Genomic DNA, 72,089 nt, shown 5'->3' with positions numbered 1-72,089 from the left:
ACAAGAATATTTTCATGCAGGAAGAATCCCTGTCTAGAGTAAAGGAAATCAATTATTTATGCAGAGGGGTTTTTTTTTGTTGTTGTTTTTTTTGGTTTGGTTTTTTTTTTTTTTTTTGGGTAATTTTGCTGTTCTTCAGAGATCAGATTAGAATGGTAAAGAGGAATAATTTTAAGCTATGGACTCTTAAGACTTCTCTGCTATGAATTCCCAACTTTATTCATTTTCTCTTGCAAGCAATAGAATTTTGCTTTGAAATAAATTCCCCTGTACTGTCATCTTCTTTCTTTGGGGACCGTTTAAGGCAGTTTTAAGTCACATTCTGCATATTCAGTAGGAATAAAAAAGTTATCTGTGAATTTACTCATGCTGAGCCTAACACCTCCAAAATGAAAGCAAGCTTATCTACCAACTATTGCCAGAGACAAGGCTGCAGATTTCAATTCAGCTGGACCAGATAAACTGCTGTTTACAAGCTGGGTGCAAGCATTTGGAATATTTAGAGCGGCTGCAACAGTCTGGAACAGAAGTGGAAGTTTCTTCCCTTCTGACCCAACAGCAAACCTCATCCTAGAATTCCAAGCTCCAAGCTGGCACATGGTAAATTTTTTGTGGCTAAATATGTCATGATACAGCCCCAGAGCTGACCCCAATTCATCTCCATGAATTGTTTCCAGCATCTGGGGTGATAAACAACCTCTATTTCTGTGGAATTTTCACACCAAGTTCCTTCTTCGCTACCAGAAGGAGAAAGAAACTTATCTATAGCAGTCTTCACTAAAGTAAATTAGCTTTACTACTGCTAATTAGTTTCTAGTAGTTAATGGCATAGGTTTATGGAATTAAGCCAGTGGAGCAGTGTTTCACCAGACAAGATTTAGTGAAGTGTTGGAAAAAGTTAGCAAACAGTAATGGATAAATGGCAGCTTGGATTGAGGGCAATGCTCTTTCTTGCAGGTTTGATAGTTTCTGAATGCCAACAGTTAAAAAATAATACAATTAACTGTCAGTTATTTCTTGTGCAGCTATAATTATCACTTAGTTAAAAATTAGTTAGTGTTTCTTCTGAAATCAGGATCTTGCCAAAGATTATAGAAACTCTTGAGACTTCACATTAAGGAATCAAAGTAATTCCACCTGGTGATAATGGACATATTGGTTTAGGTGCCAAGGGTGAAGTGTTCATGACCTTTGATAAAAAAGTCCCACACAAGCCTCTTGAGGGGATTTCACAGAACATGGGACAAGATCTGCCTTACTGCTCAGGATTTTCTCTGCCCCGAATCAGTGCAGTGATGTGGTGCCCTCACCTTCTGAGTAATCTCAGCTGGTTTTTAATCAGCCAACATCCAGCACTGCAGACTGACTGCTCCCCAGGCAGCCCTGTGTGTTTTTTACATTTAGACTCTATTCATTATACAGCGATTTTGGATTCTAATCTCTCCCCAGAGCAGCAGTACTGACAGACTCATGCAGTCACCTACACTGTCTTTCCCAGTGTGAAGAGCCTTGTTTTTTTCTAATTGTTTTCTTTCTTGAAGTTATTTAGTGTTTCTGGAAATGCCTCACCTCTGGCAGAGATACAGAGATTCTGGGTTTTTTAAACCACCAGTGCTGTAGTGGATTAACTCGATTCTTTTCCTCCTCTGAATCTCTAAAAAAGGCTTTCTATAGCCATTCTACTGCTGGTTTGCCCAAGTGTGAAAATCCACTGGAGAGTTACGTCTGTATCCTAAACTTTTCTTTATATTAACTGTGTTTTGTGCACATTTAGAGATAATTTCCTGCAAAAAGAAGTGCCACAAGAGGAGTGGTAGGAAGAGGACTTCAAAGGCATTCATGGTATCCTCTCCCACAGGAAGCCCCTGGAATTATCAGACAAACTAACCTAAATAGATTGTACTTGGAGGCATTTATTGTTTCTATTGTACGATGTACCGACTATATCGGTCCGCAATTAAATAAATTAAATATCGGTCCACTTAAGCTCTCAAGCTGAAACAGATCAGTTACATTTGCTAAACACGAGGGCCTCTATGACAGCTAATTGGATTGTATCTGGAATTTATTGACTGGTAATTAGGCTGCATTGGTTTGTGCGCAGCAAACAGTTCACACCACGTGAGGCGTCTGCCGTGATCAGGGATCAGCACACTGAGAACAGATGGGGCTCCACGGAGAGCATATTGGGATTTGAGTGCATTATGATGCATTGTAGCAGTTTACATGCTCAGATGTACACATGAAGCTACAGAACTCTATTAAATAATCCTCCTTTTGACATCCTCCAGCAACAGATCCTGTCTGCTTCGAGAAGTAGTCAGGCTATTAGAAATGTTTATTTATGATTCTGTTTAGTCTGTTCTCATGGTGTGTCCGAATGAAGGGACTGCATCCTCCTGGCTGTTAATGAAATGAAAATTCTTACTATGAATTTAATGTGATCACGTTTTGCCTTTGACATCTGTATTTACCCCTGTTGGTACATCCAAGACAATCTGGTGCCTGAGAGTCACCTGGAGGAGTTGGGGAGGTGCAGGCAACTTCTCAGGGTGTGACACAGTGGAGAACTGAGGTCACTGCACTGCCTTCAAAATGGAAGTTTTCTTTTTTTTATCATATTTTTTCATATCGTATTTTTATTAAGACTGTAACAACATAGGCATTTCTCTGGCAAAACGAGAGACAAATCTGAGATTCTCTAAGAACAAAATAAAGATTTTTGGACCTTTTTTCCCCTGTATGTTTAAAATCAGCACAGTGAGCTTTTGGACTATTTCCACTCTCAAAACTTAAAAATCCCTCTGAATAAAATGGTCCTCAGTATTGACTGGTCAATTATTAGAAGTGTATTGATCAGTACACGTTATGAACAGGATTATAATTATTGAAACAATTAGGTTTTCTTTTATGCTACTCTGTATATAATTATGTAGGTAAGGTTTAGTTGATTACTTCTAAAAAAATATTTGAGTACAGGGGTTATATGAGGCTGATTTCAATTAAGTACTTGGTGCCCTCAAATTTAATGGGAAGCACCTGATGCACTGTTAAAATAAAACAAATTGATTGAGACCATATATATGTACTGTAACAAGTTCTTAATGAGGAACTGCCTGCTCATCAGTGGTGCTTGGGGATCTGTGTTTTATGGATGTCTCTGGTCTTTATGGACTTCTATGTTTCCCCTTTGGTCTTATTCTGAAGATTTGCAATTCACTGCCAAAAAAACCCTGTAAACACCTTCATGCCTTCTTTTTGGATTGCCAGACCTCCTCCTTTCTTGGTGTTTGCCATCACTATTCTTAGAAACTTGGTAGATTCTCAGAAATAATTCAGATCTTAATGTCCAAGGAACACTCTAGATCTGGCAGAAATGTAACACTCACATGTTACACTCTAGATCTGGCAGAAAAGCAGCTTCATCTCACCTACAATGCTTTGAAGGGTTCAGAACATTTTAAAAACCTTATCTCAGCACAATTTTGTCTCGTTTCTCACACAAGCCTATTGAAGTGGAATTACCTACATGTTTCCAGAGGCAAAATAGGGGCCAGATATTAATGTAAACCCTTCAGTTTCTCCCCGGTGAGCAGAGGGGAGATGAGAAGTCAAAGTCAGTTTTGGTTTGTGTGTATCCCTTTGCAAAGCCCTGGATCTTTGGGGAGTTTGGATCTTTGGTGATTCCAGAATGGAAACATCTGGTTGACACCACAGAGATGCTCAGTATGGAACTGGGCAAATTCAGCTCAAATGCTTCAGCTGGAGCCATCCCTGACAAGTCAGCTGAGGAAAATCAAGGGCAGAGGGGAGCAAAGGAGGGTGTCCTTCAGCCCTGGGTCATTCTCGGGGCTGCAGACATGACAGCTCACAAGAAAACAGGAAAATGAGGCTGTGGAGTTCATATTCTCCCAAGGAGAAACTTTGAGATATTGAAATTAAACAGAACAGAGATGGAAGGGATCAGCTAGTTCATCCTGCTGACAATTCTGTAATGTTCCTCTGAGGATTAGCATATTGTTCAGCATGGTGTTAAATATTCCCTGCTAGGAGCTGCATTTTTTTTTTTTCCTTGAGAGACCATTCAAGCTAGAACAGGACTTAGTATCAGGAAATAGCCTTGTCTGTAGCCTAAATATTCATATTTCTTAATTTCATCCTATTATATCTTCTGAGACCATGACACACACTGGTCTGTCAAATAACATCTATCTTGTTTAACTCCTTCAGCTACTGAAGGCTGCCCCAGTGATTGCCACAGATTTCTTAGTCAGAAATCATTCCTGTTTAAGGGTTCTTTCCACAGTTCACCTCTGGTTCCATGACTGAATTATTCTGCTGGCATTGCCATGTATTATCATCATTTCAACACCTCATGTGCTATAAACAAAACAGACTATCTGAAATTCATCACTGAAATAGCAACAGTGGGAGAACAAACTCCAGTGTGAGTTCTTTTCTGTCAACTGTCATTTGCTTTAGAAGTTCTCATCAGTCTGCCACAATAAAGCATGAAATAGAAGACATACGTTCCTCTGAAAACATCCCCAAAGGTTCAAACTCAGAGATTCCTACTGTGCCAAATATCAGGCAGTCTGCCAAGAAGCTCAATTAGAATCTTTGACTAAATTAAGTAGCTCACAATCAAAGCATACAAATGAAAAAAAATCCCCCTCCAAAAGAATGGCTTTCCTGGAGGTGTAACAAAACCTTTCCTTCGCTCTTCAAAATAAGTCTCAAATTATAGTGATGTTATTTGACTTTAGGAATGCACAGATGTGTTAAGTATTTCATTGGGAATACAGTGTGGTTAGTTGGACAAGCATAAAGCATACATATTTAATTTCACTCTTACTGTGCCTCTGCTCTTTAACATGATATTTGTTACCGTAGCAAAAGCAGCTTATGAAGCACCCTGTTTAACTGACAACGTTGAAGGGAATTGTTAAAAAAAATAAATAAATAAAAAAAAGGAAAAAAGAAAAATCTGGTTTCATTCCACTCTCAAAAATGCAGACTGGATGTCTGCATTTAGGGTTTTAAAGCAGACACAAGAAGAATGGCAGGCTCCTGCAGAGAAATATGTCACTGGTGATAAACAGCCCCAAAGTCAGTGGAGCAGATAATGCATTGCAGGTCAGAAACTACACCCCTGACAATACTGCACATGCAGGTAATACACCAAATGTCACTTCTGAAGGGGGCAATGCTTTTTCTACTGCTGCATCCTCAACAAATTGTACTACACAGCTGAGTTACTTGCTGACACGGAAGCATGAAGGAGTTTTAGGTAACAGAAAATGCAGTGAGAGTCTGAACAAGGGAGACCACCAAATCAAAAAAAAATCCAGTAAAATTAACAGCCCAGCTCTCATCAGCAATATGAACCCAACAGTAAATCATCTTAGATTGTAGTCGTAACCTATAAAAAGTAATTGTTCTTTATAGCTCTGTATTAAAAGATTAAGCCCTCTAGACAGAAAGGCATCAGACCTTAATAAGGTTAAGAATCGCTTTCTTGTTTGTTTTTAGTCTTGACACATTTTATCCTTTATGTGCAGGGTTTTTAACAGCACATTTCACTTTAATGGATGCAGTGGAATTCGTCTGTGTTGTTCATAATTCTTAGTTACACTCATCTTGACTTATACCTTTCCAGACCAGACATTCACTCATTCACTCTTACCATGCATAGATGGGCTGGAAATGAAAGGAGGAGACAGAAGAACATGTCTAAAATCATCCCGGCATTGCTACAGCATTCTTGTATTTCCCTCACATACTCAATCTCCCTCTTTCTCACCATCCTCCTGCATTATTGAGGAAGACCGGACTCAAGTATTGCAAAGGTGAAAAGCACTGATGGAGAAAGGGCCCCAGTTAAGTTTGCCACCTGGACCAAGCTTTTTCCATAGATGGGTGAACACATCAGAAGCCAAGAGCTGAATGCACAAGCCCACACATGTGGCTGGGGCCGATGCAGGAGCCTCCAACTCTGAGCAGGGTGGGATGGAGAGAAGCCCTGCCAATTAAACAGACCCCCTAAAGTCCAAGAGCAGCCTAAGGAACCAATTTCAAAGAATTTCCTTTTGTTGTACACACCATGCAGCTTTCCAGATTAGCTACCCAGGAAACTGCTGCATTCAGCAGACCATTTTTGAGCAGAATTATGTTAAAATGTAGAAATATTTTCAGTGGTGGAGGATAGTTTTCTATAATGAGTCCCTTTTTTGATGAGTTGAGATTCTCCTTTCAGGTCTGGAGCCAAGGAAAAACCTGGAATATTTTTTGAATCATCACTTGTCTTAACCAGCAGGAAACTCTACTGGTGACTTACTGGTCCAGGTTTGTGCTCAGAGTTTTAAAGATCAGAAAATCTGACTGAGACAGCAGCTTGTGAAATTGTCTACTGCAGCACCATAGAGCACAGTTAGCATTTCTCTTTCCTATCCCATAATCAAACAAGTGTTAGCTCTTGGTTCCTCTGTGAAGAAGGGTAACAAAATATAGGTAGATTTTGCTAGAAACTCATGCTGTCTTCCATGGGCAGTTTGAGAGCTGAAAGGAGTGAATCAAATTGTGTTGGAACCCAGCAATCCACTAATTGTGGTGTCAGAGGTCATTGCTTTTGTAGTTGTGGTGGGTTTCTAAATCCTTGCCCCACAAATCCAACACCTGATTGACACCTAACACGAGGCCACAATTTACCTGTGATGGGGCTCAGCAGGTCATTAGTGGAGGGCTGTTGTTTGTGCATTCCTCTTTAATTTTTTGAGAGATCTGCTTCCATTTAATGCCATCATTTATGTTAAGAGGTTCTTCCAGACGGGCAGAGCAACTTAATGCAACACTCTTTGTTTGTGCCACTCCTTTTTCACCTTCCCATGTTCACGAATATTCCATCAGAGAAAAAAGAAACCCTCACGTTCCCTAAGTTCCTGAAAACTTGCAAAGCCTGGCATGTCAAATTCAAATATAAAATCCATGATGTGACAACACCAGATCAAAGTGGCAAACTGTAAATATGACAGCTGTCTGTAACAGTGGTGTTGTCAAGTGCTGAACTGATGGTTCATGGATATGTTGACGCAGAACCATGTGAAAAATCACTCTTCCTGACAAATCATATTTTTAAATGGTTCACTGTTGAAATCCAACTCTGCCTTAATTTACCCTTGCTCAGCTGATGTCAACCCCTAGAAAAGATTTGAAGTATTATTTTTCCTGCCCTTAAAAACAAACATTATAAATTAACAGCATAGAAACAGTGTGAAATTCTTCAAAAGAGAAAGGAAACTTTCTGTTTCTCGGAGCAGGTCCATACTAGGGTGTCAGAATAGTCAGGAATCCAAACAGAACTGGCCTTCCCAAAGGTGTGATTCTGCAGTGGTTCCTGGCAGAGAATCTCAAAACAGCTGGATGGATTTCTCCATCTTATTTAGCATAGCCATGGGCTGCTCTCAACTCATCCTTAAAGCAAAGGAATCTCGAATCTTGATCTATTTCCTGGTTCCCAATAGAAAATTTGCAGGATGGGCAGCAGCAGCAGCACTTTCTCTGTGTCTGCCAAGGATTCTAATTGTGAAAATGTGCCTGTCAACTGTGTTGTCTGTGGGCACAACCCGTGGGCTGATTCGGTGTCAGCCAGCAGAGAGGAGCCCAGCTCTACACTGCACTTCCTCTCCCTGTGGAGGGTAAATATCTGCCACTGCCTGCTCAGGGGTCCTGAACACATCTCAGAGCCTAAAGGATCCCGGTAGGACAGCAAGACTTGCAAAGCAGATGACAAAAACTAAACCCGTGTCATCTTAAGGGAAGATTTGTGTCCCTTTCAAAGGAAGATGGAGCTCTCAGTTTAACACCACGGCAGTTACAAACCTGCCAGCTGAGAACCACTTGGCACCCTGATAAAGCTGTCTCATGTCGTGATGTGATGCTATTAAACGCCAGACACTTTCCCATTAAAATTGTTAACTTACTGGAAAAAAAAAAATAAAAGGAAAAAAAAAAAGACAAAAGAAGAAAGAGGAAAAAGGACAAAAGAAAAAAGAATAAAAAAGGACAAAAGAAAAAAGAAGAAAAAAGACAAAAAAGAATAAAAAAGAAAAAAGAAAAAAGAAAAAAGATAAAAATAAAAACAAAAGAAAAAAGAAAAAAGAATAAAAAAGAAAAAAGAAAAAAGAAAAGAAAAAAGAAAGAAAAAAAAAGAAAAAAAAGGGGAAAAACCCCCAACAAAATACAAAAAAGAGAAAAAAAAATTAACAGACAAAACCCAAAAAACCAAACAAAGCAATCACCACCCTGACTAATCACTTCTAGCTCAGTTGCAGGTGAAGTAAGTTGGTATTTTCTCCTACACAGCTTCCAGGATGACCTTGCACCTTTTCCCGTTTTCCAGGTTCTTCCCAGGCATCAGGGCATTATGTAGGCAGAGGAGGCACCCAGCAGTCTGAGCTGTTTGTATCACGATGTGAAACGCTTTTCTTTGTTCACACGCAGACTAGGTGATTGCTTTGATAGCAACAGTTCATACTGCTACAAAGAAAAAAAACTTAAGAGGATGAGAAAGATTTGAAACATTCCTGAGTGAAATCTGAAGGGTTTTAGCAGGATAACGACTTCTTTTTCTCACTGAGGGGAGCCTGGTGAGGAATCCTCGCAGTAAGAGATTTGTCATGTATCAGGAAACGGAATGAAATGAAAGAGCAGGCTTTTACCTCCGGAGGAAGAAAAAAAAAAAAAAAAGCCAACTTAAAAACCTCTTCTGTCTATAACCCCCGTTGATATTCTCCCACCACAACACTGACTTGTGTTCTTTTTTTTCCACACAGCTTGAGATGCACACTCATTGAAACGGCCTAGGACTCTGCACGTGGACCTTACGTGCGGGAACCACACCATGATTTTTAAATTTTTCATATGTTTCTTGAGCAAAAACTGTATTTCCCTCTCAGAGAAATGTGATATCACCCATGCATCTCCCTGAGCTGTTTGAGGGCAGCTGACCTTCTCCAGGTTCCTCACTGGCATTAATGCACTGTTTCCCAGAGTCCCAGAATTTTGGGCAGTCCGGTCTCTGAACAGAAACTTTGCACAGACTTGGCCAATGGGCTTGGAAGAACAAATAGTCCTCACTTAAAACACTATGACAAAGGTATCAAGATGAAAAATTTCTGATCTTATTTCTTTGACCTTCTGTGCTGTCAGGAAACATTCCTTGTGTAAGGAATGGTGAGCTGGAGGCTAATGAGTTAAGGGGTGAGGATTCTCCCTCTCTGCTTTTTTTGTTTTCTGTTTCTGATCTCCTCCACTCTTCTCTGAATACCTGGAAGGACTCTCCTCTTATAAAACCAAGAACCTCCTGCTACACAAGTCTCATCAGATTCTTCAGGTGTCCCACACCAGATCTCCAGGACTGTAGTTTTGCATTAATCTACAAGCTGCCTTTCCTAAAAGGGCAGCAGCCTGCTAATTGCAAGATGTTCTCCTAAAATTTCCTGATCATTTCAAGCTTGTAAAAAGCTGTGTCTAAAATATTTATATATATATATATATATATACAGAACTGTTTTACACTAAGAGATGATCTCAAAATTTGCTCCACTTTTTTACTAGCAGATCTACTTGGGAAATTACCAAGAAGTCATGACCCTATAAATCTCAGGTTTTGGTCCCTGATGCAGTTTAATCTGTCGGTACAAACAATAGAAATAACAGGTGACGCATTGGTCATGCCAGTCCTTGGAATGTTTGTAATTTTCGGGGAATGTGCAAGAACTCCAGTAGCGTGTGGAGCAAAGCCAGTGGAGAGGAGGGATGGGAATAGCAAGCACTCAGAATCAAGGACACTGTGCTTTCTGAAGGTCATTTGGTTTCTTCTCTCCCATTATTAAGTTTAATAATTAATACTCTTTAAGCTATTTCTGCTTTCTTTTTATATCTCTTGCTTAAACAGTGAGATTTAGGTCTTTGTTTAGGCTTTCTGAACACAAACCCACCATGTCTGATCTTCACAGCCCTTCTATTTTCCACCTGACTTTAATGCTTTAGAACTTTTTTGCTCATTATTCTGACCATGGAAGGAAGCATAGCAGCTTGAATTCATGCAGCCTGTCTTCTGGTTTTGTTGGAGGAAAAGAAGAGGGAAGATCCTCTACTATGGAGAGAAGAAGGTGTTTATGTGTTTTTATTCTCTGGAAATCCTATAAGTGAATTATTAGAAAGCCATATTTCCATTTATTTCAGTCCCCAGACTAAAATAATTCAGGCTTACTAAAATAAAAGAACACTGAAAAGTGTGGTGCCTCTATATGACTGTTAAAATGTGTAGACACAGTAACTCACGGATTTAGTATGCCTTTAACAGTGCTAAATCTGATAGAAAACAGCTTTTTCTGCCACATCTGCAGCATTTACTAAACGACAGCCTCAATGGCAATGGATTATAAACCTGGATTTATTGAAAGTGAAGCGGGGCAGATCCTTGCCTTGACCTTACCAGTTGCTGTGGGATTGTTACTACACTTGGTCTAAATAATTGGGAATTTCCTCATCTGGAGCAGGCTGGCTGTGGCTGAGGGGGAAGAGCAGTGAGCCTGGAGCAGTAGAACCCTTATTGGGGCTCGCCCATGGCAGGAGCTGTGCAGGGATGCAGCTCTGAGAGGTGCAGTATTCCCAGGGCATTTCTGCGCTCCCGTCCTGGGTGGGAGGCAGGGGAAGTGCCTCGATGGCATGAAAAACACTCTGCTTCCCCGGGGGGGCAAAGACACTCCCAGGATGTGCAGATAAAGCACTGAAGGATGACACCTCTAAAGCTTTTTAAAACAGGGCTTTCATCCCTAACTGCACATCTCAGCAGTCCAGCCAGTTTTATTACATGTGCAGATACAAAAAACCCCCAAAAAACCCAAAAACCACCCCAAACAAAAAACAAAACAAAAACCAACCAAACAAACCCTAAAACAAACAAACAAACAAACAAAAAATAGGGTATTGTCAACGTAACCATGACCAATACTATTTCTATTGTTTGTACCAACAGATTAAACTGCATCAGGGACCAAAACCTGAGATTTATAGGGTCATGACTTCTTGGTAATTTCCCAAGTAGATCTGCTAGTAAAAAAGTGGAGCAAATTTTGAGATCATCTCTTAGTGTAAAACATAGTTCTGTATACATATATATATAAATATTTTAGACACAGCTTTTTACAAGCTTGAAATGATCAGGAAATTTTAGGAGAACATCTTGCAATTAGCAGGCTGCTGCCCTTTTAGGAAAGGCAGCTTGTAGATTAATGCAATACTACAGTCCTGGAGATCTGGTGTGGGACACCTGAAGAATCTGATGAGACTTGTGTAGCAGGAGGTTCTTGGTTTTATAAGAGGAGAGTCCTTCCAGGTATTCAGAGAAGAGTGGAGGAGATCAGAAACAGAAAACAAAAAAAGCAGAGAGGGAGAATCCTCACCCCTTAACTCATTAGCCTCCAGCTCATCAGTGGTCAGCCTCTTTAGAGAATATTAATGTACATTCTTTAGGTCACAGATAGCAGGAATTGGAGAGCACGCTAGCCAAAATATGGCCTTTTTAGCTAATAAACAAGACTCTTCCTTCTCCTAAATGAAGGAATTTGTTGAAAGCATGGTCCAGAATGCATTTCCTCATCCTGTTTCTTCCCAGCTACTGAGTTTTTGTCTCTATTCATCTCCCCAAGGTACTATAAAAACTTTCATGTACAGGCTGACAGTCAAATCAGAACTGGGGAGCTGGCAGAGCAGGATGAAATACATCCATTCTGTACATCTATTATATTTTCTTATTCTTAAGTCTTGCTTATCTTTCTATACATTTTTTCTCGCATAAAGTAAAACAGAATATTCACTCTCCTGGATTCCCCCCCCTCCCCCCCCCTCAGAAGAGTGCATTTGACACCAGCCACGAAATTCACAAGTTAAAATCTGTTAATATCTGACAATGCAGTCAAATAAAGGAGCAGCGAAGTGCATTGCTAGAGCAGGGTGGACAACAAATCCTCTGAGAGGAAGATAATGCAACATCCTCATTCTTTGTACTTCTCAAAGCCTGGTTACATCACTTGTGGCATTCTCAGGATAGTTAAATCTTTCCAGGCACACAGCTTGCTGTGCCATACAGACTCCAAAGCTGGCTCCTAAACTCTTCTGGTGCTTCACAGACTTTAGACTACAGTAAACTAGGTGAGATTATTGACACAATCATCGTGCTTTAATACAAACATTTTATTTTCTGTAATGCTTAAATGCTCCTTGCCCTGTTCCATGCTATTTACCCAACTACTACTCCCTAACAGCAGTTTACATGTCCAAGCCGTGCCTCCATTTATGTTCCTGCTGGTTCCAAAGACATCCTTACACCACCATCCTCCACCAATCCTTTTTGTGTTGCCCCCCAAGAAAAGTTTTACCCAGAACTTCGTAACATTGAGCTTTGCAGATTTACTGCAGCTCCGAGATATATTCAAGGTATAACTCCTCCAATGTCCTCTATAAGGAAATATTCCACTACGCCTGGGTAACCCACAGTCTCACTTGGGAATAGATTATCCCCGATAAATCCACGGGGCCACTCAGTATTCAGCATTGCTCCAGCGGGAGAATTTCACACAGTGAAGCCATTTTACTTGATTAGGGAGCATCAACATTAAGATTCTCGAGTTGTCAGGAATGCTGTGCTAACAGGCAGTGTGTGGGCGCCTGTGCAGCTCAGCTCCAGAGCCTTCAGGGTGAGGGACACCAGGCTGGCTGAGCAGGAGGAGATAACAGCTCCCTGCTCCTGTGAGTCTGAGGATTCTTCCTCTGCTGAGATAAACTGAAAGATGGAGAGGAGCAAAAGCCACGGCGGTGTTGATGGTGCAAACACTGCGAAGAGGAGGAGGGGTGGGGTGTGGGTGCTCTCCACACCCACAATATCCCAACAAACAGCAGCAGGTCGTTCAGTGCTGCAGCCAGACTGGGATCAGACATCACCTAAAGCTCTGCTGTGGTTGTGCAGACGGCCACGACACTCAGAGTGCCCCAGTGAAACACCAGAAGGCTTCAAGCATCAGCACCTCGTTATCTAGAGGGCTTTCATACCTTTTCTCTTTAGTGTCCCGCGGGCAGCTGCACACAGCTCTAGCTCTTTCCCTCCTCCTTCTCTCCTCCTTCTGCAATTCCAGCTCACTCCTTCCTGTCCCCAGCACGGCCACCTCACCCTGTCTGTCCCTAGCACTCCCTCCTGTCCCTTCCTCCTCTCAGCAGGACCAGCACGCTCCAACTCACAGCCCCCAGCTCACTCACTCTTTTATGACACCCACAGCTGTGAGGGCAAGGCTGTTCCCACTCTTTGTATATTAACACAGCTGCAATATGTCAAAGTCAAGACTGCCAAGACTCAGCACCACCTCTTCTCTCTCTCCCCGCAATCTTTCCACAATATCCCAATAAACAGCAGCGGAACATTCAATGCTGCAGCCAGGCTGGGATGGGACATGACCAAAATCTCTGCAATAGCTGAGAGAGGTAAATTGTGGAGCCCACTGCCTAGACAGGCAGCTGATAGCACCTCACAGGAGAGGGATGGTCCTGGTGACTTGTTGAGCTTTTCCAAACCAATTCTCTATCATTATATCTTTTATATTTTGACATTAAATGCTAAATAAGCGAAGTATTGGAAAATAGATAACTTTTCAGTCTTCAGATACCTATTTCTTTTTTACTTCTTCCTACGTACTTGTCTCCAGAGAGAGAATTTGACCATTTTAAACAGATAAGCAAGGGACCTGACTTCAGTCATGTTTTATGGCTTCGGATTCCACAGATAGTCTCCAGCACAGTCACTGGAATAACACTGCTAAACACTTCAGTGATTCTGACAGCTTCCCAGCTATCACTTGCTATTGCTTCCACAACTGAAAATCCAAGTTGTTACCCATAAAATATGAATGATAAACACAAATTGTAGCCTCCCACATGCTCTGGGCTTTCGTGGCTTTCTCAGACAGCACAGTGCACCAGCCAGGGGGTCAAATTGCTGGTGTGCCATCCATCCCTGGACAGCCAAAACTGGGCAGTGCTGGGCAGCACAGGGATGCTGTCCCGGGAAAAGAACCAAGGAGCAGGCAGAGAAAAAACCAGGAACAAAGAGACAAAGGCTCCCCATCAGCTCTTCCCTTTGCAGGGTGAGGATTGGCCTCACTGCTGGCGGCATTGGGGCTGGGGAGGGCCCAGAGATAACACGAAAAGGGATGCAGAATTTTCTGGAATTCATGGGAAAACCGAGCTCACGGGAATGTTGCCGGATTCTCACCCTGATAACAATCTTACACGAGGCCAGCCTGTAATGAGCCCCACAAAGGTGTACCAAGCCCTGAGGGCTGGCCGGCAACTTCTCAGAAATGGCTTAATGATATTTTGCCAGATGGCTGATCAGATGTGCTTTGAGAAGCAGAAGGTTTTAACAAATGAGAAAATAGCAAACAATACAAAACTAAAACAAGCTGTGTAAGGGAAGCCCCTTACACCTGGCTAAGACACCCCAAAAAGCACTGAGGGTCTTTGTGCTCGTTCTTAAGTACTTAATGTTTTAGAAGGGCAGTAGAAAGTCGCTGCATTTCTGAGGAGCAGCTACATCGACCAACAGGTGCCTCACTCAGCCAACCACAGCTGGAAGGGCATGGAAGATTCTAGTTTGTCTCCCTTAAAAGTCTTGAGGTGAAACTGAAACCTTTTTCCTAATTTGGAAACATCCACTCGGGTGTGCGACATCATTCTACCTCATTGAGAGAGAAACCTGAAATATCGATTTCCAAATTTTAAATGGAAGAGAAACGGCCTCTTTTATATTAATAGGTAGCAAGCATAATGGATTATAAAATAATCCCTGATTTAATGCAAGACCTTTAAAAGGCAGAAAATTGGAATACAAGACATGTTTCAGACCTTTCCTAAAATTTCCAACAATTGATTAGTATTTTTTTAGTTTCAAGTTCAGACCATTCCTTGTTTTACTTCTGCTGAATCACAGAGTATTTCCCTTTCTTAACCACTTGATGACATACTAGTCCTATAGACTTCCCCAAAAGACATCAGTGGCTTTCTTGAGTAGGAGAGCTGAGGGAGGTGGTGTGGCAGAAACCAAGGGTTTTAGTACAAAAATATTATGGAAACACACAGAATGTTTGTTTAGAATAAAATATTCCACACACACCAATCCCCCCAGAAATCTTAACACTTTTAGATACAAATGCAGCCTTGCAGATAGATTTTGTACCCGTTTCTGCAAGTACTTACACAGGCTCATTTGTATATATTTATAAATATATATATTTAACTGCAGCTGCAGTTGCACAGGTTATGTGGAAGAAAAAAAAAAAAAAGAAAAGCAGATGCTGTTACTTGTACTGTGAAGAGAGCATATTTTAAATTAATTCTGCTCCAGGACACCTCTGTGAAGGAAAGGTGTAACATGAGGCAGTATCCTGAAGGATTTGTTGATGCTCTTGTTACCTGCCTGAGACATGAGAAGTTTATTGTTTATTTGGCTGCTGCTGGAAATTTGGGCTCTGTGTGTCACTGGGGGCTGAGCTGATGCACCTAAGTGCCATTCCAGGGCACTGTTGCATAAAGGAGATATATTCAGTCCTGGTTTGACCACTGGTAACGAGGAAAATCAATAGGAATTCCAAAATGTGATTAAAGAATGTCTGTCCAGGAAAATGCATTGCTGTGCTCAAACTCAAAATTTTATCACCCTCTGGGTTAGTAGTGTAAGACTCCATCTTTGGCATTCAGTTGTTTTTTCATTTTCTCTCTTCTTGGTTTTTGTTTGTTTGTTTGTTTGTTTGGGTTTTTTTTTTTTGGTTTGGTTTGGTTTGGGTTTTTTTTCTTTTTGTGGCTTTGCCAAAACTGCAGCACTTTCAAGGAGACCCAAATAACTCTGAACAAGACTCTAAACCCTGAAACAATGCATTGATACCAAGAGTTGCTACAGCAATATCCCAAATTTCTCCATTTCAGCACCCCTCATGCCATGCTTAAGCTCATTTAATACCTTCTAGCCCACTGTTTTGTTCATCAGTGATGTGCAGAACAGCAGAGCTGCAGAGTGGCATTAAAGAAGATGACTGCAACTGCTGTCACACTGAAATACCAGACCCAAGTCAGTAAAAACACAGAAATGCACCATTTGCTCCTGTGTTCCAAATCACATTTATGGATCTCTATCCCCGCTATTATTCAACTAATCCAAAAATTAAAATTTCCCTCACCTATTCTATTTGCTGTTGGTAGGATTTAATATTATGATGATACCACAAGATGTAGAATAAAACACCTTTAAGCTTGCAAATATATTTCTGTAAAGCAAATTCTTTAATCTTTCCAAGGCTCCAGATGGCACCACCAATTTTTTTTTTTTTTTTTTTTTTTAAGACTGTAGGGAAGCTACTGTACAAGTCTGCTAGTTTTTAACATCTTCTGTAGAACTGTTGGAAGAGCAAAAGCTTTCCTGACAGGAATAAAATACATATGAAGGAAGAGCAGAAATAAAAGGGAACAGTTCAGGAAGTTCAGATTCATTTGCTGGTTGAGACTCCTTGTGCCAGGCACATTTATGTGAATTGCATTCAGTTGTCATGGGCTTGTTACTGATTTCTCACCAATTTTTTTTTCTCATACATTTTATTGCCTCATATTTTATTATTTATTGTGCAAAGAATATATCTACAAATGAGAGTTGCTAAACTCCTATTAAAACCATTAAAGCTCAGAGACATCAAGAAATGCCTTTTATTTGTCAGAAAACACTTAACGAAATCCCAAAACTGGTGACTGCAAATGAAAGTCTCAAATTTATGAATGTGACATATTTTTTTTCCTTAATAGGTAAATAAAGATTGATTTTTTTTAAAAAAAAACAATTTAGGGGGAAGGGAAGGGAAGGGAAGGGAAGGGAAGGGAAGGGAAGGGAAGGGAAGGGAAGGGAAGGGAAGGGAAGGGAAGGGAAGGGAAGGGAAGGGAAGGGAAGGGAAGGGAAGGGAAGGGAAGGGAAGGGAAGGGAAGGGAAGGGAAGGGAAGGGAAGGGAAGGGAAGGGAAGGGAAGGGAAGGGAAGGGAAGGGAAGGGAAGGGAAGGGAAGGGAAGGGGCAGGCATTGCTAGTGAATACTCAGAATTAAGATGTAAAGAAACTGAACACGTGCATGAAATGCTTTTAAAATAGAACTAATCTTTTCAAAGATTTCAAAGTCCGCTGCTCAGAGGACAGGAGAGGGAGGGATGGTGTGGGAAACCCTGCAGCAGCCCATGTCAGCCTGACACAGAGCAGGCAGCCAAGAGCCACGGCACACTGAACAAGTTGTGAGAGACGAGTCCTCCCAGCTCTTGGCTCCCACCCTGTTCCAAACCCTTCAGAGGAGTGCTGCTGGCACTGCTGCCTCTGCACTCGAGGAGAAATCAGTGGCGTCTTGGTTCTGGAGAAGGAAACTCAGCAGGAGTCGGGAGTCGAGGAGAACACAAAACCTTTAATTTGGGACTGAAAATCAGATTTAGCACTAAAATGAAGTTGCCAAAGCCTTGCCTGCAGGCCAAACTCTCCGACTGTTTTGATCAGTGTTTTGTGGGAAACAAACACATAGTCTGGGAGGGGGGAAATGAACTGGCAGCAGGATGGTGCTGAACATTTCGATGGGCTCAAGGATATTAGATTTGAGAAGAGACTGCAATTATTTGTTTGGAATAATAAATATTATTTATGTGACTGGCACATACATGTTTGCACACATACAGGATGTCGACAGCAGGGCAAGGCATGCTCAAACTGCTGAGGACAGGAAGATCTTCAAAGTAATCATTCATTTTACTAACTAATAGTAAATACATTTTCTTTTTGATGGTAGTGAGAGATCTATTAAATAAAATATATAAAACCAACCAAGATATATTTTCAGTGCTGTAAGAGAAACCTTATGCATTTAGCGCATGATTCATGGTCCACTGAAGGTTCATGAAAGTCTTTTAGTCAGCTTCACTGGATTTTGGTTCTGATAGCTCAGGTCCTGAAAATTCCAGCACCCAGCAGAACATATGAATAAGGATTCCAGATTTAAAGGAGATAATCTGTATTTCAACCCAAGTTATACTCATAAAATAATCTGGAGTAAGAATGTTCCTAACCTTTTATCTGCAGCATTCTGCCAACCCAATCATTCATCTCCCTGGCACGTTTGAAACAAGGAAATATTTTGTCAGACAGCTCTCAAACAGCAGCAGAGGTTTTATCACAGGCTTGAAATGGAAAGTGATACTGCTGTTAAAATCTAGTCCTGATAACATAAATCTCCTGACATTATTGAGGCTGCCCTTCCAGTGCATTCCAGTATGTTTTAGTAGATTTATGATGAATACCTGTAGATGGAAAAACAAATGAGATTGAATAGAAGATGTGACAAATACATTCTCTCTGCCTCTGCTTTGACCTGCTCACTCTCTATTGAAAAAGATCTTGTCTCTATGTATATAAATGTACAGATAGTCTATCACTTACCTAGTACATAGCTTAAAACAATTTGTAAAGGAATCTGTGAAGGCATGTAAGCATGATCAAAGTTGAGTAGAAAAACATAACAACACTTAAGTGACTCTCTTACATTTCAGTTAAATCTGATAGAGCTCGGTGTGTCCTTAATGTTCCTAGATTAATGCTAAATTCTGAAGGAAATTGGCATATCCTCCAGGAAGAAGTTTTCTTCAAGGTTATTGCAGATTCTAGCAATGTTTTTGAATCACAACCAGAAAAATATCTTTATTCCAGAGACATGGCACATAAAGCTAGTGGGAATATTGGTATTTGGAGACATTTTGTGCCTTCAGGATGGAACAAAAGGCCTTTGTAAATCCAGTAGCTCCAGATTGTGGCTTTTCTCTAAGGAAAATACTATCTGAGATGAAAATATTCTCTTGCTTATTACTCTTTTTGTCACAAAATACAAACACATTTGGTTTCAACAGATGGCCAGTGAATTCCGTGGGAAAAAACCCCATTGATTTCAACAGGAATTGGACCAGGTTTGAGGTCTCAAACTTGCTACTTGATTTGAGCATTAATTTGGTAATAGGATCATGGGTCGAGGAATGCCTGCCAAATCTCAGATTCCCAAATGGCATTTGCAGTTTCAAATCCTGTTCAGAAGTGCAGTACTTCCAGGTTGTTGATGTTGCTTAAATTAAACAAAGCTGTGTGATTTATTGCGTAGCTCAGAGGTTACACTGATACCAGGATATAGAAAATATCAGCATTGGTTTCAGGTTCACATAAAGGCTGTTCCAAAGTATTCCAGCAGCTCTCCAGCCCCAATGAATGAGGACAGGCACTGTGTGTCTGAAACAATACTGTTATTTTCTAGATTTTGAGACGTTATTTGTATGTCTTCTTGAAGTTATCTTGCTTCCCTCCTACCTGTCTTCCACTTGAGAAAATTTTGTTTGTAGTGCAATACTGGGAAATCAGGAGTTTACTGAATGAGCAAAGTGAACTGAGAAGGGAAACTTAACTATGCCAAAGATTTGAGACTGGGTCACTGAACCATTGAGGAATAGAATCACAAACTCTATCCTTTGCTTTACTTCCTTGTGAAAAATATCATTGCTTTTACCAATCTGTCATTCCTCATTGTTCCTGGGCAGGTCCATTTGAATCCAGGAGAATCTAGTCAATAAAAACATCTAAAGGAAATGACAACCTGAACATAACCCAGAACTTGTAAGCCTTCTGTTTGTAAGGACAAGATTTTGCAGATGCATTGAGAAATGTGGCACAGCTACTTTTTGGGGTGTTTTTTCCCCAAAAGAAAACTGCTGGGGAATGCAAATATCTGGGAGGGATAAACACCACACTGTGGAAAACAGGGTGCTGTAGTGAAAAATTCCTGAAGCAGCGCCAGAAACTTCATTGACATGAATAGATTGTAAAGAGGGAGGAATCAAATTCTGGCCGCAGGAGCTGTTTCTAATTAATTGCCTGAGATCTCATTCCTGCCTTGCCCTTGATGCTGTCACTCACTGGTTGGAAATGCTGCCAGCTCAGCAGTGCTCCCTTTCTCCCAACAAGTGGTGGCATTTCCCATGTTCTTTGCACAGCTGTTCAACGAGTGCCAACCTGCAGCTCCCAGTAAGTGAGACATAATTCTGCTGCTTAGGAATAGAGCCCTACCTGCTTCCTTTGAAATAGGCAACACCTGCCCCAACAACTGTTCTCATCAACATGAACATTACTTTAGGAGGATGCTTAAAGGTGACAAAGTGCCAAAACCTACCCTAGACCTTTCTGCGTTTGCAAGGTGGGCAAAATGTTTACTCTGATTAAAAAGAATAAAAATCCCATTTCCTGTTATGAAAATGGAGGAGTTAATGTGAGTGGAAGTTCTTTTTGTTATGTTGCAAATATTCTATTCACAATATTCAATTTGAGTACAAGTTGCACTATTTGAGGTTCTCTGAATAATTCACGTGCATTCATTTACTCTTGATTAGTGGATCCGCTTCTTCAAAAGGTAAGTATTTATTTTATTTTATGACATGTAGCATTAATAATTTATTGCATTTGTCACAAGCTGCTTTTAAAGAAAGCATTGAAAATTTGCAAGGAGACAAGAGTTCTGAATAGATATAAAGAGCCATGGAGTCACTTAAGCTGTCATTTTGGAAATTGTTACTGCTGTTTCTCAGGGAGGAAGAATGCAATCTCGATAATGCAGAGGAGTGAATAACCTGGGCTGAACAGATGATGCAATGACAGAGAATTGCAGCACTGCTTTCTGTGCAATAAATGACAGCCAGGCACTCGTGTCCCCTGCCTTCTCAGTGATGAGTATCTCTTTGGAGAAAACCTTCTATGAAAACTATTCTTGTGCAGTAGCACGAGGATTATCAAACACCTTTGGAAAACTGCAGTGGGAAAAGGCCAAATAAAATTACTGGGACAAGTAGTGATGTTATTTATGGTAAATGAAAAATAAATCGCATCTGCAAAGCATGAGGACTTGGAAGCTTGCATTCAAAGGAGAGGAAAGCTCTGGTAGGGACAGCTGGACAGTGTAACTTGACTATAAAAGTTATCATGTTAATATAAATTTTAATGCTAATTTCATTCCATTACAGAATTCAACTCTTAAGACTTCAGGGTAGCTTTAGAAACCAGGATGTGCCCTGTTGACAGTTTCCCTATTGACTGTATTTCCTCAAGCACTCAACTGGTTTCTCCTAATTTCACTTGTAGACAATTATATTAAAATTACAAAGGCTCAATTACTTTTGCTATCCTAATTTCTAGCATCACATTTAAATTATTCTAGAATGCAAGCTGCCTTAAATAGAAATTGAGAGGTACATCTGTTTCCATTTTTGCTAAAATCATTTTATTTGTTGCTGAAATTGGGGTAGTTGCATAGAAAGGCCACAAAGGAACAAACTGCCACAATAGTCAGAGATATTACCGAGAATTTATAATATTTTCTGTCTTTTTTTACCTCTGCCGCTTAAGGACAGAAGCGTGGGATGTAACACTGGTTTGTACAAATCACCTTTGTCAGTGTTATTTCAATACGTATAAATTTCCATAGTAATAATAATACTATAAATTAACATATTTCAGCAGTAAAATGCAATTTTACTCCACAATTTTCTGCAATAAACACACAGTTTCCTTTTTTTTTTAATTTAAATGAACAAGGTTAAAATAACCTTGATTTATTCAGTTATTTTATCAAGCAATATAGTTAAAATCTACTTATGTAAAACTTCTTAGACTTATGCTGAACAGCCAAAGCCTCTCTAGAGGGTCACCATTCAACTGATCACTTAATTTTAAGCCCTTTATGGTTAGCAAAAGTTATAGAATCAATAGTCACAAATTCAGCCCGTTTAAATTAGTATTCATAAACTTGAGCAAAAATGGGCACATTCCTGTGCAGAATAATCTGTGAGCCTTTAGTTATTATGGCTGCCACAGATTCCACTTAAAAAAATGCCAAATCAAGTTATAAAATGTGCATGAAATACAATATAAATATCCAACTTTATCAAGTACCTGCACTTCCAGGTAAGAAGTGTAATGTAGCTGTATAAAAGAATAATTTTCCTACTCTGGATATGAACTTTCTGCACTGAAATCACAAGAAGTTGTTCCTGGAATTTATATCTGTTATTATGATATTTTCATGTCACACCTGATCTATGAAGGTAACCGTGGCTGAGCAACTAAAGTTTCAGGGAAAATTCCTTCAGAAGGTGAGTAACTCAAAGCAAGAAAATTTTGGGGTAGTTAAAAAGGTTTATGATACAAAGAATAAAGTTGAGGGAAAATGATTTAGAGATATAAAAAAAAAAAAAAGAGAGTGCACATTTACTGTGCATATTTATGTCCAGCTGAGCTGAGAACCAGGTAAAGGCAACTCCGACATTATTTCCTTCTTACCAGCACCCACACTTTTACTGCCTGTGCATATTTCTCATCTTAAACTTATATCTCAGGTCATTTATCCCTGTGGAATTGGCTTGGAGAACACTACTAAAGGTGTTTTTCAGACTAAAATTCACGCTGCATCTGCCACAAACTCCCTACTACTGGTATTACTACAGCTGGAGTTACTTTAATTAAGTTTTTGCCAACTGCAGCCAAATACGACCTTATCTAATGAGTGTTCCTGGCAATCTCATGAGTTGAGAGCCTTTCTGGGAAGCAGAAATTTGCCAAATCTGGCAGGAAGTCCTAATTTTGTTGCCACATGCTGCAGCATGTGAGACAGATACGTTGGATAAGGCAGCTGCTATTGAGCTACAGGCTTTTGGCAGCTCATTCCTGGCCATGTGGAGAACATGCAGTGTTGACACAGTCCAGAAAATAATGAATTAATAATTAGTAAAAAAAAAAATTGTTAAAACTTAATGATGCAGATTTTGTCCAAGTAAACTTGGGAAAGTCCAGTGAGAAGGAGTTTGAGGTGTACCCAAAAGGAGCTGCTAAATATCGAAATCATTTAATGGAAAGCTAGACTGTAGTACTTTTCCTGTTAGAAATGGCACTGTCAGAGCTGTCCTGCTGTACAACGTGGATGATAGTATTCCAAGAGATTCCCAAGCAAAGGAGACTTGGTGAAACCACCTGGGTCAGTCCAAGATGAGTTCCTCACAGGCTCTTCCTCTGCATGTGACCTCTGTCCGGGTGACAAATGATGCTGTGGGAAAGCAATTTCATTGAGATAACACTTTTCTTGCCTGCTTGCAGCCACATATTGTTCAAATTTAGGCAGTTAGCAAACAGGTAAACTCATAAAAATCCATTTTCCCACTTCAGGAGAGCTTGCTTTTTTTGTCATGAAGTGGCAAGACCATTTAACAACTTCTTTGCATTATGGCAAGACTCCTTGTAGATTTCTTTCTCCCTCTTGGTGTTTTCCCTACGCAGGAGAAAGATTATTTAATGTTTTTTGTTCAGTTCCTCTGTGGTACAGGTGTGCATGCCTAAGCACAGTTAGCATTCTAACAGACATAAAAGAGAGAGGGATGTGCCAGCACAGCATCGAGCAAGGGGGTGAAGAAAGGGAAGTGGCAACCCAGCAACTGCACTTGATGCCTTAAGTTTAATCTTTTATGTATTTCAGGTTCTGTGCTGCCCAGGGGTGCAGTTCTGAGCCTCACAGCCAGTGTCACTCAGCTCTGCACAGAGCAGGGACACAAAACAAATCCTTTTCCTGCTGCACACCAAGGACAACTTTCAGTCCCAAAAGCACAAACAAGGGTGGGCTGGGAGGGAGGAACAAGAAGGATGGGACCTCACAACCTGAAGCTGCAATTTGACTATTAAACCCCAAGATGGAAATGGACCAAAACTTATAAAAATGTAAGACTTCCTGACTGCTCTTCCATTTTGTGACCATTTTGGGTCTACCTTGCATGTACCCCATGCCAGATTCTTGTCCTGCCCAAGGTGTATCCTGGAGGTCTTTCAATAAACACCTACTTTATTTTCTAGCTCTGTCCAACATCTGTTCCAGGTCAGCCTTCCCAAGGCATCACACTCAGCTCCTTAAACTAATCCCAGTTCACACCATGGGAGCACAGCTCTCTGCTCAGCTGCCTCTTGAGCTGGTTAAGCAGAACTCGTCACAGAAAAAAATTTGCTGATTTGTCTTTAGCGCAAACCCAACTCTTTGTTCTTTTGTGCACATCAAACCTCAGCCTCTTGCATTCCTCTGACAGGAACGTGGCATGAGCACAGAACACACCCAGGTGCCTCCTGGCAGGCAAACCAGCCTGAGAGGGCAGGTCATACTTGCTGGACAAGAGGGGTTGGGATTGTCCCATTTGGTGCACACTCATCACACTTCTCATACTTAGAACAGAAACCTTCATGCAAATGCTGGGTTTGGACTCATTTGATGTTAGCCGTCTGAAAGGCAGACATCTTATTTCCCAGCTTCTCTCCATCCTCAGGTGAGCACATGGAGGTTCCAAAATTTTCCAAGTGAAGGAATTACCCCTAAAGGTTACTTTTACCCTATCCCCAGCTCAGAGATTCCTTAGACAATGAACTTTGACAAAAAAGCCCCCTAAAATTATGGGTGATGTAGATAACCTTGGCCATTGTGTCTAATTAGACGTACACGGATTTTTTTCCTCCCAGTATGTAATCGGCAAATGTGGTTTTATTTATTTATTTTTGTTTGTTTGTATTCAGCCTGCTGGCTAGATTTCCTTTCACTGTAATTAGATTTAGGTACTCGCATCAGATGTTCTACATAGAGTAAACATTAAGATTTCTGAATTTTCATTACATCTCCTATATTCAATGAATCATTTATATGCAAATGAACTCAAATTTTACAGCATAAATCTTCAATATTAGTGTTTTTGTAGTCCTTTCTTTGAATTTTAGTGGCATATTTTTAGGGAATTTCAGACAAGCACTGCCAAAACAGTAATAGGCTTCAATAACTGCCTTTTGTAGACTGAAGTGACAGCTTTGAGGTTGGAAAATTTTATCTTTTCTTTAATATTCAGTAGTTTTACAGTGACAAGAAACACATTTTTGAGTCAATAGGCTGAAATCTGATAAAAAGCATTTAAAAACCCAAGTAGTTTGATTGGGTGCAATCATTGCAGGAGAGTGACTCCAGCTAACAAAAAGGCTCAACCTTCCCCTGCCTCACGGTGACAATTTTGCTTTATAGGGAAGGAGCTGTGCAGCACATTATCTGCAGCACATAAGCTGCAAATGTGACCCTTTAGATTCTTTTTTTCTGCATTTAAAGAGCTTGTTTAGAATTTCAGAGGCTTGTTTTCTTTGCCAATTTCCCCAGCATCATTTTTATGAGTCAGCTCAGACAGTCTTTACTTTTCAGATGTCAAGGCCTTGCATTACATTTCCTACATTACCAGGCAGGCACGGTGCTAAATGTCTCTGCTGCAATTGAAACAAACAAACATCAGCTTGGATCTGCCAAGACAGGAAGCTCTGACTTTGTGCATGCCTCCATAAGATGATGAATATTTTTAGATTATGTTTAGTAACTAGAGTGATACCCAATGCTGACATTTGTCTCTCATACAGAGATGAAATTTGAAAACAATGAAAATTACATTTGGAGTGTCTGTACTTATACTTAGGTTGATTATGTATCTTTCTTTTTTCATCAGTTTTCAGTTTTTAAATCATTCTGCTCCATTGTGGTCTCTCCAGCTCAAATCACTTCAAAGCATTTGCTTTTGCACAGCAACAGCAAGAGTCCCTTTATATTTTCTAGAAATGAGCCTGTAAGATTTCCTGGGGAAAGAGCCTTTTTAAATAGGCCTCAAAGTATTCCAAGTAGGTCTCCTTTGTCATTACAGATCTTGATTATATTGATTTTTAACAGATATTTCTATGCAAACCAAAAATTTTGCATATCTATAAAACGCTAATGAATAAAATTAGCATTGCACTGCAGACAGCCCAGTGTATCTCAGCGTACGTGTTAGCTGGAAAGGTTGGCCATTTTTCCTGTTTGCCTGTGTCTTTTTTTCTCAAAAGTATTCAAAGTATTCACCTTTCCCCCCACCTACTCACCCCTCTTATAATCACTTAATTTTTCAGACTGATTTTAACTTCCCTCTGTACACAGAAGTTTGATCTACACAGCAGAGAAGAAATACCCCACATCCCTTATAGAACAGCTGAAATTTGCAAAGTTTAGACAAGCTTTTGGGTACAGCCTTTTATCCTCTCTGGTAACTAAACAACAACTCAAGCTAAGCACAGGTTAAAAGCAATTTCTCTTGGTTTAATCTCTTTGTGTTAATCAACTCTTTTACCACATGCATAACAGCTGCAGTGGCAATGAATGACTTCATTTCTGTGCCTTATAAAAGTGTCCTTTTTTCTTTGCACATCCTACTCATCTGCTCTAGAACACATCACAGCTGGTGTCTTACAGCTAGGGGTTAAAATCTAGTACAGAGCTCCCAGGCACCTTGTTCGTCTGTCTCTTGGATGGATGTTCACAGTAACTTTCTTTTTTATGAACACAGACTTAATCCTGGTGGCAAAAAAAGGCGAGAAGAGGTTGCACCAATTCCACAGTGAAAAGCAGAATGCATGAACCTACAGATTTCTCTTTCTGCTTTGAATTATATATGAAGACCTAGGTGTCACACCCTAAACATATCCACTGTCAGAACTTTAGCTTTAAGCATTAAATTAGCACCAACAAAAGGCATCTAAATCATGAAAATAATAAAAATAAAAGTGGAAATACATTATGAGTCTCACTGTAGTTATCAGGCATGTCATGTTTTCATACTGGAATAGGAATGCAAGGACCAGGACACAAAGAATAGATCTTGGAGAAATACTTGTTTGCCAGTAAAGTGCACAAGTACCTTCTTAAAAAATGACTTTCATGACTATTCAAGGGAGAAGAGCTGTCTTCTGAACAAGCAAGCAGGAAGCACCTGCTTGCTTGTTCCCTCTTCTGCTTGACATGTGGCACTTCCAAGGAGGAGCAGACTCATGACTGCTCCAACTGCAACCCAGCCCTAAGCCCACACCTGGAAAAAACCTGAGGAGAAGGCAAAAGTGCTAAAATATCATGTGGGCAGCACTCCTCCAAACCTGTCTGCTGCTGGGACCCAGATGTTCTGTTTTTAAACAAATCCATGTGTGTGTTCTAGCAAGCCCTTCCCTCAGCCCAAATTACCTGGCAGGAGTTGGAGCCCATCGTAACAGGCAAGAAGCTTTTGGAACACTGCACCAGGGCTGCAGTGTTTTGGTGAAAATATTGCACTTTGTCGGGCTGGACAGCAAATCCCTGTGGATTCAGGAATTTCCACCTTGCCAGAGCAGGGCTCCAGGTGCTCCCTGTGCCTGCAGGGAGATAAGCAGAATGAGGGGAGCACAATTCTGCAATTCCCCTGCAGCTCTGCAGTGACACCAGGGACAAAATGGTGCACTTCTTCAGGCACTACACATTTCTGCCCTGCTCTGTTCTTGTTCTGCCAGACCTCTGTGAAATTCCACACTTTCCTTGCCTCCCGAGGTGGCCCTGCAAAAAAAAAAAAAATTTGCCAACTCCATCCAAACCAGGGAAACTCTTCAGCTCCATAAATTTTCATCCATTTTCTTAATTTGGAGGTTGAATATTTATCTAGCCTAGCAACTGATGTGTCAGCAGTTATGGCTGTAAGGGAACATACTCGTGCAGAGTTCTGATGCCAAAATAAATAATATTTTCCTGCTTGAAAGTTCCTGCAGATGTAAAAGCCATAACTGCATCAAAGAATAAGATATTACTGCCTTAGTGTCAGGCCAACAAGAGCTGCTCCTTAAATATGGACTAAAATAAGATAGAAGAATGCATAAAATGTTGCTTCATTAGCTCCTCGTTTGATGGTTATTTCTTTATATCACATTCATGGTGAGAGGATAATCTCTTTAGCTCAACAACAACCCGTTAACCATGTTCTCTCAATTAGAAATAGCTTCTTTTCTAAAAAAGCAAACACCATAAACACTCCTGCCTCCAGCTCATAATGATTTTCTATAAGTAAATGTATCAGAGGCATAGTGCAAGGAAGGAGCTTGGTACAAAGAGAAATGACACAGAAATGGAAGATATTTCCGATCATATAAAGCTCAATTGCTGTACACATTGTGTGTGAATATTTTTACTGTTTACCAGAAGCCTGTTACTCAGGTGCATAAAGCAACTACAAATAAAGTCAAATTTTCTTGACTTTCTGGCAGTCTGGGGCTTCCCAGTAAAAGGAAACTTGGAAAGCTGAAAATGGGAGAAAAGCGTAGCCAGGGGAATACTTTTAAACAACTTATGTTTCAGAAACCCAAAGAAAACAGTGCAAAGGAGAAAACTGCTTTCATGGATCTAGTTTATTAATAAGCATTGTAATTAACAAGACAACATGCTGTACAGAAACCTGAAATAGAACTACTGCAAATTTACTGGACTTTAAATGCTGCTGGACTGCAGTACATGGTGCCCGGCTGCATTATTTGTAGAGTGTGGTTAGGGCTGTTTCAATACACAGACATACACTGCTCACTCCCAGATCCTGTAGTTTGCCATAGAGCAGGGAGACTTCCCAGAAACACAAACTCAAATATTTACAAGAAATAGTCAATCTCTTTCTTCACTAGGGATAACATAAGTTATACACAATTTTCCTATGTATACCAAATAAAATCTTTGCCTTCAACTTTAATTTGTGTCTGCACAAACCAATTCCTTCCCGTCTATTTACCCAGCTAAATCAGGGCAGCAAACTGCAGTGTGATCATTTAATTGCTTATCTTTGATTAAGGGTCGGTATTCAACCTGCAAAAGGAAAACGTGAAAAATCAAATAAAGCCAAGCATAAATTTGCCAACTTTAAAACCTCAGCTTGACTCCAACAACCTTGAGCTAATCAGCCATTACCAGTGGAAATATTTGGAGGCTCTGCCTTTGGCTGGACCATGCTGGAAGCAGGGGAGGAGTGGTGGGTGTGGGCTGGTGGGTTCATGGCTCCGTGGGTTTGGAGTTCCCCATGGATTACAGCGTGCTCAGGGTACAACAAAGCCGAGTTTCCCTTCTCTAGGGAAAATCCCAAACAGACCCAGGCACAGCAGGGTCAGGGATGCAAAGGGATCTGTGCTCTGCTCCAGCTCTGGGCTCAGCACCACAGAACGGATGCTGTGTGGAGCTGCCTCGTGCTAGCATTCCTAAACCCTCCGGTCCTATTAGCACGGGCTTATTGCCATGCTAATTAGCTAAATGACCTGCATCCGGCCAGCTCCCGGCCCGGGAGAGCAGGTGCTCTGCAGTCCTTGTCTGGCCAGGCAGACATGCTTAATTGTTCTTTAGAATTAAGTTACACTTCAGAATACAGCACAGCTCAGGAAAACAAAGAAACAGCATCTTTTACTTCAAACAGTTTGAATCGGTTCTTTTTTTAAATTTTTTTTGTCTTTTTTTTTTTTTTTTAATTAATTTTAGCATTGACTGCTTTACAATATGGCAATAATCCATTTCGCAATGCTCAGGAGTGCAACAAGCATGAGTTTGGAGGGGGAAATAATCTAGACTCGACTGTGTGACACATCACTTTGAAGGCAAAGGTTTTCCTTTATTGTTACACTGTGTGGAACAAATCTAATCATGTAACTAGCATTTTACTGTATATTGTATATAGAGTCGTTTTCTCCACAAATTCACACAAGTAAGATAAAATAAGTTAAATGACTAGAAAAAAAAAATACACAAAAATATACAGTCTGTGTACTAGATAAATTATTTATATATATGGCAAGATGTGTAACGAGTCTCTAGCAACATTATTCCTCTGGATACTGACATGCTACTCAGAAAAATGTTGCCTCAAATGCGTATTTTTATGTATTAGGGGTATAATATATAAAAATGAGGGAGCCGTTTATCTCCTGATACATCTCCTTGTGTATTTACAATTAATTGCTCTGTATCTTGTTGACTGAATCTTAGAATATCAAACACATTTTCATGAATATAATGTTTAATACTTCTTATAATCAGGCTCATCTTTATGCTTTTTCTTTAAGTAATCTTTTACTCTTGCTTGGTTTGGGTGTTTTGTTGGGTTTTTCTTTGTATGCTTTCAAGGGAAGGGGGCTGGTTAAGTGCTTCTCTACCTTAGGGAAATAAAAAAAAAAAAAAAAAAACCCTAAAGTAACTCCTAAATATTTAAACTAAGTGAAGTTGTTGGGGTTTTTTCTCCTACCAATGAAAAGAAACCCACTAATTCTGGGTCTTTCACCTTTTCCTATAAAAATCCTAAAATTGTAGAAATTAATTCTTTGCCAGAAAATTTCAGTTGCAATCTTCATCCCCAAAAGAACTCCCCAAAAGCCCCCCCCAAACCCCACAAAAAACAAACCAAACCAACCAACCAAACAAACAAACAAAAAGAGTTTTCCAGTGGAGCTGCCAATTCCATAAACATTTGGAATAGCAGCATCTGTAATAAAAACTAAAGCACTCTGCTTACAATAGGAGGAATTAGTGTCAGCATTATTCTAAATTTGCACAATTAGTATGTTTGGTAAGTCTGTGTAAACTACAGATAAGCTCATTTTTTGCATATCCCTGAAAAGAACTGCCAAATTCTCTCCTCCTGATGTCTCCAAAGCAAACAACAAAGGGTTTTGTATACATTAGGTGTGAATTAATTTGTCAATTTTTCAATTGTTCCAGGATTGAAAAAGAGATGTGTCAGTACCCAAAGGATTATGGTTTTTTTCCAGGATTTACATGCAACTGGAAGCCAGTGTGCCACATCTTTTCTAAAAGTTATTTAAAACTACTTAAAAAAAAAAAAAGAGGAAGCAAAAGAAGTACATCATTAGATAATCGGATGCCTATTAATTAAACCCTATCAGTACGTTAAAAGTGAAGCTTTTTTTTCTTTTTTTCTTTTTTTTTTCCACATGAAATCTAAATGTGGTTTGAATAGATTTACAGTGGGGACAGCAATATATAAAGCTACTTATACCTGCTGGGCACATAAGAGAAGCTCTTTTAGCATTCATTGGAAACCCTCAACAACTTGAACTTCTGTAAATTTTACAAGCAGCTAATATTACAGCATTTTTACACACAGTTTTGTTTATAAATTACAGATTTAAGTTACATTATGAAGCCTACATAGAGTTCTACCCATAGGAAATATTCACACAGTTTTTCCCCTCCATACAGCTTTGATTGTCTCACTTAATGTAGCAATAAAACAAAAAAGTGATGCATTTTCCTAAAGGAAAAATTTCTTGGTACGTACATACTGCAAATAATGAAATGACTAAAGACCAACAAAGTACTAGAAGGAAATACTAGAAGGAAAATATGTTTTTTTCATCTAAAAAAGGAATCTTCTTTTCATCCACTGTGGAATTTACCAAGAGAATATATTCTCCAGTACACAGAACATTGAAAAAAATCTTTTCTCTCTAAAGAGAATCACCTTGAGACTTTTTCAAATAATATGAATAGGGTTTGTTTATATTCATCCAACTTCCACTACCTAGATCCTTCTTTCTTTGCTGAGCACTATCAGTCATTCTCTAACAACTAACCCACAATGACAAGTACTTCTTAGTCTAACAGGTTTGTGATGAAGTAACCAATATTATAGTTAAACTTTTACTGGATACTTACAATAGGTGAATATAGCTGTAAAAAAAAGCCGTACACATCACTATTAAATATTCTTTAAAACACTGGTAGCTTGCAGCCGCAACATCACATCAGCCAAAAAAACTACCCCACTTCCTACTGTTTTCAGCAGTGCCCATGTAATTTTCCACTAACAGGAACAGTAGCCAAAGCAAGCTCTGCAAGACGAAAAATAAAATAAAGAAAAGAAAAAGAGAGAAATAGACTTATGGCTAAAAATATAATAATTATAATATTCTTCCTTGAATTATTATAGAAAGCAAAAACTTGGAAAATGAAAAAGTAAAGTTGTTTCTTATTTGTTTTCCATTTTGATCTTGGATATCCTCTCATTGTCACATTGATTATTTCACACAGAAAAGCCTAGTCGAGAGTTTTTATTTCATCTGTTGCATTTTTTCAGAAAATAAATACCTGTACATTGAGCCAATAAAAATTAAAATAAAAATCAGTTGTCACATACATTCTCCTTAATTATATAAAAGATAAATTTTGGTGGAAAGATATACCATCCTTCTGAAGAACTAGAGTTTAGGATCTTATTAATTCTATTATGTCAAGTAATCAAATGAGAGAAATTGCTCACTTGATCTCTAATGCTAAGCAAATGGAAGATGAAATCTATGAATATGCTATAAATATGCTATAAACAACAACAACAACAAATTTGAGTGAGCTATTTTTAGACTACAATATCCCCCAAACTGTACTAAGGAATTGCCTCCAAAGGAAGGAGGAACTGCTGGCAGATATTTGCACTGTGAGAAAAAGAACCAGATTTTTATTTTCTTCTGAGTGTTTTTGTGTTGTGAGTTCTTATCCCCATTTTCTGGTTTATACCAAGAACTATGGTAAACACCTTTCCACCAGGTCCTAAGGACTCAGATTTTCTGTTTCAGATGTAGTGTTCTATTCACAAGCCTAACGAGCTTGTATGCGCCCGAGGAGTGGCGCTAGGCCGTGACTTTCCACAGTCACGCTTAAAGCCTGAAATTAGAGATTTGCCAGATATGCATTCACAGCTGGTGCTCGTGCACAAACGTGGTGCTGCTCCCAGCCCCCGGCGCCTGGTGGGACGCGGCGAAGTTTGCCAGAGGGATGACCTTGACGGGGTCCTCGGCGGCGCAATGTCTTTCACAGGTGTTGTAGAGCTGGGGCCTGGGCCCTCCCTGGCCCTTGTCACTGTCATCCTTTGGCAGGGGTCTCCCCAGGGTGTGACGGCCCTCAGGTCTGGCTCCTCGGGCCCAGCCTTGCTGGAAGCCAAACGATGGCAGGGAGGTGTTGGGCTGCTGGAACTGCGTCAGCGCCGGTGGCATCCAGCAGTTGTCGGAGTGGCCGAGGATGAGGCACTCCTGCGTGCAGTTCTCGGAGGCTTCGGCCAGGGCTTTCTGCAGGTTCACTTCGATAGCTAGGAGGATGGAAAGAACACAGGACAGTGTCAGGGCTGTGAGGAGAGACAGACAGAGGGAATCAAGGTCAGCAAAGCAACCCCCGCCCTACACTGATGGCCATGGTTTGGGAAGAAAAGGCTTCCAAGGGTAGAGGTTCAGTGAAGGTTCAGATGTTGGGGCCCACAGTGTTGTCACAGTTCACACCATCATTAAAGCTTTAAAATAAGCCCTAACACACTCAATTTCCTACACTGATGGCCACAGTTTGGGAAGAAAAGGCTTCCAAGGGTAGAGGTTCAGTGAAGGTTCAGATGTTGGGGCCCGCAGTGTTGTCACAGTTCACACCATCATTAAAGCTTTAAAATAAGCCCTAACACACTCAATTTCCTACACTGATGGCCACAGTTTGGGAAGAAAAGGCCTCCAAGGGTAGAGGTTCAGTGAAGGTTCAGATGTTGGGGCCCGCAGTGTTGTCACAGTTCACACCATCATTAAGGATTTCTAATAAACCCTTATACACTCGATTTCCCAGAATCGTACAACTGCTCAGGTGGGAAAACACTTCTAAGCTCAGTGAGTTAAACCAGTAACCCAACACCACCCTGTTCACCCCTAAAAAAACCTCAAAGTGCCACATCCACACGCCTTTCAAACCCTCCCAGGGATGGTGAATTCCACCACCTCCCTGGGCAGCCTCTTCCAATGCTTGATGACCCCTTCAGTGAAGAATTTTTTTCCTAATGTCCAATCTAAACCTCCTCTGCCAGAAGCTGACCATGTCCTCTGGTCCAGTCACTTCCCTAAAATAATATTTTCACCTCTTGCAGGCGTCATTTCTGTAACAAAGCTAAAAACTTTATAATAATTTAATTCCATTACTCTAGATATTTGCACAGAAATACTTGGGAAAAAAAAAGACTTTTGGTTTCTTTAATATTCTCTTAAAACTGGATTTTTTCTTGTTTTCCTTTGCTTAAGGCAAAAAAACCTAAATTGGGCACTAGCCAAAGATGGTCCACTGGCCTCAAAGATGCACTCAAGCTACAAGAATAAAAAAGCATAACAGCTATTTTAAAGAGAATTGATTTCTCCATGCATTCAGTACTCAACACCTTGAAAAATCAAAGAGTACTAGCAAAAGAAGATGTAATCTCTGTAGTTTGCTAGTAATCAAACCAGATTTCTTCAGTAGATGTGAGGTTTGTGCCCTTGAAAAAGGATTATAGAAATTTTAATTTGTTCAAAGACAAAGTAAACTATGAAATCTAAAAGTGTTCATTTGTAATACATAAATATTTTTGATCTATTTCATTTAAATTGTAGCTTTGCCATGGTAGGTAAATTAAAAATGAATGGAATTTAAATTTCTACAAATGGTTCCTCAAAATAGTTTTAATATTGCAAGAGTTGATTTTATATTCTCTTCCTGTTTACAGGGTTAAATACATGAGAAGTGCAGAAGAATATCTGATTGGATATTTCCTTGTGTTTTCTTCATAAAACTTCCCAATGAAAGATACAAACATATTTTTAATGCCTGTCTTAATGAAAATTGCATTTAAAATCGGATTCTGGCTGATAAGCACTGGAGAAGGAATGCCACTAAAATTACTTATAGCAATGAGAGTGCTGAGTAGGAGCCTCCCACCCTCTGAGCTTTATGTTTAGACAGATGCTGCATTTCTGTTTTAACAAATATTTTGCATGTTGAAACCTGTGTAAAGCTGCAGAGCACAAACACTTATTTCCATGCTACATCTCAATACAAAGGAATTAAGTTTTTCCTTCAGGCATTGAAATACATAATGTTGCTGTCCAAAACAAGATTTTTTTTTTTTTAAATCTACCATGTTTAAGAAGACAGCTGGTTGCTCGTTATATCATGAATGCTCTGTTCTTGATTATTTCTCCTTCAGGACTCTCTACGTGTCAGTTAGAGGAATGATTGTTTATAAAAGTTATTTTGGTGTATTACTGGCATTTCAACATGTCCTCAGTCATTTTGCCTGAGTATTTTTCAGTTTAATCCTGACAAAGCTTTGGCACCTTGCTGTTGAAATACTAATCCAGTTTTGATGGGCAGTAGGAGACATAAATATGGAAATAATTCAGTGGAGGCAAGAGGTACTGCAAAAAAAGAAAAGTTTCTAGTGGTAGATTAGTCTAATCTTTCTGTGTCCTACTATCTGCTATTACAGACATAACTTCAAGTATATTCAAGTCTTTTAAGCTCTTTAATTATCCAGGTTTGCTTCTATTCTGATGAAAGCAACTCCCTGAAATCAGGTACAACCTTGACAGAGTGTGGAATTATTCCCATTTTGTAGAGAAACTGATCTTTTTTGCATTAATTTTAAAAAAAAACCCTTAAAATGCTATTAATTCAGGTAAAATGTGAAATACACACAATTATTTATTTGGAAATAATGCTTATTTGTTTTGAGGTCCTCACAGCAAGAGGTTACAACACTTGTACTGTACCATTTCTCTCGAACTACACTAAGAGAGTACACAGAGCTAAAACAGCAAAAGGAAGCATTTGACAATAAAAATTTAACATTTAACATTGACCAAGGCAACTGTGGAAGAAAAAAGGTTGCCTATAAAACAGTCTCCACACCATTTCAAAGATCAGGACAGTAATTTTGTGTCACGTGATGCCAGACTACCTGGAGACTTGGAACAATGTTACCATGTTAAGAACAAGAGTATTGTTAAAATTACAGTCTTGTTTATTCTGTTAACAAATAGATATTTTAATCTGAGTTTTCGTTTTATTAAAAGTAAATAAATAGGACCCCCCAAAAAACCCAAAAAACACACCCCCCAAAGAACAACAACAAAAAGCAAAAGAAAAAAAACAAGAATGAAAACCCCAAAGCTTTATAACTATTCTGGACACAATCCTAAGATATGAATGCAAATTATTTTGGGGTTAAGTTGTTTGCGTCTTTTTTTTAATAAAAAAGGTTGCCAATGCAGGATTGTTTAGAAGAAACATCTTTTGTAGAAGTCATAATCTTTCTTTCAATCTTGTTTCAGTATTGTTATCAGAGTGTGCTTTTCATCAGGGCTTATGGTTAATACCATGTAAAATATACAGTTTTCCTTAACTTTGAAAAAACACTTTTCAATGTCAAACAAAAAAACAACTTTCCCCACCCACAAACCAACGACTCTTGGAAAATAACTCAAACTAGAACAAACTGTAGAAAGATTTCTGCATGAATATTCACCGAGCATTATCTTTTATTTGCCTGCTCCTTCAGGCCATGAAATAGATCTTCTTTTTGTCAAACTCTGTCAGAATTCTGGATACCCAAAACTATCACAAAACTCTGTCTCTATTTTCCTTACATATCATTCCAGCCACACCTGTGGGAGATGTGAAATTCAGTGTTCAAGTGGTCATTTATCAGAAGCTCTGCAAATTGACCACGGCACCTTCTGGCTGCTACTCTTTAAGCTCCTTTCTATTTTGTTTCCTTGCAAGTAGTTCCAAATGTGGGTGACAATCAAATTTTCTGAGCCTTTCTCTCTCATTCCAAAGTAGTAGTGCAGGTGATTATTCTGCACAGTCTGATAAGTAATCAGGGGAAGGAAACACCTCTGACACCTGCCTCCACCCATCAAGGAAGAGAAAGTTCCGGCTGTCTCTGAATGTTTTCAGAAGAAATGATGGCTCTTGCAAGTGAAATTCAGTGTCTGGTACCATCTTCTCACATAAGACATGACAGGTTTATAAATGGAAATAGGAGTTTGCATATTCCCCACATATTATGAATAAAGATTACATTCCATTGAACTCTTAGCAGTCTAACTACTTTCTTACTTCAATCAGTTACAAACCCTCAATTTTAGATATTATTTTCCAAACTACATGGAGACTCTTCAAACATGACATGAAAATTATACAAAAGAGAATTTTTAATTCATATAATAGATCACACTCGTGCACCTGTGAGTTTACCACTTTGATTTGAACTCCAGGTTGTTTTAGGAATGTTTTTTTTTTCTTTTTAATTGTCTGCAGAACTAAGAACATTTTTAAAGAAAGTGTCTGTCAGCTCTTAAGAAATGTTTAGATCAGAACTGTCAAGTATAACTAAAAGCACAACAGTTAAAAGACTTTCTTCATTGTTCCGCAGTCTCATCATTTATAGGTCAAAACAGTTTTCAAGTAAGAATATTTACCTTCACTCCAGAAAATCTGGAATTCCAGCCTTGCCAGATATCTATCCTTCAATCAAAACACCTACAAAAAATACCTTTTTTTTTCCCTTGTTTGTTTTGACCAGAGACTTCCTATGGTTAAAAAGTCTGCGTGGGATTTTAGAGGTAGTAAATAAAAATGCTGATTATCCTCTTTGCTTTTTAGAGATGAAAACTGAAGAGCTTGACAGTGCTACTCTCCTTCTCAGTCTACAAAACTCCGGCGCAACTCTTTGGCATTTCTGGCTTACTATTATGTTCCAGTTTTAAGACTGTTTCTCATGGAAAATTCACAAAGGGAGACAGACTGTTGGTACGAGTATGTTACCCACAGTCTCAGAATGTTGAGAAGTTAGAATTATGGAATCATTTTGGTTGGAAAAGACCTGAAAGATCATCAAAACACATACTTGGTGTACAGACAGCTCACTTTATTTTCTACCCTTACCCTCCAGCCTTGAAAGAGACATGTACTACTAAATGAATGTCAAGAGGACTGGTTCTTTCCTCACTCTGCCATGAAAGTCATCACTTGCACCACAGAATCACAGGGATTAGGCTGGAAAGGACTTTTGGTCTAACCTCCTGCTCATACCTGGGTATATTTGTTGAAAAAGAAGAGTGGCTTTTCCAAAAGGCCAGACTTTCAGAATTGTACATATCCCTTAAGAGAAAAAATCCAAATGCATGTGTTGAAGGGAAAGATGTGCTTCACTAAGGGTTGGACAATCAAGAACATGAGCTCTTGGAGAAGCCTTAAAAGATCCACCTTTATACACAAGTGTAGCAATGATCAAAAGACATTTGTAAATGCATTCATTACCAAAGCACTCAGATTCATTAGAAGTTCAGAAACCACCAGGCTGCACAATACCAATGCAGGTTTAGGGGCATAAAAACTGTGCAAAGAAAATTAAAAAGAAAAAGAAAAGGGGAAAAAAAAAAAAGAAAAAGAAAAGGAAACCTTAAACCACAGAATATAGAGTGCTTGAATTTTAAAGCCATGTAGCTGAAGTCTTAATGAAAAGCCAGTTTTGAATTTGACACATTTTGGATGCAAACCATCCAGCGTTACATTTAGAGCACTCTTGTTTCATAATAAAGCAAGCAACAATTAGCAAGCAATTAAGCAAATTGCCCATAATTATGCCATTGCCGAGCTATTTTTCATATTTTCACAACACAGCACATACATGAATACATGGCTGGCAGTGCCAATGCTGTTCTGTCAGCATCCAGAAGTGCCTCTCGTTTACTGGAGCGTTTCGTACTGAGCAGCTCCCAGCGCACCTCCAGCGCTCTGTGCTCAGCAGGAGCCCACCAGAGTGATGGAGATGACAACCCCAACTCCTCATCTCAGCCAGCAGCTCCTGAGGAATGGAGCTGCCCCCCCCCCCCACCACTCTTTGCCCATGTGTATTTACTAAATGTGGTGCTAAATCTAAGCAGGAATTCAAGCATAATGTGGGGAAATTATCGTCCGGAATTACCCTGGTGACCAAACATGGCCACTTGAGTAACATCATTTAGAGGTCTCCACCATTTGAGGAGAACAGAAATGACATTAACAATAAAAAAGGGAGGGAGGAATAGTAGTTAGTGTAAAGTGGGTTACTTTTAATAAGGTCAGGAGGAAGAAGCTTGAATGCAGGAACCCTAAATAAGCACTGCTATAATATACTCTAGCTTTTTGGTTTAATAATAAAATGCCTTTGGGAGGAGTTCCCTATGAATTTTTTATTTCCTGTATACATCTCAATAAATTAAAAACCTAAAAGAGTTACTTAAATTCTAGCCTTGGAACCTTTTTATTCAAAGAACAAGTAGGGCACACGACCCTCAATTTTCAGCTGTGCGTACAGAGCTTGCTTTGCTTGTGAGAAATTAGGGAAGATTGATCCTCCACATGTTCTGACTGAGGAATCAACAGGCATGAGGGAAATCACATCTTCCTGTGCTACCTAGGCTTGCCAGATTGTGCTGGGTAGCTTGCAAGAATCAGCTCTGCTTCCATTCCAGTGAACACAGTTTATATCCTAACAGCCGTGGTTTTAATTTGAATTTAATCTTAAAAAAATACTTCTCATGAAATCCAAATGACAGGATGAGGTGTGAGGATTTTGCACCTGGATTCAACAAGTCAAGCAAACATTATTAAAGACAGCAAAGGAAAGTTGGTGAGGGCAAGAGGAAGTGGAGGAAGTGTCAGGGCAAGAGAGTCAGCCTCTAGTAATTCCTGTCTCATTAACTACACTTGTGAAGTGAATCTTCCCCGCACAAGCAACAGCCCTACAAATAAAGCACATTAATCTTTCATTTGGTTACCTCATTGTTATTCTGACTAGAGCCTCAATCTTGTATTAATCATAACCAATATATGGTCTAAAGGCAAAGCTCCTGTAAAAAGTTCAGCTTCAATAATTACTGTTTTCCACAGAAAGAGAATTCACATGAGAAAAAAGAAACAAAAACAAAACAAAAACCCAAACAAACATACAGAAAAAAACCCAAACCAAAAAAACCCCCCCAAAAACCCCCAAACCCAAGTCCCCAAACCTCCTGCAAACTCATTTTTTGAGCCAAATGAACATGGGTGTGACAGATTGTAGGACAGTACATGGCGCTGACCCTTACTGCTCTACCAGTCCAATTGAATTCATCTTTTATGTTCATGTTTCGCTGATATTTATGGGAAAAAAAAAGGTAATTTGCAAAGGCCACATGTTTCTTGGATTAAAATTGTATATTGAGTTTTCAATAAGAGTTTTAACTATAACTAGTAAAGCATAATGACCACCTAAAATGGATAACCTAAAATCTAGTATATTGATTACAATAGTGGCTAATACAATGTGCTTTATTTAATATTTAATTAACTGCTTCCCATTTGTACTGAACCTTCTTAATTATTAATACATGGTTCATTATTTAACATGGAATATAAATTCAAATTCAAATCAATTAAACAAGGTGAAACTACATAGTGAGAAATGGTTTATCCTCCAGCAATAACCTTCAACCTGGAAACATAGTAAAGAGTGAAATTAGCATTTTTTCCCCCATACCTGCAAAGACTGTGCATTGTAAGTGATACATATTAAGCTCTACTACTGATGTAAAATTCTTGTGATAAACACAACATCCTACAAAACTATGCTGGATAAAAAAGGGCTTCAGCTGTCACTTTTCAGAGGAACCATTTATGCAGAATATAACACTATACCTAGTTTTTCAGATTTCAGTTTCAAGTAAAATTACATGTGTCCCTGAAGGAACGGCAGCTTACTGATTTTACTAAAAATCACTAAATACCTCAAAAGAGTGAGGATTCATAAAGAGAACTAAGAATCACTATGCAATCTACATAAACTCACTTTGCTGTGGAAACAAGAAAATGCATTTCCTAAGTTTAGGCTGTGTAATCAAAAAATCAGATACATCCATCTAAAACTCTGATACATCAGAGCAAAGATCTGGGCTTGGAGATAGGATGAGTGTCAGGAAGGTACAAAGGGAAGAGAATTTCTGGGTAGAACAGGGTCAGAAGCACTAACTTATTGATAAGGGGGCTACATGAACATATCAATATTCCTCTATCCCACTCTCCTACCAGATTCCAACACTTGTGACAAGGAGCAGATTGGGTGAGCCCCCTCAGCAGAGGTCAGGGCTGAGTGAGGAGGATGAGGATGAGAAGAAGTTCCTGCTCAGTCCTGTTCACACACAGCAGTTCCTTCAAGGGTCGGTATGGGAAAAAGCCCCTCAAATGTCTGTGTTTACACCCTCTATTCATGCAGTCTCTTGGTGTATCTCCATGCCAAATGGTGCTCTGTCTTCCTTAGTATTGGTTTTGCAGTAACAAATAAACAAAAGTTTGATGGAAAGCAAAAAAAAAAAAATAAAATTAAAAAGAAAAACCTTTTAAATTAAGTAATTGAACAACTGTGCGCAATTGGTTGTGGTTCAGACACTTTATGAAATATTAATTTTCAAAAGGGAGTCATAAAATCCCCAAATGCTCAGTGAGCTAGTGAACATATATCTCCTGAGATAACTTAAAAGGTAGACAATAAAAGTTGTTCTGAATTGTGTTTTCATCAGATATACACAAACAAACTTGAAGTCAAAGACCACTAGAGCAGCAACCAAAACAAACCTAAAACAGTCTAAAATATTCTGTACCTTTTGTGTGACTCCAGTTGTATTTCAAGGAAAGAAACCCAAAGAAACTATATTTCTTCATTAGAATATTAATCTTTTTTACTGTTAATACCCTGTTTATTTTTGAATATTTTGAAACATTTTTTACAATAATTACCTATGCAGTTATTTATGTAACACACTATGCTTTTTTGAGTGATGATAGCTATTACATTTTATTGGACCATCAACAATAATAATTCTTTCCAGCTGAATATATAAATAAAGCTTGCTGTGGATTGACAAAACAATCTTCCCATCAAAAATGTCATTTCAAAATTCAAATGCTTTGTGCCAGTGTTGATTCACATTACATTTGGGGGCATAGTGTGGTAACTGGTAGTTCCCATTTTCTCTATTCAATTCATTTTCACTTATTTCTTTAAAATATGAGGATCCTTAATATTATGAAGAAATGGCATTATTGAATGGAAATGTTCCCATTTCTCCAAAGCTGTCCCTCAGATTTTACGTTTCACCATAAATATCAATTCAGGTTATGATGCTAGGAAAGAGCACTGCTTATATTTCATGCCATCTGCAACATGGTCTAACAATAATCACAGCTATTCCCCTTTTCTGAATTCCCTACAACACCCTAGCAACCACTGCAGGAGAATAAAAGTTACGCTCCACCTCAAAACTTAAGAATACATAATTATGAGTAGTTAGGATAAATATTTCAGGGTAAGAGGCCATGGTTTGTAATTCCCCTAAAGCAGGGTCCTGGGGTGGCTCTTTGATGTTATGTCCCCAACTGTCCTCTTTATGCTGTATGTTAAGTTCTCTACCTTTAAGACTAGTTCAGAGAGAGAGGAGGGAGAAGGAAGCAGTGTGGAATTTGTTTCAGACAGGGCCTGACTCCTGCACATTGTTTCTCTTGGACAGTGTTGTCTGCAGCGCCTACGGACTGTGGGACAGAGATCTCCTGTGCTTTTAGTTAGTTTTAGCTGCCTGAGGCAGAGGAGTTCCCTGGACTGTTTTTCCTTTGCCTCAGGACTGTTTAAAGCCGCTCTGGACTGAAAAGCCCAGAGGAGCACCGGGAGCTGACCCGCGGCCCGGCGGGGCCTGGGCCCGCAGAGCTGAGCTACCCACAGCAGGGACTGTCTGAATTTGTCATCTCACTTCAGAACAACGAGAGGTTCCATTGTTTCATATTATTCATTCGTTATGCTTGTGGGCACTTTGTTTGTTAAATAAATCGTTTTTTCCACTTTTCTCTGGGGAGGTTTTTTTCCTGGACCAGTTGGGGGTGGGCCCGTTTGGGTTTGCTTCCCAGAGGGACCCTTTTTTGGGGATTTTCTCCCAAATTTCCCCTAAACCAGGACAGTGCAGCGTGTGACTCCATTGTGTTTTTTTAAGACCATTTCATGACAACCAACAACCTTGAGGAAGGGCAGGCTGGAAGAGTAAAACTTCAGCGTTCCGCCTGTCCGCAGGACACTGGGATTCCCCTCCCGCTTGCCTTGTCCTCCCTGAGAGGACTCTCTCCTCCATATGGCCGCAGCTTTCCTCTTGGAAAACCCTCTCAACCATAGCCTCCTTGATGACTACGCAACGGCTTCCACCCAATTTTTCACAGCAGTTTTCTCTCAAGACCACTTTGTCAATCTGCCGCCGGCTACCCTCAGCGGGCCCACGAAGCTGCTCATCCCTTTGACAAAGGCTCCGAAAAGTGTGAACACATGGAAAGGGCCATGTTTGATTAACAGCCCTGTGATTGCTGTAAAAATGAAATTTGAAAGGTAATAATTACATTTGTAATTACTTAGGTCTAAATCTCTTACGTTTCCTACTCCCTGTATTTCTGGGCAGCTGGAGCAATGACTCATTAATAATAATAAAGTCATTTAACCCTGCAGGCACGTTACAAGGAGAAAGATGTCATTTGTCACCAATGTAAATAGAACAATCACTGAAGGATACAGCAAGACCACTATTTCATATTTATTGCAAATGATAAAAGGGACATTTTGCACTCATTCTCACCATGACATCCCAATCTGCTTGTTAATTATCAGCAAACATAAGGGGACAGCATACAACATACGAGGGCCTACTAATAATGCACTGTCCTGCGGTGACATTTCCATAATCACTTTAAATCTACCCTACACATCTGCACTAGTTAGAGCTTTCAGCTCTTGAAATCATACCCCCTAGTAAGGAATGAATTATCCTTTGCAGATTGAGCACACAAAAACAGCTCTTTCTCAGAGTTTGAGGGTCTGATAGCTGACATGTGCCTCGCTATTGCTTTAAGTGATAAGGTTTGGCATTCTGTTGCACTTGTGGTGGAGCACAGTGTGACTTAAAAATAAATGCAATTGTATTTTTAGGCCAGGAACTTTGCAGTTGTAAATCTCACTGGCAATATTTTAAACAAGGACTTCTGCAAGTCACTTAATTTTCCAGTGGTTTTCAGCACTGTTCTGTTCTTTGCTTCCTCAAGAACTCTGGAAGGACAACTCTGTCTTAGATGACACAAGTGCCCTTTTTCATAGGCAGCTCAAGTAAGTTACTCAGAATTTACTGGATTTTTAAAAAGTATTACTGATAATACTCCCTGTCTATGAAATAAACTTCTGAAGAAAGACAATTCTTTCCCTATATGATTATATTAAGAGCCATGAAACTTTGAGGAAAATTCTTGCAGAGAAATTTCGCCTGTGGCATCAGTATGAAAACAAATGAAAGGATGTTTCAGGTAAATTATCTGAGTTTCAACTCCATCAACCTAGAACTTAAATTTCTTCCTTGGTTTGCTTATTCATCAGCACTTATCTAACCATCAGACATGTAGGAAGAACAGAGAACAAACTTAACAATACGGAGCTATAAACTGTTATTGTGTGGGTTAGAAAGGAGGAAAGAAAACTTCCTAAATCTGCTTATATTTTCCCCAGGTATTACAACAAAAGAAAGACATGCTTTCAAAAACTTAAATAAGTAGTGTTAAGAAATAAGACACATCAGGAAAGAGTAAAGTGCACAGAGTAAAATTCATATTTTCACTGTTAAGATAGTGACAACACAGAAAGGCTCGTATGTGGAGTGAAATGTTTTGTCAAATTGAAAAATGGAAATAATATGAACACTACAATTTTCACATCAATTGGAGGTAAAATGTTTTGAATTACAGTCATTTTAATCTTGTTTTATAAAGAAAATGACTTCAAATGGGTGATAATTTAAAACAGCATAATCCAAACTTCATTGTGCTCCAGTCAGGCATTGGAGCGTGGCTCCAAGTGATTTGGAGCAATCTTTGCACATCAGCTCAGAGCCTCATTCTCAGCAGACATTTGAACAACAACAAAAAAAAGATTCCTGAAAACTACAGTTCCCATCATTTACCTGAGAGTTCAAAATCACTGACTGAGATGGCTCCAACTTCCTAATTGGGCCATTATAGGCATTGCTGGCACCTTCAGAAATTTGGGCAGCATCCTACTGAGGGAACGCTGTCACAGCTGCCAGCTCTTTAACAGTCCCTTGTGTACCAACTTCTCCACTGAAATTTTTCTGTTTGATTGGAAGTTCCTCATCTCACTCACATGAGCCTTCTCCAACTATTAAGAAGTTTTTTGGGCATCAAGGAGTTTTGCTGACAGGATATATTTATTTATTTATTTATTTATTTATATATTTATATATTTATGTATTTATATATATATGTTCTCCAGAGTAAATTTCAATTAAAAATATAAAAACAGTGGAATTTTAGCTAGCAGCATTACTAAACTTATGTGGTTCTCCATAAAACATATGATTTTATCAGCCCCTAGACAACTGACAAATGATGGGAATAATTTAGGCCAGATCAACACTTGACACAATCCTTTACAGAACATTTTCTCCTAGCATGGATAATTTTAAAAGGACATTGTTAGGAAACAGTGATAGCTGTGATTGTTCTGGAAGATTTTAGTGTCAGTAAGATCAGCCAAAGGAATGGAAGTGAGCAGCTGCTGACAGCATCTTGTCAGCCCATTGCAAAGCTGTCAGGAGTGGTTCTGTGACCTGCAGCCATGAGGACTATGATTCTTGAAAACAGGGTAGTGGTTATTGTTGTTGTTATTATTAGTATTATTACTACTACTACTACTACTACTACTACTACTACTACTACTACTACAACAATTAATTACACAGAGCATAACAAATAGAAAACTGTGGGGGTATTAAGTTAAACTTCATGAGGTATCCAATTGTTCGTGAAATTAAACTTCATTACTTGGAAATATTTTTAAATGGAAATAAACACACTGGTGATCTTTAAATTCTGCTTTTATAAGCTCAATTATATAAACATCTTCTTATAACCACGCACTGTCTGTGTGTCTGTGTAAGGATTCTGAGGAGAGATATAAATTTATTGACCTTCAAATTTCAGAGAGTAGGTGTCAAGTTTTGACTCAGACCTCCTTATATTCATATTTTTATACATTGAACCATAGCTGTCTTTTCAAAAAAATTTAACGTTCACTCCTGTTTGATAAGCTTTGGCATGAATATGCCTAGGCTAATAAAAGCCTAACATATATTATTTAACAAGGTTAAAAACTAGCAATCAGACTTGTCAGGGAACTTATCACCTCCTTTAGAATATAAGCCTCAAGCAGCCATTTCTCTACTGCATGGGACAGGGGCTCTCTTAGGTTTAGATTTAAGAAAATCAGTTCTCACAAAGTCACTAAACTTCAGCATCCAGCTCTTTTGAAAGTCCGAGTTTCAAATTTGTTTTGAAATCCTGGTCAGGGCAGACACACACTGGAGGTAACCAAATAAATCCCAGCAGTTCTTGCTGGGTGTGAAAATTCTTGAACTAACCTAATCTCTAGTTCATAAACCCACAAAATCCCATAATTTATTTTTTCTTAAGTCCTACAGAAAGGATATTTTAAGTCTGGGTTAAGTGCTGCTCTGGCAGATGCCATATAGAAAGCTGTCAACACTTTTGGCACAGATTTCTTTTTGAGACGGTTCAAACCTGAATTTCTGAAGGTGATGTTCCTTGAGCTTCATCAAACTGCATTTCACAACCACCTTTCCTACAGTTCCTGTGGATGGCAGGAGAAGTTTTGACTCAGTCTGTGTTCCAAAGGGCTGCTTTAAATCTTTCTATGTTTTTAAATTAACCATAGGATATAAAAGGACCTAAATGAAAAGCTACCAGTCAATTGCTGACTAAGTGTTCACCAGCCTGTTATTGACCCTATTTCATCTATTTGTTCCTTAATTCACCCATAGTCTAGAGATGTCATTAATATGCTCAAAGTTAATTTATTATCCTCTATTGCTTCTATTCAGGCCCATGTTAACAGAATAAATTCATCACAAATGATCAGACTTGAAAAGGCAGATTTGGATTCTGACAGAGAATAATTGATCATGGCTGGGAAAAAGCCTCCCACAGACTGGGCTGTTGGAATGCTGGAAGATGAAACTGGAATGACTGCAGAACTCCTGCAGAAAAGGACATGAAAGTCTTGGGGGGCAAAACAAACAAATAATAAATCCCCGACTCCATCTCCCCAAGTAGGGAGGTTCCTGACACTGAGTATTTTTCTTTTTCACACTCACAGGTCCTTTTTCTTACCTTCTACCCTGAGGCAGAAATAATCATTAGGGCTCTGCTGGTCCTCGTTTCCATACCCAGAGCTGGGGACAGAGGGGCACAGGGAGTGCCAGGGACATTCAGAGCTCTGCAGAAATTCAGAATTCAGAGCTCTGGGGCCACAGGCTGCTTATCAGTACATCCATGCAGCACATGGCCCTGCTGTAGTGCTGCACAGTGCAACACTAATTTATTTAATTTGCTATTTTTTGTCACCATCCCCGTGATAACAGCAGGTTTGGGGTGATCTACTGCTCTGTTACACCACGCCTGCTACCTATCTGTATATTATCTGAAATACAAAAGCAACTGGATATAACAGCATTTATGACGTGTTTCAGGTGCTGTTACAATAGAAAAAAACCAAATCCATTTTGTAGTTATAAGTCCATTATCCAGTGGAAATGGAAAGCACAAAGATACTGTCATGAATGTGGCACCACTGTGATTGTAACAGGGGTTTGGAGATTTATTGTAAAGCCCAGAAACACTTGAAATGAAACAACTGATCATGGCATCATAGTCAATATTCTAACTATTATTATTTCGGCAAGTTATTGTTTTGTCCCCAGCTGCAGCACGGGGAGAATTCTCCTTCCTCCACAGCAGTGGCTGCTGTGGACTGGACATGGCCCCTTTTCTGTCAGACTGTGACTCCATTTATCCATCCCTTCATGTACTTGTCTCCTAATTCTGTACACACCAGAGCCCTTTCCCTGCTCCTGCTCTTGTTACACTGAGTAAATATGCAGTGTCAGGACTTGAGTTACCAAATTTCCCCAGGGAAAAAGAGGGGGAAAAAACCAGTGAGTAGCCCAGACCTGTCCAGGAAATAAAAAAACTCGCTCGGCTCAGCCTAGATATTTTACAGAGGATCTTATATACTGATATAGCAATGAATATCAGTACCCAAGTGTTTGTAAATATGTAGATTTATCTGGATGATTCCTTCAGAACATCCCACCTCCCTTTACCCTCTTTCTATCATATTCCAGAACCCACCTGAATTGTGCTTCTAAATGTGCTGCTATCAATATCTGGGTGGGTGGGGGTTTTTTGTTGTTGTTGGTTTTTTTGTTGGTTTTGGTGGTGGGTTTTTTTTTGTTGTTTTGGTGGTTTGTTTGTTTGTTTGTTTGTTTTTTCCCCCCAGATTCAAATGCTTATTTATTCTATGAATGCCTTGGAACTAAGACCTTCAGTGAGGTGAATGTACCAAAGGTCTGATCAGTGCCGGATGTCCCAATGAAGAACCTCTGTACCAAAAGGGATCCAGTATTTCCCAGGGAAGCAATGGAGAGTTAGAAAGTGCAAACTCTGCAATATTAATTCAGGACCCTTGTGTAAATGTATTTTGATGCAAACTTTAATTAAATTATCATATACTATTTTTCTCATTGGACCCTTGGGCCCAATTCAGAGAGTAAGTAGTTATTCAATATTTATCTACTCTAATCAGCATGTGGCCATACACCTTTTTAATTAATATTTTCAAAGCCTTGTGTTGAATGCAGATTTATTCATTTCCTCATGTACTCTGTTGTTTTCACAACACAATCAAAAGCTTCATGAACATGAATAATATCCCACCTGAATTATTTGCTTTATTGAGGCCATTTGCATCTGGGAAACTGAGGATTTAAAAAAATTGAGTAAAATTATGCAGCCTCCATTATTTCATTATTTCTGGGTGCCCAACATGAGATAACTTAAACCAGATTGTTATACTCTTGAGCACTGGATACTATATTAGATGTAGTTTTCAAAGCTTCCCTGTTGGAGAAGGGGATGATGTCCTTGGCACTCAAAGAAACTCAAAGAAACCCAAATGATGAAACATGATAGCAAAAACTCAGTTTTCCCCCACCACCAAAGAGCTGTGCTGCCCATTTCAAAATGTACAACAAAAATACAGGAATGTTGAAGAGCTGTCTTTCATTGTCCTTACTAAATCTAACCAAACAGAACATCAAAAAAACCCATGAATGTACTTTGAATAGTCTTACAGTGATGAAGAGCTCATTATTTTAATAAACCACTAAAAATCTGAGAATTTTATGAGCTTTGATGATTTCTTACAGTGCCAAAACTTTCCAGAAGATATATCTTAAAAATTAGCACTAACTGTAATGTAATAAAATGTAATGATTTCATAAAATTTGACATGGTAAACCAATTCTAGAAATTCCTCAAAGTGCTTCTCGGAATCAAATTTTAGTTCATTTTTAAAATGGACTGGACTATAGTTACAACTGTTCCCACTGTAAAATCTCATTATTTTTATGTAAGTTAAAATAGATTGGCCCTTTTGCAGTGAGAAATGCACAACTACATGAGTGTTTCTCAGAACTGTGCTGCTGTTACCCCTGGCTGATGAGTGACTTGTTTTGCAGCCTTTTTTCCCTGTCTGTTTCTGCCATGGGTTGTACCTGTGGGGAATATTAAAGGTAAGGTGGCTTTCAGAAAGCTGTGAAAGCAGGCCCCAGAAACAGGAGCAGAAAAACTTGGAATTAGCTGCAGCTGTCAAGCCTGAAAGTAGGAAAAGTTACAAGAGTACAGCAAGCAAGGACATGAAACAATAGTCTGAGACTTAGGTTTGGCCAGGATAGACCTTAAGGCTGCAGAAAAATCTGCTTAGCAATATAGTAGAAGGTTTTAAGTTTAATAATGGAGTATTATGTATTATAAACAGAAAGCATCCAAGCAAGCATTGTTTGAAGCAGGTGTGTGTGTGTTTTAAGTGACTGGCTAGAACAATTGTCTGTGAGCTTTAGCAACATGCTATTGGCTGGAAAACTTCTAAAATGCCCTGTGACAGAGAGATCTTTGGCTGCTGCTGGCAGACAAGAGCTGTTGCCATCTTTCAATTGTCTCAAACCCTGTTATGAGGCTGATGCTGCAATAAAGACTCGAGGAACATCGTAAACTTTGTTCTGAGGTTGATTTGTAATAAAGATTTGAGAAGTGTATTTAGTAGTCCTGTCCCATTCATGCACAAACTTCCAACACGGTACCCTTTTCTCCCTAAGCTCTGCAGACAGGCTGCAGTTTCCATGCCAAACCCTCCTGTCCTTGGGGAATGAGCCAAGTGCAGAGACTGACAATGAAGAGAAGGGAACGGGACACACACAGAAGAATGCAGGAAACACTTTTGAGAGCAGCAACTCTGCTCTCCCTTTCTAGTTCCAACACCATCATCACCTGTGGGAAAGTGACTTTACAAATGGTTATCATGGAGATGGCAGAAAGCTCAGAATTCCCTGGGCTCCTCAGCAGCAGGGAGCTCAGGGCAGTGACTCTGCAGCTGGGCTGGTGAGCTGTGTGATCACTGAAGCCACAGCCATCAAATCCCCCTGGATGAGCTCACACCCCTTTTCACAAGAAAGACTCTTCAGGGGAACTAAGGAGCACAGAAAAAATGGGTTAGAGCTTGGCATTTCATGAAAGCAGAGATTAGATCAATATTATTATGTAGCAGAGTGTGTAAATGGGCTTGAGGACAGCTCCAAAGCAGGAGGAGAAGAAGGGGTATCCAACTCCCAACAAAAGAGCTTGGCACTTGGCCCCTGGACTTGTGACAACTTGAAAAATAAGAGCTCTGAAGTGAATGGTCATATTTCTCTCATTCCAGAGAAAAGAAGAGGGGAAAAAAGCAGATATTAATATCTATCCTTTCATGAAAGAGAAAAGGGAAGTGGGGAAAGCAAGATGCACTCCCAAGGAGTTCTGGTCCATCAGATTTTAACGCCACGCTTTTAATTGCAAAGTTCCATCTTCACAAGTAACAAGGTGCTGGCCACCTCAGAGGAAGTTCAGCAAACTGCATTTTCTAATTTGGACTCTAAGTACCCACTAAAAAGGCCATTTGTCCAAAGATTTTTTAGACACAATTGCTTCAGAAGTTCCACAGGCTCACAGTAAGCAGCCGGAAAGAAGGCTTCTCTCTCCAATTCACAAAAAAAAAAAAAAAAAAAAAAAACACACAACAAAAAACAAACAAACAAAAAAAAACCTGTTAAAAAATGTTCACAACTAAACACAACTAAAGTTTGAGCTCGTAACTTTTGCCGGCCTGCATGAAATGGTAACTAAGAACTGCCAAAAAATTAAAATAGGTATAGAAAATAAGTATTAAAAAAAATATTGGCCAGAGCACACAGATTCAAGCACATAGTCAAATCAAAACTGGTAATTGCTGTATTCCAGTCAATTAATAGGGTGTTACAAGAAACTCTCAAAAAACCTCATAAGTATCTGATATAGTTTAAGAGAACAAGCGACTGTGAAATGATGCATTAAAGGAAAAGAGGCTGTTCTAATAATTACCTTTCAGTCCATCCAGTGGCTCTGTACGATTCCAGAATGTGACATTCCTGTACTGCTGACTCTGGGATTCAGTACTTTCTCCTCTGACATATATGGCAAATTCTGTCACTCACCCGACATATCATGTTCATCACAGATACACTTTTTTCTGACTTATTTTGTGCACAGCTTATCATATTACCAAAAATGGGTAAAACAACTGGAGGAAAAACAACTGGGCTCCCTGTGAAGGGGCAGCACAGAAAAAAAATTTATCAATTCAGATTTTTAAATAGCTGTGATACTTTGAATGGAGTGTCTGAGCTCCCAAGAATTTGTTACTTCTTGTAAATTATTGGTCCAGGGTTCTTTACCTTCTGAAGATTTTTTTTTAATTATTATTATTTTAGTTACTGCTTTAGATTGTCCATCAAAAAGAAATAAAGAAAGGAGCAAAAAAGCCACAGGGCACCTAAAATGCCATGAGGCAACAAGCTTCATCAACATCTTTAAATCAAAGACTTTATCTTCATATTTTCTCCACTTCATAACAAAACTGGATAATACATGGAGAAATGTTCATTATATTCTCAAAACACAAGTTTTATGAACCTGATAATACTAAAATTTTACCTTGCCAAATGGTTCACCATGACCACCTTAAATGCATTACATTGGCTTGTTATTTCCATGCTAAATGACCAATATAAAATTACTGCACAAGTTCTATGGCTGGTGAAATAAATCTGCTCAGAGGACACTCTTGATTTCCAGTCAGCCAAATCTGGCTGCCATCTGACATATTAGACAAAAAAGAAAAAGTCATCTTTATATATATATATATATGGATAGATAGATAGATAGATAGATAGATAGATAGATAGATAGATAGATAGATATTAATAACAATCCAAACTACCCATGCTTTTCTAAAATTGGGTCAAAATCTCAAATCCTGAAACATATTTCATTTCTGCTTCTGTACATGAATCCCAGTGACATTTCATGCCAATCACTGTGTGGATTTTCTGTCCTGAATCTTGGTGGATAAGTCACAAATTATGCTGGGGTGGAAGAAATAGGTGAAATGAAAATATCCCTTGAAATCAGTGTTTTTTGTATGATATGTGGAGGGTCTTTTTGCACAGAAAAAAATGAGATGATTTACAAAAAGTTGTCTTAGTTATGTTAATTATCAATTTATCATAATTTTGAGAAGATCTGTGAGGATTGCTGGAGATGTGCTGACAAGATGTAAGAAGAATGGATAAAGGAATAAAAATAAACCCATGGAGGGTGATTGGGATGTTTCCTTAGCTACAATTAACTGAGATTTTTATGGAAAATTTTAAAAAATCTATTGCAATATGGAAAAAGATATTTTTTGAGTATTTAGGAATCCGTTTAAAGGTAAGACTTTTCAGGCTACTTTTTGTAAACCCATCAGCTCTGCTAAAGCACTGTTTTTACTTCTAAGGAAGACAAAATGTCACTTCCCAAGGAAATTGATTCCAGAATAAAAAAAAAAAAAAAAAAAATAAAAAATGCTGTATACAGGTCACAAAATCTACTTGTCTAATTCATTTCTTGCTTCTTCTTCTTTGCCTTTTTCCCCTCCCAAACACCCAGTGCAGCGCTGGGCCCTTCTGTTTAGTCAGTGACCAATTACAACTTCTCTGGCGCAGTTTTTCATCCCAAGGCAATTTGGTAATCTTACACTGATTAATTAAACCCGGGTCTCTAAACAAACTGCTCCAATTCCTGTATCCAGAGCTTGCATATCTAATCCAGATAACAGGATAAGCAATGTGACTGTCAAAGTTCACCAAGAAATGAAAACAAGAGCCCTGTGTTCATTATTCTTTGTGGAGTTTCTAAACAAAGACTAAGTTGTACTTCTAGGTAGAAAATCTAATCTGCATTTAAATAGAATTTCTCCAAATAATAAACAAAATCCTGAAGCAACAGTTTTACAGCAAGTCTCGCTGCTAGTGCAGAGCCTAATCCTTCTATCTCTATCTGTAATCCCTTCTACCCTTGTATATTAATTTCCTTGCCGGTTTATCAAGTCATCTTGGCAGAGTTCACAGGAACAGCAGCCTCTCCTCACTTCCTCAACTCTCTGCAAAGCTGAGCCTAAAGCTGCTCCAGCTTTGGGTGGTCAGCAACTCAAGGCAAACTCAGATTTATGAGAACAAAGGGAAGTTATTAACCTCAAGAGGGAGAAGGATGGCCAGTAGCAGCATAAATCTCCCCGCAAAAGAGGCTTAGGCTTAAAACAGCAAGATGCTAAATGCTGCAGATTAGTTTTTAAAATCTTCTGGGACAGAGAAGTTTTCAGATGCTACCTTGCCACTCAGTATTTTATTTTTATGTTTGAAGGCAACAGATCTGATACCACCTGAAGACCTCACCTCTCCTACTGCTTTCCCTCAAAAGAACTATTTACATATTTCAGTAAAGAAATTTTTAAAAAAAATTACCCCCTTTCCCAAAAAGGGGCTCTGTTCTAAATTTAAAAACAATGAAGGAACTCATTATTAAATGAAAAAGATACCTCAGAGGAAAAGACAGAAGGATAGAATTAGCATTCTAGATGAGATTTGCCAGATTCTCAGATATAAAGAAAGTTAGTACCAGATGAGCAATAACTAATTTAATTCAGGCAGCTCTGCTTTAATACAGGTCACTGCTAATTAGACAAATACCCACTAGATTTGTCTACCTGATTCCCACTCCACTCCTAATATTGACAGACCATCAATACATCAGCCTTTAAAATATTTTCTCGCTGTAAGCCCAACAAATTTGACCTATAACTCTATTGTATTATTAGATGTTGTTCCAGGCTGACTTGTTCTCTAAAGGGCCAAGGGGACCCAGCTGCCTTTGAACCAACACAGTTTGCAGTCACAGGGATCATCTTGTTTACAGGACTCAACAATATAGAATTTTTTTTTTCCCTGAAAACAGAGTTATAACTCCCATTTTGTGAAAGGCATTTTTTGATTTCAAGAAAGAGAGATAAGTTAGGAGTCAGTTTTCCTCCAGACTGTAGCACTTATTCACATTCAAGGAAGAAAAACAACAATATTAAGGATTCTGTAAAAGAACTTGATAAGCTCCTTTGGTAAGCAGAAAAAAAGAAAATCCCAAACCAATTAGTCTCTCAAGGAAACATTCTCTTTATGAATCAAAGCTATGTGCCAATAAGTATTTCTTATTAAGTAGAAGATTCTTGCTCTGCAGGGTAGGAGATGGACACTGCGTAAATTGAGTAAGTGTTAAACTGAATGAGAAAATGGTTGTAGGCAGAGAAGAAATTGAATAAAAGGGAAAAAAAAAAAACAACCCCAACCAAGCTTTCTACTTCACTACTAAAGATAGCAAGTTAAAATTAGAAAAGGATATACAGTAATCTTGTATTATTGATGGATTAATGATATATTTATTAAGAGAGAAAATACACTTTGCAGCATTATAATGCCATAGGGACAATAAACTGCTTTGCTAAGTGTATAGGGGATATTTTAGCTACGGCCAGAGGCTTAAATATTTCACCATTCCACTGGAAAACATGTAGGAATTCAGATGGAAAACAAAATCCTATGTAAAAGACAATCAACTCACAGCAAGAATAATTAAACCAGCATTTTATGTTCCTGTACAGTCAAGTATGGAGATGATTATTTGAAGTGTTCTTACAGGAGGTCAGGTTTCCTGGCCTGGCTGGCAGACACAGGGAACTGCACAGAACTTACTCCAGCTGCTGGTGCAACCAGTTTAAAAGTGAAATACAGCACCAACCTTGCCTCTTTTGATGGATGACAAAACACAATGAAGAGAAGGAGAGGAAAACTTTGGGTATTCCCTCATTTCTCAGATGGCAGGAGAGGTTCACATCTGCCCCACTCTCTTTGTTTTGCTGGGAAGTGCATTTTTACAGCACATTTGCCCATCTTTGGCACCAAAGATAAGCAATGGCACATGAGAATTGGCATGGCTTAAAACCCTGAGCAAACAGAGGACTTGCAGAAAGTGAAATCCAAAGATCAAGCATGATGTCACACTTAGGGAACATTTTATAGAGCTGCATTCACCTCTGCCTTCATGGTTTTTGGATCTTCGGGATTCATGTTTTGAGGCTTTTTATCTCAGTCCTCACAGGTAGAAGCCTCTTTTCAAAATCAAAGTCTTCCCAGATGATCAGAAAACAGAACATGGTCAAATAGCATGAAAACAAAGGGAAAACAACTAACTAGAACTGAGAAGCAGCAACTCAGGGAAATTGGAAAATTTTGAGCACAAAAGCCTTTGGCCTACATATAATTTTTTTTAAGTCCTCCATATTATAATCTCTTAGAAAACAAATTTAGCCACATAATAGCAAAGTTTTCTGTAGGTGTTTTGGAATTTTTACTGAAAAATCCCCAATATTACCAGTTTCACTTTAAAGAGTCACACAATACAAATAAAAGCACTCATAAAGTCAATTAGAAGTCAAAAGAAAATAAGCGTTGAACCAAAGTAATTAAACTATGCAATAAGAACGATTAATCTGTGAGAGTTCACGGCAAAGGTAAGGCACGGATCTGGCATGTACAGTGGAGAATGGATCTAAAAAATTCCCTAATTAGTTGGAATTAAGTGGTCACCTCCCTTAATTGGAAGGAAGAATGAATGCAAACTTCAAGAGGAAAGGTTTTCTTTTTTTAAAGCAGGGAAGAGGCTTCCTGCTCCCTCTGGCTGTGCCCCTGCCCGGGGCAGTCCCTGACCCTGGATTTGGGGTTCATCTCTCCCTGCTGGCACATCCCAGGCTGGCCCATCCCAGCCTCCTCCTTCCAGCAGGGAATGCCACAGCTGGGAGCATTTCCAGCTGCATCCTCTCAGCCCCAGGGAGGGCAAAGCTGAGGATGAAGTGCTGGCTCTGCCCATTCTTCTCCAGGAAATGAACCCTGACTCTTCCCAAACCATTCGGGTTCAGCCGTGGAGACAAGAAGGAAATCAGAAGTGTAATTTGTAGCTGCTGGGCCAGGGGCCACACCCATAAAAAGGATATTTTGTGAATTTTAGAGGAGAGCTATTAGCAGTCTTCATTTATCCCTCCTCCAAGTAAGTTTTACCAGGAGTGACAGTGGCGTTGGCACTCTGTGAGGATGTTCTGGAGCCTGGGAGCAGGAAACAGCAGGGGTGCTAAAGCTCCACCTCAGACCCATGCCCAAGCCATTACATCTCCACATCAGCTTTTTCTTTTTTTTTTTTTTTTTTTTTTTTTTTTTTTTTTTTTTTTTGGCATGGAGCATCACAACTTTGGCCTCACAGCAAAAAGAAAAAACATCCAAAAAAATTATTTCAGCTTAAAATGTACCATTCACTTCTGATCACTTTCTTTTTTTTTTTTAAATTCAGTTTGTTGTGAACATAAATCACCCTTTCCCAACAATCTTCCTGGCACACATGTGGGTGCCATGGCAACTATCACAATCTCCAAATCCTGTGCTTGTGAAACACACAACTGGGTGATGAAAGGATTGCTATCTGTGAATCCATAGATCTGCAATCACCCCCTAGCCGTGGCTAAATAGTATAAATAATTGTAGCATGGGTCTGTGTTTTTTTTTTTTAATGGGGAGAAATCCAGCAATAAGAACAGAAATTCAAATATTGCTTTTCCAGTCCAGATGTATCAAGATATCCAGCATTACAAGTCTCTTAAGAAACTGAGTAATTAATTACGTTGCATTCAATGTAGTGAATAACTGCCAGGAAGCAGACTTAAAACTCGGATTCTGTTTTAATTTATTTTATTTATGGGCACAAGTGAGGCCTTCAGGTAACTGAATACAAAATAAATTGGACTGTGACTGCTAAAAGAAAAGTAGATTTAAGGTAGATTTAAGTAGAACAGGTACTTAAAACTAAAGAATTGCTTAAAAACAAAGCAAAAACAAGACGGGAAGAGGAAAACAGGGTCATTCTAACCTTGGTAGTCCACATCCCGATGCCTGAGGTAGGAGGAACGAACCACATACTAAAATATCCCTTCATATAACTTTTCAGACTCATCTCATGTCCTTTTCAAACCATCTGAGTCCCAAAACACCCCATACTTTAGAAGATTCTGAAATTAATATAAGCTTATTTTCAAAATCTGCTTCTGCTTTAAGTCAGGTGAAAGGAAACACAGAACAAGTTCTGCTGAGAACTATTCTTGTTTTGCCTGAATTGGCTTTTCCCCCCTTCATCCAAACTAATTAAAAAATGTTCAAAACAATGAGATTTCCTCAGCTTTCTTACCATGGGCAGGGATTTATTCCTGAGTTACAGGATTGCAGAGGTATTATTCAGATAATAAAAAAGAAGGCCAGAGATTTGTAAACAATGGCAGAACAGCTTAACCATTTGATCCGCACTTTTCTAATAGTCATCATTATAAGAGCTTATTTTGTTATTATATTCCATTCTTCCTGAAATATCCAGTAAAAAACCACAGTTCAACTTACCCTTGAAGTATTTCCCTTTTCCATTTTAACAAAACTTGGGAGTTTCTGAATATTTCTATGCCTCTGTCTGTATTCCATGAGGCTGCCCATTTCCTGAGCAGCTGAAGCCCTGAAGGAGAATCCTTTGGCCATATATTCCCTTTATAAATCCCCAGCTGATGCAGTTTACAATACTCCACTGAACTCCTGACTTTCATTTACAAAGCTCAGAAGAGAACTCATACCAGTGCCAGGCTGTTACGTACACCAAAGGATGTATCCATTTGATTAAGTCTCCTCCTTTATTCTCCACATTGGAACAGAGAGAGCAGGAGTAGCTTTTTCTTCTTTTTCTCCTCAGTGTTGCAGTTTTTTGTTTTCAGTGCAAGCTACTGGCATAAAATATTTAGCAAGATGTGAACCAGAAAAAAAAAAAAAAAAAAACACAAAAAAACCAAAAAAACCCCACCAACTAATATTTTCATAGTGAGAATGTATAGATTACACATGGAATAGATGGAAAGGCACAAAATTAATTCTCAAAGGGCTGGTAAAATTACATCTGAACTGTCTGAAAGCACAGATCTGGTGTGTATTTAACCACCATTGTGATTGGTGCTTTCAAAAAAAAGAGGAGTCCCTTAAAGTTACCTATTTCTGTTTGAAATTTTAAAACTTTTTTTGCATGTGTTACAGTTTACTTGTTTCACCCAGCTCCTGTAACCCCTGCCACTGCTTGCAAATGCACATGTGCAGTAAATCCACTGTGGACTCACCTGGAAGCCAGGGGCAATTAAGGAGAAATAACTAAGGTAGCAGTATTTTATCATTGCAGGCCCAGAGTCATGAAAATTACCAAGAATTTAATTAATGTGTTCGCTACCCTGTGCATGACAACTGCCATTCATTAAGATATAATCAGCAGTAATATATAAGCAGAGGGTAGATCCCAAATGATTGGAGGGTTGAGATGAGCTCTGAGTTGCTGCCAGGTAGAGCTGCTGTGCCCTGGCCCACTCCTCTTTCCTGATCAGAGCCAGATCTTCCCTCTGCTGCCCAGTGGCACAGAAAAGAGCAGAGAGCACCAGCACAGGGAGCTGTGAGCACACAAATAGGAGACTATCCCTCACCAGGAGCTCCAAGGGATCCACCTGGCATGGCAGGGAGGGCTCCTGTGGTGCTGTTTTGGGGCTACCTAAAAACAGAGGCCAAACAGAGTTAAGGGAATAAAAATATATTTATTTTTGTTCTTTAATTTTATAATAAATATATTTTTTGGAGGGGCTTCAGGTACAGTTTGGGCAGACAAAGCCCCCCAAGGGCTGCACCCAAAAATGACCACAGGTCATGGGTTTTCACACTTGTATAAGTTTGGTCCATTTGCATATTGGGGGTTAATCTTGCAATTACAGCTTCAGCTAATGAAGCAATTTACCTCAAGTTTGCTCCTCCCAACTCACTTTTGTTTCCATCTCTCAGTCCTGAGGCAGTGAGGTGCCCTTGATCCCCAGGCCTGGGGAGGAATTGTTGTGTCAGAGCAAAATGGGGAAGCAGCAGCTCACCCTGTGTGTGGAGTTTAGAGTTATACACTAAAGAACTGCAGGATTGCAAATAAATAAAAAATATAAAAGCTGAAATCTTAAGGCATCACCTGCAGCCACCAGCACTGCCCTGAGCCCTGGTGCTGGCTGCACCACAGGAGAGCACACCTGTGTTCCCTGTCAGGGCAGCACTCACAGCCGTGGACAAATTGATACTGGGATTGGGAATGCTGGCTCACAAGTCTCTGGCATGATCTAACCATAAAAAAAATAAGATACTGTTGTTTTGTTGGATGTTTTTTCCCCTTATGTGTTGGAGAATGGCAAACCCATCTATGCCCATGATCTTGAAAACATTCTTCCTTTTGGCCAAGGCAGAATATGTCTTTGCAGCATTTCATTTGCTCTGTGATTCTAGGAACCTTAATTTAAAAAAAAAAAAAAAAACACAACAAAAAAACAAACAAACAAAAAAAAAAAACCCCGCACAACATTTGAAATCAATTCTTCCTGTACTGTTTCAGCCTGAAGAGAATCAAATTATTTTAAACCAACTTATTTGAGAACTACCATGAATATTGGATGTAAGTAAAAAGAGATTCCAAAAGCATTGTGGGCACAGGTATGTTCTTTCGCTGTTACCCAACTTGAAATTTCAGGGACCCTGAGAAAGTTGGCAGCCTCTGATGAACAATTTTTGGATAGACCAAGAATATACTGAGGCAATCTTGAACCACGCTTGGCAAAAACTGAGCAAGACATGGTTCAAAATTATGTTGATCTGTCACTGAGGAAAAACTTTTTGTGATGAAGTGCTCAAAGATAACCAAGTTATGAAAAGAAAAATCACTGGTTCCCATGATGAACAGGTTATCTGAGCAAATATAATCAGATGGACGTCCAGAGAACAGACACATTAGCAAATTAAAGAAAGAAACCAAACCAAATCAGAAAGCCCTTGTGGAGATTAACCCAGCACAGGAATCACTCGAGTGCAATGTGGGGAATCAAAGTTGATCATAACTTATGGCACAGGTGGAATCACATCTAAATTGCCCAAGTAATGCTGCAACAAACCTTAGTGAGCTGTGCTTGATCCCCCATCCTTCAGTGCTGGGTGAAACAGAATTAATAATTTCATTAAATGCTTCTTTATGCATAAATTATCATCTCATTATCCTGAAAAGGAACTGGATCTCGGGATCTCGTTTAAGTTTACTTGTGTTGGATTTGGTTGGTCTGGTTATCTCTGAGTCGAGGTTGCAACACAGCACAGGGAGAACAGAGGTGAAAATATGAGTTGCTTTCATTCAGTAACACCTTATTATTTATTAAAAAGCATTTGGCTATGTCAGAGTTTGCCAAATGTAATAATTAGGTGTCATGCCCTCATAAAAATGTAAGCAATATGACAGCCACTAATGGAGAAAGAATTGAAGGCTAAGTAAAAAAATAAGGAATCAATGGAACAGCCAGAGATTCATCAGAGGAATCCCAATGTCTGGTCTAAATACACTTCTGGTGGAATTTGTCTAAGGTCTCAGATCACTTGTAGATGAGACTTTCGGTTTTCTGAATTGTAGATTGTGGACATTTGGAAAAGAGCTAAGTTAGTGCTAATTAATCCTACAGCACGAACAGCAAATGCCCGTGTTTGGCCTGAACTTTAAGACACTCGTTGCCATCTCCTTGCAGACATGACATTATGAGAACCCCTCACAAATTAGCTTACATAACAGAAAATAAAAAGGAGTTTACCCTTTAGAAAGACAGAGTTCACCATCTTCAGGTGCTGGAAGTAAAGACTGGAGCTGAAAAGAGGCCAAATTGCTCTAACATTTAACCAATTTGGATCAGACGGGCTGAAGTCTATGGTCACAATGGACAAAGTGAAACAGAAAGGAAACTTAATTCTCCCGTTTTGTTCTACTGAAAAATGGGTTTCTGGTAAAGCACAGTTAATCACGGTGAGGAAATGACATGTCATAGTCATGGCACAATTGTGACAGCACCGCTGCTGCTAACTTATGAAGTCTGTGACCATTTGTGATTCTCTCCTTTGTACTAAATCAAAGGTTGAAGGCCAGAGTACTCCAGGTTTGTATGTGATTTTGCTTTGACAGGCACCTCATACAGAATATCCTTATAAAATGAAGATATCTATTATACTTTTATCATTTTCTAAGTTTGGGAACAAAAATGTTAGGATAATTGAACAAGGTATTATTGCACGGCTAAGATTTGGTGGGGATCCTTTTCCTTTTCCTTTTCCTTTTCCTTTTCCTTTTCCTTTTCCTTTTCCTTTTCCGAAGTGCCTTTTCTAGCAAAAACCACATCAAGAAATACCACCTAGATGACAAAGAATAATTTTTGATTGATCCAGGACACACTTTGCTTTAATAATGTTTTTCTTTTACTTTCTAGGAAGCTGCTTATTGAAGAAAGGAAAGGGACACTTAAATAAAAAAGTTTCTTGCGAAGTTATTTCACACAGATGAATCAGTGCAATGGAGACCTTTTTGCTACTTCATCTACTGTCTAATGAGAAAAAGACATCCCAGCTTTTAAATCCAATTGCACTTTAGCTGACCTACAGTTCTGTTCATACAGAGGTAGATGGGAAAAGGTAACAATTCTAACAATTCCCACCTGACCCAAAATTTCAGGACAGCAATAAATTTCAAAGCGTTTTCCTTCTGCAGGCTGAGTAGTATTTCTATGAAAGTGAGCAATAAATGCATTTCTGCTGATCTCTGCACTTCATTCTGATGAAAACAAGTGCAGGAATACACATGACCTGGGAATTCTGTGGTCCGGGAACCACGGGATCCAAAATGCTAAATTTCATTGTTACTGAGCTGGTGAAGTTCCCCACTCAGGAGCTCATGTTCCAACCAGAACCATCCCACCTTCTGCTTGAAAAAAACAAAACCCATCCCACAACCTGCTGATGAAAAAAAAATCACTCCAACAGAAAAGGTGTAGCAATGATCACATAAAAATACGTCTGGCCTACAGTGGGCATGCTGTGACTTAGATGGGGTCTTAAAGAGGAGGAGGAAGAATAATCGTGTTTGTTGAAGATGTAACATAATTCTGAAGAAATTGAAATTGTTGCCTCTGTATGTGGTAGGCTTAAACAATATTTAACTGGCTGTTATTTCACTTTGGAAATCTGTTCTGCTGTGTGTTCTGTTGAATTAGATCAAGAATAAATTTGGATGAAGATAAAGTGCCAGCTCCATCAGTGAGAGTGGATCAGAGATCACACTCGAGTCAGAGGAATAAAAAGAATGATTAAATGAGGTCTACGTGCGTTTTGTAGGATGTACGGCTGGAGGCTCTTTTATGTGAAACGACTTCAAAGCTACCTTGTAAGAGTACATTAAAAATAAAATAGCACCCAGAAAAGATATGAGAGGGCAGAATTTTAACCCTGAAAATTTCTGCTTTTCTTGGTAAATTACAGATAACACTCATCAGCAGTACTTAAGCCACTTCTCCTCCACGAGCTCGACAGTGGCAGGCAGGAGTGTTGCGACAGTCCAACTCCTTTTAGCGGCACAGAGACAGCCTAGAAACAGTCAAGTGACAGGAAGATTGTCTAAAAGGCACAATGATTGTAGGGACAAATGTCTACATGCAGCAGCCCCCTACCACCCACACTGTAATAACGATAACCCTCAACACAGAGAAGACACCAAATTGTACTTTCTCATCTGCAACACTGACATTACAGACTGATATTTGTACATTTAAATGGTCCAGTGCCTCCTGTTGCTGCATCCAAGCTGGTATTACATGTGTGCATTGCTGGGAGAGAAGGTACTCTATCCTTTATAAAGCAAACACATCTGGTGTGCAAGCCTTCTTTTTATGGTGTCTGACTTTATCATGATGGCTGCACATTCATGAAACAAACAAAAAACAGCAGTTAGGCTTTAGACTTGCAATGGGAGCCCTTGCTGAGATTTTTCAGCCAAGATGCTACGTCATTAACAGACGTTTAATATTGATTTCATGCCAAACTATTTGCTACACACCATATTTGTGGTTCCTTGGATGTTTCAAATCTTAGCTGTCTCAAATCTTTTCTCTCTTCACAACCTGCTCTTCCTTTACAGAGCTATAACCTCTTCAGGGATGTATCTGGAACAACTCTGGGTGAGGGGAGCAATGAGACCTTCTTTGCTCCCATCTCAGTGAAATGGAGCACTGCAAGCACCCTCTTCCCTTCCACCCTCCCGTGCCAACCTCCCCTGCACCATGCCCTTGGGGTTCCTTGGCTCTGTGCCCCGCTGATGGGGAAAGGAAGGTGCCAGAGTGTCTTAGGTTGCAATATGTAACCAAAAATGATGTATAGGGAACACGGCCAGAGGTGGGGAGTCTGCAGCCTCTCTGGGTAACCTGTGCCAGGGCCTCACCATCCTCACTGGGAGAATTTCTTCCCAATATACTATCTAAACCTGCCCTCCTTCCCCTTATGGCCATTCCCTGTTGTCCTGTCACTCTGAAGGCCATTCCCTCTTTTCCTGTCACTTTGTTCAAAGTCCCTCTCCAGCTCTCTCAAAGCCCCTTTAGGTGCTGGAATGGACTCCAATGTCTCCCTGGAGCCTTCTCACAGCCAGGCTGAACAGCTCCAGCTCTCTCAGCCTGGCTCCAGAGCAGTTCCAGCCTTGCAAATGTCCATTGTGACACTGCAGGGCTTCCTGTAACCAAGGCTGCATTGTCACACTGTGGAACCAAGGAGACCCTTATGACACTGGGGTCCCCATGGAAACAAGGGGCCACTGTGACACTTTGGGGCCTCAAGGAACCATAAGTGTCCTTTGCGATACTGCGGAACCAAGGGGCCATTGTGACACTCTGGGGCCCCATAGAAGCAATGGGACATTGTGACACTTCAGGCCCTCATGGAACCAAGGAGAGCAGTGTGGCACTACAAGGGCTCATGGAATAAAGGAACCCTTGTGACACAGGGGAGGCCAAGGAAACCAAGTGGTCCATTGTGACATTGAGGGGCCTCCGAGAACCAAGGGGCCATTATGACACTTTTGGGTGTTATGAAAGCAAAGGGGATCCTTGTGGCACTGTGGGGTCTTGTGTAACCAAGGGTCTGTATGGCACAGCAGGGCCTCATGGAACCAAGGCCATTTCAAAACTGCTGAGCCAAGTAGACCATTGGGACACTGTGGGGCCTGATTGAACTGATGAGAATATGGTGACACAGTGAGACTTTATGGAAACAAGGATCCATTGTGACACTTTGGGGTCTCCTTTAACCAGGAGTCCAATTGTGACACTGCAGAGCCAAGGAGATCATTGTGATCCTACAAGGTCTCATGGAACCAAGTGACCATTGCGTCACTTTGGGGCCCCATTGGACCAAGGCCACCGCTGTGACACTGTAGGGCATCATGGAACCAAAGGGCCCTTGTGACACTGCAGGGCCCCATGTGTAAGAGACAGTCCAAAGATCCCTCATCTGCCTCATGACCATCGTCAAGGACAGAGACTGAAACCCCTAAAAGGGACTTTAAAATCTCAGCACAGGAGTTCTGGCCTGGCTGAGGTGGGATGTTGACCAAGTGCTGCCTGCCGGTGTGTTTGATGGAAAAAACCCAGCACGCATTTCTATCAGAACATCAGAACCTGGGCAGAAACAATGGGCAAGTCACGGTGAAGTGACTGCGCCTGCTGACTTGTACTGGTTGACGCTGTACCTGCTGACGGCTGACCTGTTCTGAGTTCTCAAAATGAGCACACTGCAATGATTTCCCCCACCTGTTTGGCCAACTGCCTGTCGCTTCAGAGAGGACTATAAGGACCCCTGAGTTAACCACAGACTTTGAGATCTCCCCACAGAAGAAGACGGATCTATTGGCCGGACCACGAGGATTTCGTCTCTCCGTTGGTAGCTATAACCCACCTCCTCTTTCTCTTTTCTTGCTATCCTTTATTTCCCTTCAAATCTCCACTATCGCATTTGTTGGCACTAAATAAAGGTGCATTTTTGATTGAGTAAACTGAGTTGTCCCCTGCTGTGTCTTTTGCGCCTTGAGATCCTTAAAACAAACCATCAGGTATCCTGCATATATTTGCGGACCCTGACATTAAATTGGCATCACGGACAGGATCTTGATGGACAGAGGGGTTGCGGGTTTTATACAGTTTGTAAAAGGAGAAGGACCCTCGTCTCAGCCGCAACTATCACGCCACTTTGGTGAGCGCTGTTAGAAAGCAAGGGGGGGAAGGAAAATTCCCACAAACTCTATAGACTCAGGCGAATAGCACTCCCTGTCATCAGGATTTCACAAAAAGATCTCATTGTGCAAAAGATGGGACTGTAGTTAGGTTTTTTTGTGTGTTTTGAGCTGCTTGGTGTAGTTGAGGAGACAACCATTTGTAACTAAGGTGAACCTCCCAGGCAGTTTTGGTCTCCTCGCCCATTCCAGGGAAGCGAAGGGAAACACAGTTTTAGCTGTGCTTTTGGTGTAACTTTAAGAATACCTCCCTGAGAGTGGTTTTGGTCCCTTCACAAAATGACTGAAAAAGATAAGAATGCATTTTATGCTTTGTTAGCGAAACATGGCGCTGGACCTTCTCCAGATGGAGAAAGGTGGGCACAGAATAATTGGTTTAACTTTGAAAACATAGTAACTAGAATATATTCTTTACAACATGATGCTAGATATAAACTGGGCAGAAATAAAACCATTCTTTGTTCAGTTTTGGGGGCCTGTCTCTCGGCAGCCATAGAAACCCATTTTAAACGGGTAAGTGAAGAAAAAGCAGTAATAGAATCCCTATTAAATTTGGTAGAAGCTTTGCAAACACAATTAGAACAGGAAAGAAAGAATTATTTGCTGCAGACTTCCCTTGCAGAAGGGTGAAGTAAAAACTTAAAATCTGCAGATTCACCCACAGAAATAGAAAGAAAGGAGACATACAACATTAAACAAATATACCCTCAGAAAGAATTAGAACACATGTAAAATTGTGGGGAACACTGTTGCTCCAACTTGAGACCTCTCATCAAAACAGAATATAATTCTATAAATGAAGAGGATCATGATCCCCACATAACCACCAAAGAAATACCATACATGGCCACTGAATTAGCTAAATTAAAGAAAGAATACTCCCGCCTCCCAAGTGAATCAGAGACAGAGTATGTTTTTAGAGTCTCACTCACTGGGGGTGACCAAATTCAATTAAGTGAACAAGAAGCAAGTGGCTATTGGGGACATGGAGTTTTCTTAACAACAGGAAATACACGTGCTCCATGGTCCCTGACACAGCGTGCAGCTTACTGGGCAGGGGGGTTAAACCCCCTTGAGAGGGGTGACCCTCTGGCAAGAGTCGGCACTCCAGACCAACTCCTAGAAAACATACACAAAGCTGCATGCTTGCAAATGATACATGAAAGGAAATTGATCTCTGGCTATGAGTCACCAATGCAACAGCCTGTCAAACCTGAGATCATGACCCCCCTAATTCGAGGTTTGCCAGAGTCTCTTAAACCAACAGCAATTCTTCTTCAATAAACAAGAGCATCTATCTCTCTGGTAGATAGACTTGAAAGATTTCTTGGCCATACAAGAGATCAAACTGGTTCCACTGACTCCACTGACTCCTCACCTTTTACAACTCCTAGCACACAATATAACAGCAGTCATAAACTTTGGACATGGAGTGAGGTAGCAGAGGAGTTAATAAGTTACAGTAGAAAATATGGACCAGTGAAGTACTCAGAGGACAAACAAGAAAAACCCAGAGGAGTCAGGCACATTGCCTCTCCTAATGAAAAATCAGAAAAGGGAAAACAAATTTCCAACTGGAAGCAACGGTGGTCACTAGAACTGAAAAGGGGAGTGCCAAGAGAAGTAATGGATAAACTGCCATATGATAAATTGGCTAAAATAATTTCTAATTGGCTCTGTCCCAAACATATTGTATTGGAACCATCAAACCGACAACCCAGCGCACCTCCTCTCCGCAAAGACGGTGCCCCATCCTCCACTAACTTGGAAATCCAAGCAATTTTTGGACAAAGATCTGCAGAACAAAGGTCTTCTGCTGGATTCGGAGAACCAGTGTCCCAAGAACAGTAGCAGCAGACAGTGAAGAGAACATCGCTCAGTGTCACTCCAGGCACGGCTGATGCCGGGCACAGCTCAGCCTGTGGGGATCTCCCATAGCTCCTGCCTTCTCCCTCCCTGCTGACAGCTCCCTCCCTCCAGCCCTCAGACCCTGCCCATCCCCCCTTATTCCCTCCCAGCTCATCCCTTTGCTTCGACTTTCATTAATAAACACTTTGGCTTCTTCACTTTACCTGCGTCTCTGTGGAGCTGAAGCGGTGTAAAAACCTGAGCCCTGGCACACACAGGCCCCTGCTGCCGTCCTCTTCCACGCCGTGTTTTGTGCAGAGACACAGAGGAGCAAGGCCCCGTCAGGCTGGAAAGGTGCCTGTGCTGAAGGTCCAGTTCCCCAACACTGTGGAGTTTAAGGTCCTACTGAGAAGCCTGAAGCTCCTGGATTTTGGAAAAGCCAACCTGAGTATGCTCTGAACCCAGCTGTGAGGGATTCCATGGCAAGCATCTACAGAGGGCAAAGGAGCTTGGAATGCTGGAAGCTTTCAAGAATAGCTTCCTGAAAGCACAGCAGTGCTCCACCCCTGCACAGGGTCAGGGAGAGGGCAGAAGCAGAGACCATCAGGCCTTAACAGGGAGCTTTGGGTGTGCCTAAGGGCAAGTGAAGCGGCAGCAGCACGGTGGCCGAGACTCGGACGCGTGACCGAGCCAATGACCCGAGCGCCGTCAGGCAGTGCTGGGATCCGGGCTGCGGTTCTGGTCCCCAGAGCTGAGGAATCGCAGCCCCTGCCTCAGAGCCTGTCAGAAAGCCAAGCAAGTGAGAGCAGAGGGAGGGCAGCCTTCCAGTCTCTCCTGGGCATGGCCACAAAGCAGCCCCTGCTTCTCCTTCCTCCGCCTGTGTTTGGGGCGTGCTGATGGCAGTGCCAGCCAGGCTGTGCTCTGTGTTCCAAAGGCTGTGGAGAGCGGGCATGAAAAGTGCTGTGTGCACAGCGGAGAGTCCTGAAAGGTGCTGGCAAGAGCGTCCTGCGGGAATAGGGCTCTGGTCTCTGGCCGGGAAGAGCCTGGTTTTGCTGCTGTGAGCGCAGGCAGGCGTCGAGGCAGGTGAAGAGGCAGCGGGCAGCTTGTGTTTGTAGAGGGCCTGGGGCTGCGTGTGTGAACCTCCACCTGGAATCACACTGGGGGAAATCCCAGCTAGAGCGGGAGTGCCTGTCCAGAAAGGACCAGAAGGAATTCAGCCTTGCCAGGGTTTCTTAAGAGTGTGTTGGTGTTCCCCAGGAAAGGTACACATTTGGGGAAACACCTCTGGGGGAAAGGGGCTTGCTGCGGAAGGAAAGCACTTTCCTAGGAGCTCCCGGTGCTGTCGGAGCAACTGTCCCCCTTTGGCTCTCTGTGGTCCTTTCAGTCCTTGAGGCCTGTTGCACTTGGCAGATGGACAAGGGAAGGGAGAAGGCTGTGAAGAGCAGGTTTGGAATCCACCCGGACCTGCGGAGACCAAGGCCAGCACCTGCAGCAGGGTGTGTTCCCCCCCGTTTAGACACAGGTGTGAGCAGGAGCATCTCTGTCCAGCTGCCAGCCCCAAAGCTGTCTTTGAGAGCTGTGAATTCAAAGGCCTTCACGCACACACCTCTCACATCTTACCTGTCTGCTGTGTTTCAACTCTTGGCAATATGCATTTGCCTCTTGCTTGCTGGAAGCTGCTGCGGCCCAGAGGGCCAGCACCGAGCTGGGCTGTGTGGGCCAGGCGGCACGGAGAGTCTTGGCTGATCTTGGGGTGTCCGTGGCCTCAGAAAAGGCTTGGAAGGTTTTCCTCCCAAGGCGCCATGCTCACTGGCTCTCCCTGTGCATCTTGGAGAGAACAAGGCAGGCATTTCTGGCAGCTGGGCATTAGCAGGCCTTCAAATGGGGGCGTGTTGTGGAGCAGGCCCAGCTGAGACACCCTGAGAGGAGCCCAGCGCTCCTTGCCCCTCTCCGCAGACACGTGAGCGTTGTCTGCTGTCGGGATGACCCCGGCTGTGTCAGGGGGTGCTGCTACGTGGACACGAGACAGCCGGTCCTGTCCTGCTGGGTCCCAGCTGTGCCTCGCAGCAGTCCTGCATCCCCGTCAGGATGCTGGCCAAGAGAGGTCCTGGAAGCTGAGGGAGCCGATTTGAAGCTTGCGCGGGTGCCTACAGGTCAAGGCCAAGGGCGTTCCCTCAGGATAGAGCAGTCCTGAGAGGTCTCTAGAATTCAAAGAAATCAGCAGACAAATGCATTGTCCACCAAAAGCTCTTTGATTTGCAGGAGGTTAGGGCTCTGCACCCCACCACAAGGCTTCTTTGCCACGTCCAAATTGCAGTGGGTTTCTGTAGGAATTCTATCAAAAATACCTTCCGTCTTTAGACTGCTGAGGCGATTCCATAGGCAGGGGCTTAGAAAGAAGCACATTGCATCAGAATCCTAGACTTGAAGCTAATGTCCACCTGCTGGCCAGGAGGAGTCTCAGCGCACCAAAGTAGCTCATCTTCCTCACCCCTTCCCTGCACAGGGCTGATTCTGTAGCCGCCCTTAGGTCTTCCCCAAGGCTATGTCTAAAGCTTTTTGTCAAGTCACTCTCTTGCCAAGTTAGGCTTCCAGGTTTTTCTTATGTTAACTGGTGCTAAGTACTTCTGGATATCTGTGCTAAGTACTCTTTCCTTCTGTCAATTGCCTGTGCTTCCTTACATCAAAAAAAGGCCTTGTTTTGTTCCTAAATGTGCCTGATGCTGGCCCAAGTCTTTTGGCACTGCTTGCTTTCCTGTGGCATGTTCTACCTCCCCAGACAGTAAAGAGGGAGCTGGAGAAGGAGCTTGCCAGGCTGCTCTCCATCCTTGACCAGCAGTCCTGCTTAAGCGGACAAGTCTGAGTTGAGCGCAAATGGAACAGCCGAGCACGGGAAGGGTGGGTGGGAAGGATGATCCAGGAACCGTAGGCCTGGCAGCCTGAGCTTGCTGCCGGGGAAGGCCTTGGAGCACATCCTCCTGAGTGCCATGCCACGGCACGTGCAGGGAACCAGGGGGTGGGAAAGCTCTGCGGAGGGATGGGGACAGCTGCGGGTCTTGGCAGGGTGTTGAGCTGGGGTTGGTGTTGCTGGGCGTGTTGGGGAAGGAGTCGTCTGGAAGAGGAGAGGTCTAGGCTGGAACTGGAGTCACTTTGAAGGCACCACCTGTGGTATGGCACAGCTTTGGTTATGGAGGACAGAAGGAATAGCTGGGACTTTTTCTCTTAGTCATCCTGCTTCTCCTGCAGAGAAGCAGAAGGGGAGAGCTGTGCTTTCTTGGCCACTTAGATATCTGTAGCAGGGGCAGGATTAGCCCTTTTGCAATCTACTCCTTTGTTTGGGCTGCTTTTGTAACACTGAGTGGACTTTCATTTGTGGAGAGCTTTTATTCCTTAAGAGAATTAGGTTCTTAACATGCCTTCCTAGAAAAATGTTTGAAACCAAAGCAAGGCCTTTATTTTGCCTCTGTGTGGTCTTCTGCTTTGTAAAGTGACATTCAGTGGATGACGTTAAGGCAAATGTGTTACTGCTTTGAGGTGGGAAGGAAACTTCCAAATCTATCAGGTTCTCAGGCCATTGCTATGAATTTAGGAAGTTTGCAACTTTTTGGAACTACTTGAGTTATGGGAAGAAAAGCTTTCCTGAATTGAGGATTCTTAAATGCCAGATCCTTCTATGCCTTTGCTGCCAGGTTGATTTTTTGCTTCAGGAAATCACTCCATGTAGAAAACAATTTCAGCATGGAGTAACAGCTTCTGACAGAGAGCAAGTGTTGTCAGCACTTGCTCCAGGTGCTCCTGCCAACATGCCCTGTAGGAAGGAGCACGGCCCCCAGCGCACGTTGGGTTTGGCTGCCCTGTGGCAGAGAAGCGCCCCGGGGCACAGGTCTCTGGGGCAGGAGATGACACCAGCACTGCCAGGGCTCGGGGGGCAGCAGCTCTGCTTGGGCGGGGGCTCCGTCACACCTGCCGGTTTCAGCGCTCCCCTGGCCCCAGGGCTCAGAGCAGCATCCGTGCCCTGGCCCACACGTTCCTCGTCTGCGTCACACCCGCGGGTTTAGGACGGCCAGCGGATGGGGACGTGTCCCAGGGAGGCCGTGCCAGCTTCTGTGCAAGGCCCCGTGGCCTTCCCGCTGCGGCCGCGTCGGCAGCCCTGGGGGCTCCTTCTGCTGCCCTGGGCCCGCAGAGCCGGGCAGCGTTTGCCCACGGTTTGAGCCGCTCCGAAAGATGCTGTCTCAGGGCTGTCTTCGACACTTGGGGTGAGGGATTCCTTCCAACCTGGGCCACCTTGGCTGGGCTGGGGGTGGCCCCAGGGCAGGTGGCAGTGTGTGCATTGGCCCTTTGTGACACGGTGCAGCAGCGGGGTCACCGTGGCATGGAACGGGACAGGGTGTCAAAGGACCCTTTGTGACCCGTGGTGACATAGGTGCTGGTGGTGACACAGCCAGGCCACAGTGCTCGGAGCAGGCGACGGGACAGGACGGGATA

At 40.7% G+C, this 72,089-nt stretch overlaps 1 long non-coding RNA gene across 1 annotated transcript; it reads right to left on the bottom strand.

Annotated features, from left to right (window-relative positions):
• Positions 1-28,355: 28,355 nt before the first annotated feature.
• On the bottom strand, positions 28,356-58,211 carry LOC136304131 (uncharacterized). Its single transcript, XR_010724391.1, has 3 exons — positions 57,974-58,211; positions 28,980-33,153; positions 28,356-28,877 (listed from the first exon to the last, which is right to left on the bottom strand). It is a non-coding gene; the product is annotated as an uncharacterized lncRNA (long non-coding RNA).
• Positions 58,212-72,089: the final 13,878 nt, after the last annotated feature.

The sequence above is a fragment of the Chamaea fasciata genome, unplaced genomic scaffold (genome assembly GCF_029207755.1).
Source record: "Chamaea fasciata isolate MVZ Bird 193981 ecotype frontalis unplaced genomic scaffold, bChaFas1.0.hap1 SCAF_51, whole genome shotgun sequence".
NCBI classification, from domain to species: Eukaryota; Metazoa; Chordata; class Aves; order Passeriformes; family Sylviidae; genus Chamaea; species Chamaea fasciata.
The sequence above is the reverse complement of the archived record's forward strand: the minus strand, read 5'-3'. Positions and strand labels throughout refer to the sequence as shown.